The sequence below is a fragment of the Porites lutea genome, chromosome 7, assembly GCF_958299795.1.
Source record: "Porites lutea chromosome 7, jaPorLute2.1, whole genome shotgun sequence".
NCBI lineage: Eukaryota > Metazoa > Cnidaria > Anthozoa > Scleractinia > Poritidae > Porites > Porites lutea.
In genome coordinates, this window is record NC_133207.1 from 1,310,967 (window position 1) to 1,380,117 (window position 69,151).

General features: G+C 39.0%; 3 protein-coding genes across 5 annotated transcripts in view; 2 read left to right on the forward strand and 1 right to left on the reverse strand.

Annotated features, from left to right (window-relative positions):
• Window positions 1-34,194: 34,194 nt before the first annotated feature.
• LOC140943432 (uncharacterized) lies at window positions 34,195-45,899 on the reverse strand. Its single transcript, XM_073392516.1, has 8 exons — window positions 45,030-45,899; window positions 40,594-40,691; window positions 40,033-40,485; window positions 39,391-39,536; window positions 37,153-37,655; window positions 36,426-36,577; window positions 35,539-35,991; window positions 34,195-35,042 (listed from the first exon to the last, which is right to left on the reverse strand). Exons 1-8 carry the CDS (start codon window positions 45,502-45,504, stop codon window positions 34,848-34,850), a joined length of 2,475 nt encoding a protein of 824 aa, XP_073248617.1. The 5' UTR covers window positions 45,505-45,899; the 3' UTR covers window positions 34,195-34,847.
• Window positions 45,900-50,415: 4,516 nt separating this feature from the next.
• On the forward strand, window positions 50,416-60,595 carry LOC140943543 (uncharacterized). 3 transcript variants are annotated; one of them, XM_073392632.1, is made up of 7 exons: window positions 50,416-51,176; window positions 56,180-56,328; window positions 56,924-57,046; window positions 57,451-57,549; window positions 58,062-58,148; window positions 58,319-58,696; window positions 59,512-60,595. In XM_073392632.1, the coding sequence occupies exons 1-7, from the start codon at window positions 50,675-50,677 to the stop codon at window positions 59,689-59,691; spliced, it is 1,518 nt and encodes a 505-aa protein (XP_073248733.1). In that variant the 5' UTR covers window positions 50,416-50,674; the 3' UTR covers window positions 59,692-60,595. The 3 variants fall into 3 exon arrangements, with proteins under 3 accessions (XP_073248733.1, XP_073248735.1, XP_073248734.1); XM_073392633.1 differs by lacking the exon at window positions 50,416-51,176 and adding an exon at window positions 54,002-54,626; XM_073392634.1 differs by lacking the exon at window positions 59,512-60,595 and having other exon boundaries at window positions 50,417-51,176; window positions 58,319-58,811.
• A 7,296-nt stretch (window positions 60,596-67,891) lies between these two features.
• LOC140943545 (uncharacterized) overlaps window positions 67,892-69,151 on the forward strand; it is an 8,724-nt gene continuing 7,464 nt past the window's right edge. Inside the window, exon 1 of the mRNA XM_073392635.1 lies at window positions 67,892-68,487. Within this exon, the coding sequence (XP_073248736.1) occupies window positions 68,019-68,487 (469 nt within the window). The 5' untranslated portion in view covers window positions 67,892-68,018. The remainder of the gene's footprint in view (window positions 68,488-69,151) is intronic.

The following is a 69,151-nucleotide window of genomic DNA, read 5'->3' on the forward strand; positions in this document are numbered from 1 at the left end:
CGTGATTTTGTTTTTTTGTTTTTTTTCACCTGCAACGGCAAGTCACCGAAAATAAGCCATCTGGCCCCAGTTGTTCAAAAGGTGGATAACTCTATACACTTGATAACTCTCTTAATCTGATAACGCAATCAGCCTCCTATTCCAGTCTTTGTCAGTGGAGTTTGGATTTTGGATTCCAGTCTTTAGTGGCATTCCAGGTTCCTTGAGCTGTACTAAATACTCCAGACAATGTGTTATCTAGATACCTCAAACTCCGACATTCTCAAGATAATCCACTCAGTCTACCCCTGACGAATTTGTTGCGTAACGAAGCGATTTATAGGGTTCATACGGGATTAGTAAAATTCGAAAAACCCTCCTAGTATTGTAAAGAAACGAAATAAAGTACCCTTATTTGTGCTGTATTTTGTGTCCTTGTGTATTTCTGAGGCGATTTGGACTCGCTGGTTTTGCGATACTATCTTAACCTTCATTAAAAGGACCGAACGCTCGTTCTTTCTGGTCCTATATGGTCATAGAATGGGGTTCTCGTGGGTAGAATTTGACGTAAAGCAACATGATGTCACCCAATGATTTAAGCAAAATAAAACAGTCTAATTTCTCTGCATCACGAAACAATTTTATTTCAAATATTATAGCTTATTTATATATAACATAATGATAATGTATCAATAACATGGAAACCAACAGTTAACAACAAATAAAAATGTTAGCGAAACAAATCGATATCAGTTACAAGGTGACTATTTGTAGCTGTAAAATTTCCAAATTTGGTCAAGATTAATGCTTTTTGAAAAATTGGTCGGGTTATGTTAAAGGAAACACAAAGAATTTTGAATGATTGACACTAAAAAATAAGGTCATGAGAATTTATGAAAAATTATTTATAAGCCAATCGAAAACAACGTGATAATGTGAATGGATAATGCACCGTAGCCTGAAGACAATCTATATTTCTTTGACCCGTTAGGTTTCGTTCTTTCAACTTGACGGTTAAAAATGATTGTTAATAATGCAATTTTGATGTGATTATTGCTGGTCTCAGCTAAGTCTTTACTTGCAGTCGGGGAAAATCTAGTAACACACACAATTCTGTTAGCGGGCTATTATATTAGTCAACAGTCTGGCAACTACTGCATGCCAATATACTTCGGTTCCTATGACAACCAGGACTGGACTAATTAACAAAGAGTCGTGCATGCCTCCTTTACAGGTCTTTACAGTGGCAACTTTATGTAAGTATATTTGTTCCCAGTACACTAAACATTTGCGACATCCTTTCTCATAATATAGCCCCAGTTAGTACTTAACTTATAATGGGGCATATCCAGTAGTGTATGACGCACCGCATTGAGTTTGAACGAAAACCAGACACTCTCGATTGTCCTCTACAAAGACAGCTGTATTCAGGTATATTTGTTCCTGTCCAAATCCTTGCGTCCCTCATAATGTACTCTGCTGCGTTGTCTGTTGAACATGTTGCGGCCATAATTTTCCATCCCTGAAAGAGAGTCAGCACTTAAGAGGCTATGAAAGTAAGCGAAATGCAACAACAACGACAACGACAACGACAACAACTTTATTAAAAGCGATTAACTGGATATTAAACATTACACACTACCTACATTAAGCTAAAGCTATTCGAGGCAGGCAGTGTGCTCAACAAGACTCCTATGTAAAGTTTTTGAACGAAACAGAGTGGCAGGACATAATGAAAGCCTTGTGCAGGGTGACTGTTATGTTGTAGGTTAATTCCATACTTGTACGCAACATAATAATGGGTCGATGGCTTGACCGTACAATGTTTAATCGTTCCTTATATATTTAGTAACGTAAACTTATCTATTGCACAAATCGTTCTCTGCTTTACATAAAGACTGAATTTCAAGTAGCTGACTGAAACCTAATAACATTTGTTCAAAGGAAATAAGAGCATATTATTCATTTAAATTCCAGTTGAGGTTCAAAGCCATGCATACCTAATGTTCATCTTCCCGAACCAGGACCGAATGTTGACCGACGACCGCCGTTACAGCGAGAATTAATGAATTTCCAACTTCAAAATTACCAGTTGTATTAATAACAAATCACTTAAAAACAGGTCCCAGTCGGGAAACAGTTGTTTCCTTGTTTCCCTCGGCGGAATGAGATTCTCGGGAAACAAAATTAGCTGTTTCCGACGAGACCAGTCATTTTAAAAGTGTTTAATATTAAAGTAAATTCTTCGAACCTCATCTGACAAACAAAAGTTTTACATATCTCTTCACGTCAGAAGAACTAATACAGGGTGTCCCAAAGTTCGTTCCTCTAATTTCATGCACTATAATTTCTGGTCAAAAATTTATTTTTACATGAAATTTCCGGAAGATGTATATCTCTCTATCGAGAACATGTATTCAGAATTTCAGTAACTGGCATACCCTTTTTGTTGTTGTTGTTTTTTATCACATTCTGTAGCCGTTGCTGCATGAAGTGGGATACAGCGTGTAGACCCACAGATGACCCACTGTGAGCTTTTTTATCACCTGGTGCGCAGGAGCCAGGTAGCTGAAAAAAATATATTTTGGGCATTCATCGAGAAAAGATAATCATCCCAGCCCCCTTCCACAACAAGGCTAGTAGTAATGCTTCAGCAAAGATAAGCTCCGTTGGTGCGTTCCCTTAATTAATAGGCATATGGTCGAGTCTGACGTCACTCATTGTTATTACCTAGGGAAAAAAATGCGTTCCTTCACATTAATTAAGTGCCTAGTCACTGCCTTCCCGCATATTAATTATGTGGCTAGTCAGTGTCTAGCTAGCTGGGTAAAAATGCGTTCCTCCATATATAATGAAGTGGATAGGTTTACTAATAAGCGTCACTCTACTACAATAGGAACAATAGGCTTTCCTAGACTTCCCCGGGCTCTTTTAACCCTGATTGGATAGTAAACAATCTATTATGTGTTGAACATAAAAGCGCGCTTTCCCTTCAGTATTTTATTCTCGCAATCGCTTTGCTAAGGAAAAAGTCTTACTATCACCAATATTTTTTAAAACACTGCTCCAAACATGCAAGTCGAATCGAGCTGTAAACTTGTCTGACTATTACAGAACTGTTTTCTCCTTTCTATCTCGAGGAAATGTAAAACTATTGAAGTCTTGTCATTTTCACGCACGGTTAATCAGTTAATTATACGAGTTCACAAGCCCAAAGTTGATGATGATGATGAATGATGATGAAACCTTTATTTAAGTGTCATAAAATTCTAGTACATTACAGTACTAATTGGGGACACTAAAACAAAGCTAATTAAAATAAAGTAAAATTATCATAATTAAGACTTAAGAATCTAAAATTCCTAAAAAATATGTACAATTTATATCAAATTAATCATATAAAGTTGAATACAAATTAGCTCTACAGGAAAAACCTCAAGGGAGCACCTTGACGTATTATTTTAAAACAAATAACTTAACAAGCATCAATTAAAACACGCGACTCATAATTACTAGCAATAAAACCACTAGAGAGATACCGTTTTAAAAAACTTTATTAAAAACCAAAAGAGTCAAATGCACAGGAATGGAAATTAATTAATCTTCATCTTCGCCCATGGAGTACTTGTAAGGTTTGAATTTCTTATGCCGACGTTTCTTCAGCTGTTTGCCATGAGATTTATGATCATCCAAATAATTTAGAAATTGAATCCGACGCCTTTTGCGCTTCGGGCCTTGTTGTGATGGGGTTTCTACTGTGGGAGGAGGGGTCAGGAAAGCAGGATTTAAGGGTGGTGGAGGGGTGAGGCTTTCTTCGTCAGGTTTTTGAGAGATAGCCTCTTGTGTTAATTCAGGTGTTACATTAAAGGGGTTGAGGGGAGTGGAGAATGCTGTCGTTGCTGTTGAAGAATCTTGGGTCCTTGATGTTAAGTCTGGAAGAGTGCTGATTACTTCTTCCGGTCGTGTTCTTGTATTTAATTGTTCTTTAAAAGCCAGGTATCTGCTTTGCAACTGAAGGTATCGTTTAGCTTTTTCATCGTCCCGAAGATCGTTTCGAGAAAGCACGTCGTCCATGTTGCCTTGTATTTCTTGCATAGCTGGAAGAAGCGGGACAGGCGAAAGAGTTTGCTGCTTCAGATAGTTTAGAAGCTCTTGAGGAATATTTCCTTGAATCCCTGCTTGGTTAAAACCTTCTTCACTGGGCAGGACGTTTGTTCGCAACCGACAATTATCTTGGGTAGTAGTTTTTAGATCAATCAGAAGATAACCAAAAGGTCTTTTTACAGCCTCTTCGTACTGATTTAAAAAGAGATCAGTCTGCCCGGGATACATTTGCTTCGCCAAAGTCAGGATTTGCAATTTGTCTCGTGGATTCTTGAATAACACCAGATAATGGCTGTTGAGGCTTATGCTGCGGCTACCTTTCCCCTGATGAAATAGATTCTGCACGATATAAATCACGCTCAGATTGCGATGATGAGAACCACGAGTAAAAAGGTTCACAATTCCCTTGTCTTTACTGGCTTCAATCATCTGATCATCAAACACGATCAAATTCCGTTTGTTCACATCAAAATAGGAATCGTGCTCCGAAGCCGTAGGAATTCCCTTGACGAATTCAATGTTTGGCATGACGACTAACATTTGTGTATACGCAGGCTGCCATTGTGAATAACACCAAACGATCCTCTCCGGGGGAGGGTAAATGGTCTCTGAAGCTTCTTGCAATAGCGATCGAACCCAGGCCGTTTTCCGGACCCGGTCATTCCGGCGATCATGGAGGTGAAAGGATGCTCGAAGCGAAACCGCTGACATTTCTGTGAAAATATTGGAGCTGTTTGAAATGGGGTGAGACCAGCATTGCGGTGTTTAGACATCACGTGCCTTTGCTTACTATCTTTTCTACCAAAGGATTTTTCTGCAGACAGAACAGAACCAACTCATGTCAACTCCTCAGGAGCAAAATGTAGACTGAGAAAGAGGTAGAATGTTGCGCATTTATATAGGTTTTCAGGCCACAAAATTCTATTGTTTTCCTCCCCTAAGACCACCACCACCACCACCGCCACCACATTTCTATTGTTTTTCCTACACCACCACCACATTTCTATTGTTTTTCTTTCCACCACTACCACCACCACCGCCACCACATTTCTATTGTTTTCCCTCCGATTACTACAAGATTTGTCCTATATGCAATCACCAGATTCCCGAGGAGAGATATTACATGAAAGAGGGCTTTCTTCGGTGTCAGGATTGCGGAGCAGTTACACACAAAAACGCAAAGACATTGGAAACCAATTTCTATTCCCCTTCTATAGAGGAGAACGAAGATGAAGATTAATTAATTTCCATTCCTGTGTATTTGACACTTTTTGTCATTGTTTTTTAATAAAGTTTTTTAAAACGGTATCTTTCTTGTGTTTTTATTGCTAGCAATTGTGAGTCGCGCCTTTTTATTGATCCTTGTTAAGTTATTTGTTTTATAATAATACGTCAAGATTCTCTCTCTTGGGTCTTTCCTGTAGAGCTAATTTGTATTCAACTTTGGGCTTGCGAACTCGCATAATTAACTGATTCATCGTGCGTGAAAATGACAAGACTTCAATAGTTTTACATTTCCTCGAGATAGAAAGGAGAAAACAGTTTTGTAATAGTCAGACAAGTTTACAGCTCGATTCGACTTGCATGTTTGGAGCAGTGTTTTAAAAAATATTGGTGATAGTAAGACTTTTTCCTTAGCAAAGCGATTGCGAGAATAAAATACTGAAGGGAAAGCGCGCTTTTATGTTCAACACATAATAGAATGTTTACTATCCAATCAGGGTTAAAAGAACCTGGGCAAGTCTAGGCAAGCCTAATGTTCCTATTGTAGTAGAGTGACGCTTATTAGTAAACCTATCCACTTCATTATATATGGAGGAACGCATTTTTACCCAGCTAGCTAGACACTGACTAGGCACATAATTAATATGCGGGAAGGCAGTGACTAGGCACTTAATTAATATGAAGGAACGCATTTTTTTCCCTAGGTTATAACAATGAGTGACGTCATAGACTCGACCCATATGCCTATTAATTAAGGGAACGCACACGGAACGCAAAGGGAACGCGCGCACCAACGGGGCTTATCTTTGCTGAAGCATTACTACTAAGGCTTTTGTACTTCTTTACAAATTTGAGACGAGCTGGGCGTTACTTGGCAGGCTAAGCAGCGCTTTTTTTTTTCGGCTATCTCAGGGGCCTCTAATTTTAAACATTTTAAACAGCTTTTCATGACCCTTTCTGGACTTGGCTTGCTAACTATGTGAGAGCTTCCTCGTGGAGTCTCCTATTTTGTATCTAGCCTTCTGTAAAACTATTTCACCTGCCTTATTCAGGACTTTTGGTCTTCCCCCTCGTTTCTTGCTTTTAAAACCTTCATTTCTCCATGATCATTTTACCACCCAATTCCAGGTTTTTAGCAGTTTCTATAGTAGCAGATAAGCCAATAAATCGAAGTATACCTGCTTATGCTCTCGAGCGTTTTTGCGTTAAGGGGTTTATCTTTTTTGATATTCACAGAAAACAAGGAAGGAGTTCGAGCAATTCGGGCGATAAAATACAAAAAAGGAGGCTGGAAAATATACTCGCGCACACGCACCTTTGGCGTGGAAGTACACAAATCGAATATTCGAGTCAAAAGATGGCACAGCAAGTACGAAAATAGTGAATTAGATTGAAAGACACACCTTTCGTTTAAATGATTTGCTTACCAAGTCCAATCGTACTGAAATACAGACTTATAAAGTAGAGGAACGAACTTTTGGGACACCCTGTAGTCACAATTCTTCCAGTCTATCACACTATACAATTGATATCTAAATTCAAAATCACACATACCGGACGTTCCTGAATTATGACCTCCGAATCTCCCGCGTCTGGAGCATCTGGTGTTATTGAGGCAGGTGTTCCCCTCATGATTTTGTGCTGGCATAGAGTTAAATTGTTAGCAGCATGCCTTCCAGGATGGCCAGGTGGGCCTTGAGAGCCGTTTATACCCATGGACCCTATTGCTCCTTGAAGTCCTTGTTGTCCTTGTGGTCCAGGAGGGCCCATCGGTCCTTGTGTTCCATTGACGCCCCTAGGTCCCGGAGGTCCTGCTGGCCCCTGTGGGCCCGGAGGTCCGGGCTCACCTTTCAATCCGTCGTTGTCTGAGCGCTTGCATGGATCTGTACCATTGCTAATTCCAAACTTAAATTAAAGCAAGATAGGAGTTAATTACCATTGTTAAAAAACAAACAAACAAACAAACAAAGAAACAAAACGAAAATTGTTGTTGTATTTTGCTGATGGATGGATTAGCTTTTCGCGCTGGAACATTTCCGAGATGAATTCCGGTCTTTCTGAAATAGCCTAAAACGACCTTTTAGAAGTGGATAATTCGTCTGGATCCGGGGGGGCGGGTACTCCCATATATGGGCTTTTTAGGTATGTGCCGCTGTGAAGGGTATGGTTTTCAATCTTTCAAGCAGTTTACTCTAGGAAAGGGTATACAAATCAGAGCGTTTGGGTCTAGAGTAGGGTATCATTTTTCAGGAAACTGATCAGTTGGTTGAAGATTTTATCTAGACTAGGTAAACAGCTACTCTAGCATAGGGGGATTTTGGGAGTTTACTCTAGTATAGGGTAGCAAAATTCAGCTGAACTAGCTCTGGTATAGGTTAAGGGTTCCAGAACTCGAAGTTCCTAAAGTACCCCCCTCCCCGGGGTCTGGATACACGGCTGAGCCCTCTGTTTGCTCGTTTTCATACACAGTACTAACTAAAAAGCCGTCAGAAAAGAAAATAAGTTTGTTTCGAACATGTTTAGGATCTAAGGTACTAAACACGTTTGGGGAGTTGAATCAGAAAACACAGACTGGAAAAAAGGTGATAAGATGCAATAGTAAAAATAGACCTGCTCGCCATTTTCACATTTCACTAGCGACGTTACCTTAGCAATTGTATTGTTCTGTCTCTTGAGTTCACTTCTGACATCGTCAAGCGTGTCTTTCAGTTCTCTAATCTCGCGTGCGTATCTGCTAAATCTAGCATCTGATGGACCTTACATGAAGAGAAAGTCATTTTGAATTAAGATTATTTTCCAGAAGGATTTTTATTTCTCACCGACGCATTAATCTTGTACAGCACCCTTTAACCATAATCCTTCTAACCATTTATTGTTAACTAAATAGTCTATGAATCCTACTAAGAAGAGACTGTAGGCAAGAGATCAAATTGCGTTTTTAACCCAAGGGGCCACGACCTCGACCTTAGGCATTTGTTCAAGGCTAGCCTGCAATTGAGCCAAGCGAGGCGAACGCGGTATTTCGCGCGAAGCGTGACACGCTCGAGACGAGGGGAGGAGAAAAAATAAAGCGGCCTAAAGCGCCTGTTATGCGGGCTAGTTCAAGGCTTACCACAAGCCCGGTGACGTACCACTTTCTGCGTCTCTAGTTCGCTACTTGCACGTTTGTAGAAAAACAGACTGTGCATTCTAATTGTGGTGGTTTGGCTTTTTGAAAACGTGAATGAAATCTCCAAGCGATTAAAACATGTTTTTCTCTAGTGTTACGACATGTTTGATCTTTTGACCTTGCCGAGAGTTAAAATCAGCCCCTTGCGCGTGATGCTTCACTTTATGGGGGTGGGGGGGGGGGGGGGCGGTCGGGCGAATTACAAAAAAAAAATATTCGCGCAAGGGAAAATTAAATGAAAAAAAATTCATGCACGCCAATTAACCCTAAAAAATATTCATGCTATGGCCTTAAAAAAAATTCATACAAGGAATTTGATAACGAAAAAAAATTCCGGCGACTCGAAAATTACCCACCCTCCCCCCCACAACTTTTCTAATGGCCCGTTCCTTATTTTTAGTAGTCTGATTTAGCAACAGAACGGGAACGTCAGTTGACGACGGCGCGCGCAAATTAAACAACTGGCTTGTCCCATGGCAGAGCGGCAAATTGCGCACCGGAAGTCGTGTTTAGTCCTTTCCGCGACCTTTCCCGTCGCAACCTGACGTTCCCGTCCTGTTGCTAAATCAGCCTATTAAAGAGAAAGGCCCTTTGAAAAGAAAAGTATTAAAGCGATGAGAAATGTGAAATTTAGGAGTGAAAGAGGAAAATCTCGTCGTCAGATGGCATACGGCAAAGAAGCAAAGTGGTATTTGCACTAAATAAGACCGAAGATGGCAAGGTTTTTATTCGAGGCGGTCAAGCGATTGTATGTAGAGAAATGGTTGCGACTTCAAGGCTCGATCAGACCATAAAGACACAAGACTGAAAGTAAAAGCAATATAGACACAATGCACAAATCGATTCGATTTTGTTTTATTGACAAATACCGTACAGAGAAAAAAACTTATGAACGGTGATTTTTGCTCAAATACGCTGTGGCTATATGGCCGGTAACCTGTCAAGGTTTTCCTCAAAACACTAAATGTCCGGCAGTCCGGTATTTTCAATAAATGTGACTTATCTAAGAATCCCTTTTCCTCTTTCCTCTTCCTCGTGTTTTTGCTTTAAGTTTCTATTGCTATTTATAGCAGTTTGAAATTTCACACAAAATTTCATGTCATTTGATAAGTACTGACTCCAGCGAATATTTTATTGTTCCAGTTGCATTTCCTCTCCACCTGTTTTGAAACCGTTTTAACACGAACAGAAATGAAGACACGGTGGAGGCTTAATCCGAGAAGAGACTGGGTACAGTCAAACCTGTACACGCGGACCGCTTAATAAAGGTATCGTAAAATTCAACATCAGGGTTAGTGGGGATGGCATTTTGCTTGATACTTGATTATCTTTTGTATTTCTAAAGTAAAAACACAAACAGAGGAGCTGGTTATGGTTTAGAAGTGCCCTATGAATATCATTTTGAAGGGGACAATTTTTTGTGCAATAGGTCATTTGCACTATGGCGTCATTTTACTACTACGACCATAATACTTCTCGCTTTTTCTTTGATATTTAAATTTGGAAATCCCAGCGAGGTTTAAATATTAAAAGCCCTAATTTGCACAAGAAAGCAAAACTCTGAAGGATTCTGGTCGTTGTAGTAAAATGACGTCGCATCGTGCAAATGGCCTATTCTCTCTAGCCTATTCTTAAAAGAGAAGCTAGTTAACGATCAATTTGATGTTAATGTTGACACTACTGTTAAAAATAACCGAACGTCACTGTTCAGACAGTTGATTTCGAGAAATTTGTGGAAACAAGTTACACTTGTGTTTTTAACTTTGCTGTACTTGACTCCTAGAATTAAGTTTTTGTAAACAAATTGACCGTTTAATACAGGTGAAAACAATAAAATCAGCACTTTGGGACCTTAGAAAGGGTGACCGCGTGCGCTTACTAGAGGTGACCGTTTATGGTAGACTGTTCACAGTCCCCTTTTTTTTCGTGAGCTCGTGTAGATATACCGCGTCTTACCGTCACAGGTATCTTGATTTTCAAATGCACCTAGGGCGCGGGCGTCGGGGATTATAGCTCTGGGGGAAGGGGCGTGAAAAATACCAACTCCAGTACTTCTAACCATCCATTTTTCAGCTGCAATGAAAAAAGGTATTTGTTAATTTATTCACGCTATTAAGACTTCCGATCACGTCCGCATGGGCAATTTGCTGTTAGTGATAATGAGAAGAATAAGACGATTGTCATATTTGTCTTCATCTTTATTCCCAGGTGGTAATTTCCGTGCGAATTTGCTGGCAAAGTCTTAAAAGCTTGAATCAATTACCAAATACAAGGGTCTTCATTGCAGCTGGAAAATGGATGGTTAGAAGTACTGGAGTTGGTGGCGTTATTCCTCTTCAAAACAGGAATTTGCGATGCTAAAAACTCTTGACATTTTTGCGTAGACGCTATATTTTGCTTTGTTAAGATTTGTTTCGAAAAGAGAGGGACAAATACAACTTAAGTTTGATGAATAAAAGTTCTTTAATATTACCGCGCACTCAGCATAAAGTTGTTCTTCTAAAAGTGCTAACTATGTTCGCGTAGGTTTCTGATTACTCTGTTTCTTGCAATAAAGCTTTAGGTGGGAATATCCTTTCAGATAGGAGATAGACATGTCCGCACTCTACCTCTATTCGTGCGTCAACTTTCACAAAATTAAATGTGTTAGCGTAGAATTTTAAGGTTAAATTTGACCAGCATTTTGTGCAGCGTGTTCTACGGTCACGACTGCCTTCTAACTTGCAGATGTAAACCTAGAGAGCTCTGAGGCTTATTTGCTCAAGTAAACGAAACATCTGTCGTGGGATATCGAAGTTATTTGCATTTTTAGTAAAAATGCGGTTTTAAATATATGCCGATATCTCAAAGGCTTTTATATCTACAAGAAAACAAATAACATTTTCTTAAAGTTCCATCATTATTAATTTGGTATGCTAGAAATCATAGAAATCGGTTGAATCTTTAATTCTAAAAAACGCAAATCAAAAACATAACCAAAACGCATATAAATAGGTTCGGGCCACCTTTAAGTTAATATTACTAAAGCGACGTTGGAAATTTCAGTGGTCATTTTGAGTGCGTTTGCACATTTTTCGGAATTTATCCTGGATTATTGCTTAATGGCACTGCGTAAAAAAAAAAAAGACAAATTGGAACACATTTTGCCGAAAACGACTGGAAACCTGCACGATCTACATTAAAAAAGGAAGATAACATTTTGAATTTTCATTCTAGATAATACCACTTTTTAAGCACTACATCAAATGTGGAGAAAACACTGTTGAAAAGGCTATTTTTTACCAGAAATTGGCCATTTTACAATATCACATTGGGCTTTAGAACGTGTTTATAAATATTAAAAAATAAATAAAATAATAAAGAAATAAAAAGGATAGACGTATTTTAAGAGTTTAGATCGATGGTACTCTGTACTACCCTACTGACCTGGAGATAAGGAGGGCTGACTAGGGCATCTCTCAGGCTTCGATGTCTTCACTATGAAGGCCACGCTCACTGCTGCAGTCAAAAGAATTATCACAAGAAGCAAAGCCATCAGATACATCATACGACGAAACTTGAAGTTCATTTGCTGTTGCATTGTCTGCGTTACGACATTTAGTGAGTCAAGCACTGTATCCGATCTTTCAAGTCTCAATGATGCTTGCTCTGCTCCTTGGATAATGACGCTGTTGCTATTTGCTGTAACTTCACTGTAGACAGCCCCACCAACATCTTGCACGGGTCTTTCTTTCGAGGCGTTTTCGTTATCGTTTTTTTGTCCTGTGGTCGTTCTCATTAATACTGGTTTTGGGTTTTCGCCTGCACTTCCTTCAGAACCTGCATTAACGAACGCGCCATCTAAGTTGGTCAGTTCGAAATGTTCCTCTTGCGTCTCCCCCGGACGTTGCATTCTGTTCAAGTTTGTCTTTGATAAATTTGAATGTGTTGGTGTACCCTGCCAACAGAGTCTCCTTCGATCTTCCTCAATAAGTCAAGAAGAGGAAGGAACCTCTGCCGACATCCTCGACAATTCATATTGAGCATGCTCAAATTTTTCTGCGACGTCAATCAAACCGTTACTGTGGCATCCACTGTGTTTGTCAGCAAATGTAAATGTTAGCGGGAACGAACCAGTTCGTTTTCACCCTTCCGTACCTGTGTTTCCTCTGTATTTGGAAGCTCTATAGGAACAATTTCATCTTTGGAATCTAAACTTGCCACGTTTCAGTGTAAAGAAGTTAAAAAAAAAACTTAGAACTAAGAAAGTTATTTTGGGCAGTGTGCTCAACAAGACTCCTGTGTACTACCTAAATACAATCAAAAGTTGTTGAACGAAACAGAGGGGCAGGATATAATGAAAGCCTTGTGCAGGGTGACTGTTATGTTGTAGGTTAATTCCATACTTGTACGCAACATAATAATGGGTCGTTGACTTGACCGTACAATGTTTAATCGTTCCTTCTATATTTACGTAAACTATCTATTGCAAAAATCGTTCTATGCTTTACATAAAGACTGAATTTCAAGTAGATGACTGAAACCTAATAATATTTGTTCAAAGGAAAGAAGAGCATATTAGTTATTCATTTAAATTCCAGTTGAGGTTCAAAGCCATGCATACCTGATGTTCATCTTTCCGAACCAGGACCGAATGTTGACCGACGACCGCCGTTACAGCGAGGATTAATGAATTTCCAACTTCAAAATTACCAGTTGTTTAACAAATCTCTTAAAAACAGGTCCCTCAGGAAACAGTTGTTTCCCTAGGCGGATTGAGATTCGCTGCTAGCTGTTTCAGTCGGGACCAGTCATTTTAAAAGTGTTTAACATTAAAGTAAATTCTTCGAACCTCATCTGACGAACCGACGGTTTTATATATCTCTTCAGAAGAACTAATAATCACAATTCTTCCAGTCTATTACACTATACAATTGATATCTAAATTCAAAATCACACATACCGGATGTTCATCATCCCGAACCATGACTACAGCATCTGCCGAGTCTCCAGCTGTTTGTGCTGCTTCCTTCTTGTTTTTGTACAGACATAGAGTTAAATTGCTAGCACCAGGCCTTCCAGGTGGGCCTTGAGAGCCATTTATACCCATGGACCCTATTGCTCCTTGAAGACCTTGTTGTCCTTGTGGTCCAGGAGGGCCCATCGGTCCTTGTGTTCCATTGAAGCCCCTGGGTCCCGGAGGTCCTGCTGGCCCCGATGGCCCCGGAGGTCCGGGCTCACCTTTCAATCCGTCGTTGTCTGAGCGCTTGGATGGATCTGTACCATTGCTAATTCCAAACTTAAATTAAAGCAAGATAGGAGTTAATTACCATTGTCAAAAAACAAACAAACAAACAAAGAAACAAAACGAAAATTGTTGTTGTATTTTTGTTGATGGAACACGCTTTTTTAGCTTTTCGCGCTGGAACATTTCCGAGATGAATTCCGGTCTTTCTAAAATAGCCTAAAACGACCTTTTAGAAGTGGATAATTCGTCTGGATACACGTGTGAGCCCTTTGTTTGCTCGTTTTCATACACAGTACTAACTAAAAAGCCGATAGAAAAGAAAATAGGTTTGTTTCGATATGTTTAGGATCTAAGGTACTAAACACGTTTGGGGAGTTGAATCAGTAAACACCGACTGGAAAAAAGGCGCTTAGATGCAGTTTATAGTGTTTTGTCTTTTAAGATAGACTTGCTCGCCATTTTTACATTTTACTTGTGACGTTACCTTAGCAATTGTACTGTTTTGCCTCTTGAGTTCACTTCTGACATCGTCAAGTTGACGACGAGTACTATTAAGCGCGTCTTTTAGTTCTCTAATCTCTCGTCCGTTGATGTACACAGCTCCCAGGCATCTGCTTAATCCAGAATCTGATGGAGCTTACATGAAGAGAAAGTCATTTTGAATTAAGATTATTTTCCAGAAAGATTTTATTTCTTGTACACATTAATTTTGTACCACCCTTTAACTGTAATCCGTCTAACCATTTATTGTTAACTAAATAGTGTAAGAAATCTACTAAGAAGAGACTACAGGCATGCAAGAGTTGAAATTGCGTTTTTATCCTAACGGACCACGACTCCCTCGAACTTAGGCATTTGTTCAAGGCTGTTTTTCTCTAGTGTTTCGACATGTTTCATCTTTTGACCTTGCCGAGAGTTATAATCAGCCTTTCATTTTCTTTTCCTGGCGGAACTCTTTGCTTACGCTGAAAATACAGGCACAAGCACGTGCACGTATAATTTTAGCCTTCGAAATAATTATGTGCAAATGAAATTTTACACCAAGTAAAAATTTCAAAGTTAAGCTGTAAAAGTAATTGAAATCAGATTTCCTATGGTTCTCTTTCGTTTCTGAATCCACCAATTAAAGAAAAAAAAAAAACAATTACGTGAAATGAAGTATGCTCAGTGAATTATCACACGTTCCGCAGTCCGAACTCTAACTGACCAATCTCTTACCGAACACAGAAAAACGTGTGTTGTTAGTTAGGTTCCCTCAGGAGTGAGAAACCTTGACGTTGATTTTCTTTATCAACTGATTCGTCAACCGTCCTGCCTTTCTGCTACTACTTTAGCTATCTTAATCCCTCCCGTTCGTTTAGACAGTTTATTTGGACAGCTAGCCCAGGGTATTTTTTGAACACCTTGCAATTTTGTTGGTCAGAGACACAGTTGGGTATAGCCCAATTTCGATAGATTAAAATTCCTACTTGCATCTCCCAGGTGTGGGGAAATAAATCGAAAGACGTCACCAAGAGGTTCAGAGATAAATAATACATTTCCTTTGCAATTTATATCCCAGGCCTTAGGGCTTAAGTATGAATTTTTATATATCGGAAACGGTCTATTATTAATGCTCTTTACCATTCGCAACTAAAACTTTGACCAACTTCAACTGTGACTATAAGAGGAAAGACGTATTTTAAGAGTTTAGATCGATGGTACTCTGTACTACCCTACTGACCTGGAGATAAGGAGGGCTGACTCGGGCATCTCTCAGACTTCGATGTCTTCACCATCAAGCCCAGGCTCACTGCTGCAGTCAAAAGAATTATCACAAGAAGCAAAGCCATCAGATACATCATACGACGAAACTTGAAGTTCATTTGCTGTTGCATTGTCTGCGTTATGACATTTAGTGAGTCAAGCACTGTATCCGATCCTTCAAGTCTCCATGATGCTTGCTCTGCTCCTTGGATAATGACGCTGTTGCTATTTGCTGTAACTTCACTATAGACAGCCCCACCAACGTCTTGCACGGGTCTTTCTTTCGAGGCGTTTTCGTTACCGTTTTTTCCTGTGGTCGTTCTCATTAATACTGGTTTTGGGTTTTCGCTTGCACTTCCTTCAGAACCTGCATTCATGTACAGATGAGCTCCATCTACGTTGGTCAGCTCGAAATAATGTTCCTCTTGCGTTTCCTCCAGACGTTGCATTCTGTTCAAGTTTTTCTTTGATAAATTTGAATCTGTAGGTTTGGACCCTTGCGTTGACTCAGGGCAACAATACTTGATACGTTTTTTAAGCTCTAAAGTTTTTAAATACTTTCAGCTAGTACTTACAAAATGATACGCTACTTATCTTCAACTTTTGACCTATAAAATTGAACCAAATAATTGGGAAAAAAAATGAAAATAAAAAACTTATTCTCAGACCGAACATTGAGTGAATATATTGTTACCATACACCGTTGTAAACTGAAAGTAGGTGCATGAAATAAAACTCACTACATAGGAAGGGCAAAAGAGGTTTTCAGTCAGACGTATCCGTTGACTGGTTTTAAAGCAACATAAGCGACGCCCGGCTAGTGTGTTTGTGTAAGAATTTATCGGTATATAATCTCCACTAAAACTTTTCATATGACGTGATTGTTTTTATTTTTTTTTTTCACCTGCAACGGCAAGTCACCGAAAATAAGCCATCTGGCCCCAGTTGTTCAAAAGGTGGATAACTCTATACACTTGATAACTCTCTCAATCTGATAACGCAATCGGCCTCCTATTCCAGTCTTTGTCAGTGGAGTTTTGATTTTGGATTCCAGTCTTTAGCGGCATTCCAGGTTCTTTGAGCTGTAGTAAATACTCCAGACAATGTGTGATCTAGATACCTCAAACTCCGACATTCTCAAGATAATCCACTCAGTCTACCCCTGACGAATTTGTTGCGTAACGAAGCGATTTATAGGGTTCATACGGGATTAGTAAAATTCGAAAAAACCTTCTAGTATTGTAAAGAAACGAAACAAAGTACCCTTACTTCTGCTGTATTTTGTGTCCTTGTGTATTTCTGAGGTGATTTGGACTCGCTGGTTTTGCGATACTATCTTAACCTTCATTAAAAGGACCGAACGCTCGTTCTTTCTGGTCCTATATGGTCATAGAATGGGGTTCTCGTGGGTAGAATTTGACGTAAAGCAACATGATGTCACCCAATGATTTAAGCAAAATAAAACAGTCTAATTTCTCTGCATCACGAAACAATTTTATTTCGAATATTATAGCTTATTTATATATAACATAATGATAATGTATCAATAACATGGAAACCAACTGTTAACAACAAATAAAAATGTTAACGAAACAAATCGATACCAGTTACAAGGTGACTATTTGTAGATGTAAAACTTCCAAATTTGGTCAAGATTAATGCTTTTTGAAAAATTGGTCGGGTTATGTTAAAGGAAACACAAAGAATTTTGAATGATTGACACTAAAAAATAAGGTCATGAGAATTTATGAAAAATTATTTATAAGCCAATCGAAAACAACGTGATAATGTGAGTGGATAATGCACCGTGGCCTTAAGACAATCTATATTTCTTTGATCCGTTAGGTGCTGCTTTTTCAACCTGACGGAAAGTTATAAATGATTGCTAATTATGCAATTTTGATGTAATTATTTATGGTCTCAGCTAAGTCTTTACTTGCAGTCGGGGAAAATCTAGTAACACACACAATACTGTTGGCGGGCTATTAGTCAACAGTCTGGCAACTACTCCATGCCGATATACTTCGGTTCCTATGACAACCGGGACTGGACTAATTAACAAAGAGTCGTGCAGGCCTCCTTTAAAGGTCTTTACAGTGGCAACTTTATGTAAGTATATTTGTTTCCAGTACACTAAACATTTGCGACCTCCTTTCTCATAATATAGCCCCAGTTAGTACTTAACTTATAATGGGGCATATCCAGTAGTGTATGACGCACTTTATATACCTTGAACCACTACCAAAGACTCTCGATTTTCCTTTACAAACACAGCTGTATACAGGTATATTTGTTCCTGGCACAATCCCTGCGTCCCTCATAATGTACTCTGCTCCGTTTACTGTTGAACATGTTGCGGCCATAATTTTCCATCCCTGAAAGAGAGTCAGCACTTAAGAGGCTATGAAAGTAAGCGAAATGCAACAACAACGACAACGACAACAACAACGACAACGACAACAACTTTATTAAAAGCGATTAACTGGATATTAAACATTACACACTACCTACATTAAGCTAAAGCTATTCGAGGCAGGCAGTGTGCTCAACAAGACTCCTATGTAAAGTTTTTGAAAGAAACAGAGGGGCAGGACATAATGAAAGCCTTGTGCAGGGTGACTGTTATGTTGTAGGTCAATTCCATACTTGTACGCAAAATAATAATGGGTCGATGGCTTGACCGTACAATGTTTAATCGTTCCTTATATATTTAGTAACGTAAACTTATCTATTGCACAAATCGTTCTCTGCTTTACATAAAGACTGAATTTCAAGTAGCTGACTGAAACCTAATAATATTTGTTTAAAGGAAATAAGAGCATATTATTCATTTAAATTCCAGTTGAGGTTCAAAGTCATGCATACCTAATGTTCATCTTCCTGAACCAGGACCGAATGTTGACCGACGACCGCCGTTACAGCGAGGATTAATGAATTTCAAACTTCAAAATTACCAGTTGTATTAATAACAAATCACTTCAAAACAGGTCCCTCGGGAAACAGTTGTTTCCTTGTTTCCCTCGGCGGAATGAGATTCTCGGGAAACAAAATTAGCAAGTAAATTCTTCGAACCTCATCTGACAAACAAAAGTTTTATATATCTCTTCACGTCAGAAGAACTAATACAGGGTGTCCCAAATGTTCGTTCCTCTAATTTCATGCACTATAACTTCTGGTCAAAAATTTATTTTTACATGAAATTTCCAGAAGATGTATATCTCTCTATCGAGAACATGTATTCAGAATTTCAGTAACTGGCATACCCTTTTTGTTGTTGTTGTTTTTTATCACATTCTGTAGCCGTTGCTGCATGAAGTGGGATACAGCGTGTAGACCCACAGATGACCCACTGTGAGCTTTTTTATCACCTGGTGCGCAGGAGCCAGGCAGCCGAAAAAAATATATTTTGGGCATTCATCGAGAAAAGATGATCATCCCAGCCCCCTTCCACAGCAAGGCTAGTAGTAATGCTTCAGCAAAGATAAGCCCCGTTGGTGCGTTCCCTTAATTGATAGGCATATGGGTCAAGTCTATGACGTCACTCATTGTTATAACCTAGGGAAAAAAATGCGTTCCTTCATATTAATTAAGTGCCTAGTCACTGCCTTCCCGCATATTAATTATGTGCCTAGTCAGTGTCTAGCTAGCTGGGTGAAAATGCGTTCCTCCATATATAATGAAGTGGATAGGTTTACTAATAAGCGTCACTCTACTACAATAGGAACAATAGGCTTGCCTAGACTTGCCTGGGCTCTTTAACCCTGATTGGATAGTAAACATTCTATTATGTGTTCAACATAAAAGCGCGCTCTCCGTTCAGCATTTCATTCTTGCAATCGCTTTGCTAAGGAAAAAGTCTTAGTATCACCAATATTTTTTAAAACATCGCACCAAACATGCAAGTCGAATCGAGCTGTAAACTCTTTATTTCAGGTTTGTCTGACTATTACAGAACTGTTTTCTCCTATCTCGAGGAAATGAAAAACTATTGAAGTCTTGTCATGTCTTGTCACGCACGGTTAATCAGTTAATTATGCGAGTTCACAAGCCCAAAGTTGAATTCAAATTAGCTCTACAGGAAAAACCTCAAGGGAGCACCTTGACGTATTATTTTAAAACAAATAACTTAACAAGGATCAATTAAAACACGCGACTCATAATTACTAGCAATAAAACCACAAGAGAGATACCGTTTTAAAAAACTTTATTAAAAACAAAAAGAGTCAAATACACAGGAATGGAAATTAATTAATCTTCATCTTCGCCCTTGGAGTACTTGTAAGGTTTGAATTTCTTATGCCGACGTTTCTTCAGCTGTTTGCCATGAGATTTATGATCATCCAAATAATTTAGAAATTGAATCCGACGCCTTTTGCGCTTCGGGCCTTGTTGTGATGGGGTTTCTACTGTGGGAGGAGGGGTCAGGAAAGCAGGATTTAAGGGTGGTGGAGGGGTGAGGCTTTCTTCGTCAGGTTTTTTGAGAGATAGCCGTTTGTGTTAATTCAGGTGTTACATTAAAGGGGTTGAGGGGAGTGGAGAATGCTGTCGTTGCTGTTGAAGAATCTTGGGTCCTTGATGTTAAGGCTGGAAGAGTGCTGATTACTTCTTCCGGTCGTGTTCTTGTATTTAATTGTTCTTTAAAAGCCAGGTATCTGTTTTGCAACTGAAGGTATCGTTTAGCTTTTTTATCGTCCCGAAGATCGTTTCGAGAAAGCACGTCGTCCATGTTGCCTTGTATTTCTTGCACAGCTGGAAGAAGCGGGACAGGCGAAAGAGTTTGCTGCTTCAGATAGTTTAGAAGCTCTTGAGGAATATTTTCTTGAAACCCTGCTTGGTTAAAGCCTTCTTCACTAGGCAGGACGTTTGTTCGCAACCGACAGTTATCTTGGGTAGTAGTTTTCAGATCAATCAGGGGATAACCAAAAGGTCTTTTTACAGCCTCTTCGTACTGATTTAAAAAGAAATCTGGTCTGCCCGGGATACATTTGCTTCGCCAGAGTCAGGATTTGCAATTTGTCTCGTGGATTCTTGAATAACACCAGATAATGGCTGTTGAGGCTTATGCTGCGGCTACCTTTCCCCTGATGAAATAGATTCTGCACGATATAAATCACGCTCAGATTGCGATGATGAGAACCACGAGTAAAGAGGTTCACAATTCGCTTGTCTTTACTGGCGTCAATCATCTGATCATCAAACACGATCAAATTCCGTTTGTTCACATCAAAATAGGAATCCTGCTCCAAAGCCGTAGGAATTCCCTTGACGAATTCAATGTTTGACATGGCGACTAACATTTGTGTATACGCAGGCTGCCATTGTGAATAACACCAAACGATCCTCTCCGGGAGAGGGTAAATGGTCTCTGAAGCTTGTTGCAATAGCGATCGAACCCAGGCCGTTTTTCCGGACTCGGTCATTCCGGCGATCATGGAGGTGAAAGGATGCTCGAAGCGAAACCGCTGACATTTCTGTGAAAATATTGGAGCTGTTTGAAATGGGGTGAGACCAGCATTGCGGTGTTTAGACATCACGTGCCTTTGCATACTATCTTTTCTACTAAAGGATTTTTCGCAGACAGAACAGAACCAACTCATGTCAACTCCTCAGGAGCAAAATGTAGACTGAGAAAGAGGTAGAATGTTGCGCATTTATATAGGTTTTCAGGCCACAAAATTCTATTGTTTACCTCCCCTAAGACCACCACCAACACCACCGCCACCACATTTCTATTGTTTTCCCTACACCACCACCACATTTCTATTGTTTTTCTTTCCACCACCACCGCCACCACATTTCTATTGTTTTCCCTCCGATTACTACAAGATTTGTCCTATATGCGATCACCAGATTCCCGAGGAGAGACATTACATGAAAGAGGGCTTTCTTCGGTGTCACGATCGCGGAGCAGTTACACACAAAAACGCGAAGACGTTGGAAACCAATTTCTATTCCCCTTCTACAGAGGAGAACGAAGATGAAGATTAATTAATTTCCATTCCTGTGTATTTGACACTTTTTGTCATTGTTTTTTAATAAAGCTTTTTAAAACGGTATCTCTCTTGTGTTTTTATTGCTAGCAATTATGAGTCGCGCGTTTTAATTGATCCTTGTTAAGTTATTTGTTTTATAATAATACGTCAAGATTCTCTCTCTTGGGTCTTTCCTGTAGAGCTAATTTGTATTCAACTTTGGGCTTGCGAACCCGCTTAATTAACTGATTAACCGTGCGTGAAAATAACAAGACTTCAATAGTTTTTCATTTCCTCGAGATAGAAAGGAGAAACGTGGGTCTTTTTTGCATGAGCATGCGCGACCGCTGACTTGTCAAAGAGCACTAACAAAGAGCACGCGACCAGTGACAGCGACCGTGCTGCATAGTCATAGGAACCAAATTGTTCACTTTGAACGCTTGCTTGAGATTGAAATGGTAGCAGGAACTTAGGAAAGACCTTCGTTGTACAAAATAAGTAAAGATCTGTTGATTTAAAGTGGAGACTGATGCGCTGAACGAGGTGAAAGAGCAAGTTTCTCAAGGATGTCTGACACGAACATGGCTGCTTGTTGTTGTTTGGCGCTCGACCCGTGTCTTGATTCCCCTTTAAGAACCGCAAGGTTTGGCATAGAATGCATTGCTGATGCGTAGCTACTGGGCAAAATGTTCTTTATTTAATGTTTGTCTATAAATCGGATGTAAATCAGTTTCTCGATGCCGTAGAGGATTTCTGACAATTATTTGTTAATAGCTGATTTAGCCATATTTCGGGAGTGGATAAATAACGATCAGCGGGCGACTACCACGCCGTTTTCAGTTGGAATAGAAAGTTTTTGCCTTAAGTATTTTAGCGATACAAAGTTTGTTTATAGGAAAATTGTAGAACTTCTTGTTTTTGCGTGGACTAACATTGTAACGCATCTTTTGCAGGAATTTGCTTTTAGCCAGAACTTAAATGTTCTAATGATTTTTAACTTTTGGTCGGCATCCCATGTTTACTGTACTTCTTGGGAAACCTAACCGTATGTTTCATCAAAATCGGTCAAAAGATTGGACTTTAATTTCGATCCTATTGAATGCAGTTTTGACTGTGTCTCATTGATGTTCATTTTTTTTATTGTTCGAGACATACAGAGTGACTACCACCAACATCTCACCAGGTGACTAATCTACGTCTCGTGTGCTCTTAATTTTGTAGCTTTAAAGTGCTGGGAAAATTGTAGAACATATATTAATTCACTGCTGAACTGAACATCGGCTTTCGCGCACTCCGAACCCACTCGCTGAAATTTGCTTTGTTTTTTTTTAATATTTCTCTTCCTTTCCGATTTCAAAACAAAGAAAATTGAAAGTGTTTACTTGCATCAACAAACTGTTTCTGCACTTTGTTTAGACTTTGATGAGGTCAGCGCAATCCTCCAGGCACTACATATACGCGCGCTGTTGTCCAGGTCAAGTGGGGAGATGAAATTTGATAGTAGCTCGTGTATGTTAAAGCTTGTCTACTTCGCTTTAGTTAAGACCATGTTAGAGTTTTTTTTGCAAACTACACATTTTGTTAAATCACGAGCACATTCGCCAAGACCAACGAGCAAAATAATCGCTATGATAGCTTTGAGACGCGCCATTTTGATGAAGGCAAACCCTGTGGTGAGCCGCCCCATGCACATCGCTTGTTCAGCGGTCGCGCATGCTCATGCAAAAAAGACCCCTGTTGAAAGGAGAAAACAGTTCTGTAATAGTCAGACAAGTTTACAGCTCGATTCGACTTGCATGTTTGGAGCAATGTTTTAAAAAATATTGTTGATAGTAAGACTTTTTCCTTAGCAAAGCGATTGCAAGAATGAAATGCTGAACGGAGAGCGCGCTTTCATGTTGAACACATAATAGATTGTTTACTATCCAATCAGGGTTAAAAGAGCCCGGGCAAGTCTAGGCAAGCCTATTGTTCCTATTGTAGTAGAGTGACGCTTATTAGTAAACCTATCCACTTCATTTTATATGGAGGAACGCATTTTTACCCAGCTAGCTAGACACTGACTACGCACATAATTAATATGCGGGAAGGCAGTGATTAGGCATGCACTTAATTAATATGAAGGAACGCATTTTTGTCCCTAGGTTATAACAATGAGTGACGTCATAGACTCGACCCATATGCCTATTAATTAAGGGAACGCACACGGAACGCAAAGGAAAGTTAAAGCACCAACGGGGCTTATCTTTGCTGAGGCATTCCTACTAAGGCTTTTGTACTTCGTTACAAATTTGAGACGAGCTGGGCGTTACTTGGCAGACTAAGCAGCGCTTTTTTTTTTCGGCTATCTCAGGGGCCTCTAATTTTAAACATTTTAAACAGCTTTTCATGACCCTTTCTGGACCTGGCTTGCTAACTATGTGAGAGCTTCCTCGTGGAGTCTCCTATTTTGTATCTAGCCTTCTCTAAAACTATTTCACCTGCCTTATTCAAGACTTTTGGTCTTCCCCCTCGTTTCTTGCTTTTAAAACCTTCATTTCTCCATGATCATTTTACCAGCCAATTCCAGGTTTTTAGCAGTTTCTATATTAGCAGATAAGCCAGTAAATCGAAGTATACATGCTTATGCTCTCGAGCGTTTTTGCGTTAAGGGGTTTATCTTTTTTGATATTCACAGAAAACAAGGAAGGAGTTCGAGCAATTCGGGCGATAAAATACAAAAAAAGAGGCTGGAAAATATACTCGCGCACGCGCACCTTTGGCGTGGAAGTACACAAATCGAATATTCGAGTCAAAAGATGGCACAACAAGTACGAAAATAGTGAATTAGATTGAAAGACACAGCTTTCGTTTAAATGATTTGCTTACCAAGTCCAATCGTACTGAAATACAGACTTGTAAAGTAGAGGAACGAACTTTTGGGACACCCTGTAGTCACAATTCTTCCAGTCTATCACACTATACAATTGATATCTAAATTCAAAATCACACATACCGGATATTCGTCATGCCGAACCATGACCTCCGAATATGCCAAGTCTGGGTCTGGTTGTGATGAGCCACTTGTTCCCTTTTTGATTCTGTACTGGCATAGAGTTAAATTGTTAGCAGCATGCCTTCCAGGATGGCCAGGTGGGCCTTGAGAGCCGTTTATACCCATGGACCCTATTGCTCCTTGAAGTCCTTGTTGTCCTTGTGGTCCAGGAGGGCCCATCGGTCCTTGTGTTCCATTGACGCCCCTAGGTCCCGGAGGTCCTGCTGGCCCCTGTGGGCCCGGAGGTCCGGGCTCACCTTTCAATCCGTCGTTGTCTGAGCGCTTGGATGGATCTGTACCATTACTAATTCCAAACTTAAATTAAAGCAAGATAGGAGTTAATTACCATTGTTAAAAAACAAACAAATAAACAAACAAAGAAACAAAACGAAAATTGTTGTTGTATTTTTGCTGATGGAACACGTTTTTTTAGCTTCTCGCGCTGGAACATTTCCGAGATGAATTCCGGTCTTTCTAAAATAGCCTAAAACGACCTTTTAGAAGTGGATAATTCGTCTGGATCCGGGGGGGGGGGGTACTGCCATATACGGGCTTTTTAGGTATGTGCCGCTGTGAAGGGTATGGTTTTCAATCGATTTCAAACATTTTACTTTAGGATAGGGTATATAAATCAGAGCGTTTGGGTCTAGAGTAGGGTATCATTTTTCAGGAAACTGATCAGTTGGTTGAAGATTTTATCTAGACTAGGTAAACAGCTACTCTAGCATAGGGGGTTTTTGGGAGGTTACTCTAGTACAGGGTAGCAAAATTCAGCTGAACTAGCTCTGGTATAGGTTAAGGGTTCCAGGGTCCCAGCGGCACATCCCCACCCAGAACTCGAAGTTCCTAAAGTACCCCCCCCCCCCGGGGGGGTCTGGATACACGGGTGAGCCCTCTGTTTGCTCGTTTTCATACACAGTACTAACTAAAAAGCCGATAGAAAAGAAAATAAGTTTGTTTCGAACATGTTTAGGATCTAAGGTACTAAACACGTTTGGAGAGTTGAATCAGTAAACACCGACTGGAAAAAAGGCGATGAGATGCAATAGTAAAAATAGACCTGCTCGCCATTTTCACATTTCACTTGCGACTTTACCTTAGCAATTGTATTGTTCTGCCTCTTGAGTTCACTTCTGACATCGTCAAGCGTGTCTTTCAGTTTTCTAATCTCGCGTGCGTATCTGCTAAATCTAGCATCTGATGGACCTTACATGAGGAGAAAGTCATTTTGAATTAAGATTATTTTCCAGAAGGATTTTTATTTCTCACCGACGCATTAATCTTGTACAGCACCCTTTAACTATAATCCTTCTAACCATTTATTGTTAACTAAATAGTCTATGAATCCTACTAAGAAGAGACTGTAGGCAAGAGCTCAAATTGCGCTTTTATCCCAAGGGGCCACGACGTCGACCTTAGGCATTTGTTCAAGGCTAGCCTGTAATTGAGCCAAGCGAGGCGAACGCACGCTATTCGTGCAAGGGAAAATTAAATGAAAAAAAATTCATGCACGCCAATTAACCCTAAAAAATATTCATGCTATGCCCTTAAAAAAAATTCATACAAGGAATTTGATAACGAAAAAAAAATTCCGGCGACTCGAAAATTACCCACCCTCCCCCCCCCCCCCCCCACAACTTTTCTAATGGCCCGTTCCTTATTTTTATTAGTCTGATTTAGCAACAGAACGGGAACGTCAGTTGACGACGGCGCGCGCAAATTAAACAACTGGCTTGTCCCATGGCAGAGCGGCAAATTGCGCACCGGAAGTCGTGTTTAGTCCTTTCCGCGACCTTTCCCGTCGCAACCTGACGTTCCCGTCCTGTTGCTAAATCAGCCTATTAAAGAGAAAGGCCCTTTGAAAAGAAAAGTATTAAAGCGATGAGAAATGTGAAATTTAGAAGTGAAAGAGGAAAATCTCGACGTCAGATGGCATACGGCAAAGAAGCAAAGTGGTATTTGCACTAAATAAGACCGAAGATGGCAAGGTTTTTATTCGAGGCGGTCAAGCGATTGTATGTAGAGAAATGGTTGCGACTTCAAGGCTCGATCAGACCATAAAGACACAAGACTGAAAGTAAAAGCAATATAGACTCAATGCACAAATCGATTCGATTTTGTTTTATTGACAAATACCGTACAGAGAAAAAAACTTATGAACGGTGATTTTTGCTCAAATACGCTGTGGCTATATGGCTGGTAACCTGTCAAGGTTTTCCTCAAAACACTAAATGTCCGGCAGTCCGGTATTTTCAATAAATTTGACTTATCTAAGAATCCCTTTTCCTCTTTCCTCTTCCTCGTGTTTTGCTTTAATTTTCTACTGCTATTTATAGCAGTTTGAAATTTCACACAAAATTTCATGTCATTTGATAAGTACTGACTCCAGCGAATATTTTATTGTTCCAGTTGCATTTCCTCTCCACCTGTTTTGAAACCGTTTTAACACGAACAGAAATGTAGACACGGTGGAGGCTTAATCCGAGAAGAGACTGGGTACAGTCAAACCTGTACACAGGGACCGCTTAATAAAGGTATCGTAAAATTCAACATCAGGGTTAGTGGGGATGGCATTTTACTTGATACTTGATTATCTTTTGTATTTCTAAAGTAAAAACACAAACAGAGGAGCTGGTTATGGTTTAGAAGTGCCCTATGAATATCATTTTGAAGGGGACAATTTTTTGTGCAATAGGTCATTTGCACTATGGCGTCATTTTACTACTACGACCATAATACTTCTCGCTTTTTCTTTGATATTTAAATTTGGAAATCCTAGCGAGGTTTAAATATTAAAAGCCCTAATTTGCACAAGAAAGCAAAACTCTGAAGGATTCTGGTCGTTGTAGTAAAATGACGTCGCATCGTGCAAATGGCCTATTCTCTCTAGCCTATTCTTAAAAGAGAAGCTAGTTAACGATCAATTTGATGTTAATGTTGACACCACGGTTAAAAATAACCGAACGTCACTTTTCAGACAGTTGATTTCGAGAAATTTGTGGAAACAAGTTACACTTGTGATTTTAACTTTGCTGTACTTGACTCCTAGAATTAAGATTTTGTAAACAAATTGACCGTTTAATACAGGTGAAAACAATAAAATCAGCACTTTGGGACCTTAGAAAGGGTGACCGCGCACTTAATAGAGGTGACCGTTTAATGGTAGACTGTTCACAGTCCCCTATTTTTTCGTGAGCTCGTTTAGATAAACCGCGTCTTACCGTCACAGGTATCTTGATTTTCAAATGCACCTAGGGCGCGGGCGTCGGGGATTATAGCTCTGGGGGGAGGGGCGTGAAAAATACCAACTCCAGTACTTCTAACCATCCATTTTTCAGCTGCAATGAAAAAAGGTATTTGTTAATTTATTCACGCTATTAAGACTTCCGATCACGTCCGCACGGGCAATTTGCTGTTGGTGATAATGAGAAGAATAAGACGATTGTCATATTTGTCTTCATCTTTATTCCCAGGTGGTAATTTCCGTGCGAATTTGCTGGCAAAGTCTTAAAAGCTTGAATCAATTACCAAATACAAGGGTCTTCATTGCAGCTGAAAAATGGATGGTTAGAAGTACTGGAGTTGGTGGCGTTATTCCTCTTCAAAACAGGAACCTGCGATGCTAAAAACTCTTGACAGTTTTGCGTAGACGCTATATTTTGCTTTGTTAAGATTTGTTTCGAAAAGAGAGGGACAAATACAACTTAAGTTTGATGAATAAAAGTTCTTTAATATTACCGCGCACTCAGCATAAAGTTGTTCTTCTAAAAGTGCTAACTACGTTCGCGTAGGTTTCTGATTACTCTGTTTCTTGCAATAAAGCTTTAGGTGGGAATATCCTTTCAGATAGGAGATAGACATGTCGGCACTCTACCTCTATTCGTGCGTCAACTTTCACAAAATTAAATGTGTTAGCGTAGAATTTTAAGGTTAAATTTGACCAGCATTTTGTGCAGCGTGTTCTACGGTCACGATTGCCTTCTAACTTGCAGATGTAAACCTAGAGAGCTCTGAGGCTTATTTGCTCAAGTAAACGAAACATCTGTCGTGGGATATCGAAGTTATTTGCATTTTTAGTAAAAATGCGGTTTTAAATATATGCCGATATCTCAAAGGCTTTTATATCTACAAGAAAACAAATAACATTTTCTTAAAGTTCCATCATTATTAATTTGGTATGCTAGAAATCATAGAAATCGGTTGAATCTTTAATTCTAAAAAACGCAAATCAAAAACATAACCAAAACGCATATAAATAGGTTCGGGCCACCTTTAAAATTTCCGTGGTCATTTTGAGTGCGTTTGCACATTTTTCGGAATTTATCCTGGATTATTGCTTAATGGCACTGCGTGAAAAAAAAAAAAAAAGACAAATTGCAACACATTTTGCCGAAAACGACTGGAAACCTGCACGATCTACATTAAAAAAGGAAGATGTTACCGAACCAGTCCTGTGCATGGTAACATTTTGAATTTTCATCCTAGATAATACCACTTTTTAAGCACTACATCAAATGTGGAAAAAAACACTGTTGAAAAGGCTATTTTTTACCAGAAATTGGCCATTTTACAATTTCACCTTTGGCTTTAGGACGTGTTAAATATTAAAAAATAAATGAAATAATAAAGAAATACTGAAGGATAGACGTATTTTAAGAGTTTAGATCGAGGGTACTCTATACTACCCTACTGACCTGAAGATAAGGAGGGCTGACTCGGGCATCTCTCAGGCTTCGATGTCTTCACTATGAAGCCCACGCTCACTGCTACAGTCAAAAGAATTATCACAAGAAGCAAAGCCATCAGATACATCATACGACGAAACTTGAAGTTCATTTGCTGTTGCATTGTCTGCGTTACGACATTTAGTGAGTCAAGCACTGCATCCGATCTTTCAAGTCTCAATGATGCTTGCTCTGCTCCTTGGATAATGACGCTGTTGCTATTTGCTGTAACTTCACTATAGACAGGCCCACCAACATCTTGCACGGGTCTTTCTTTCGAGGCGTTTTCGTTATCGTTTTTTTGTCCTGTGGTCGTTCTCATTAATACTGGTTTTGGGTTTTCGCCTGCACTTCCTTCAGAACCTGCATTCACGAACGCGCCATCTAAGTTGGTCAGTTCGAAATGTTCCTCTTGCGTCTCCCCCGGACGTTGCATTCTGTTCAAGTTTGTCTTTGATAAATTTGAATGTGTTGGTGTACCCTGCGAACAGAGTCTCCTTCGATCTTCCTCGATAAGTCAAGAAGAGAAAGGAACCTCTGCCGACATCCTTGACAATTGATATTGAGCATGCTCAAATTTTTCTGTGACGTCAATCAAACCGTTACTGTGGCATCCACTGTGTTTGTCAGCATATGTTAATGTTAGCGGGAACGAACCAGTTCGTTTTCACCCTTCCGTATCTGTGTTTCCTCTGGATTTGGAAGCTCTATAGGAACAATTTCATCTTTGGAATCTAAACTTGCCACGTTTCAGTGTAAAGAAGTTAAAAAAAAAAAACTTAGAACTAAGAAAGTTATTTGGGGCAGTGTGCTCAACAAGACTCCTGTGTACTACCTAAATACAATCAAAAGTTTTTGAACGAAACAGAGGGGCAGGATATAATGAAAGCCTTGTGCAGGGTGACTGTTATGTTGTAGGTTAATTCCATACTTGTTGTACGCAACATAATAATGGGTCGTTGACTTGACCGTACAATGTTTAATCGTTCCTTCTATATTTACGTAAACTTATCTATTGCAAAAATCGTTCTATGCTTTACATAAAGACTGAATTTCAAGTAGATGACTGAAACCTAATAATATTTGTTCAAAGGAAAGAAGAGCATATTAGTTATTCATTTAAATTCCAGTTGAGGTTCAAAGTCATGCATACCTGATGTTCATCTTCCCGAACCAGGACCGAATGTTGACCGACGACCGCCGTTACAGCGAGGATTAACGAATTTCCAACTTCAAAAGTACCAGTTGTTTAAAAAATCTCTTCAAAACTGGTCCCTCAGGCAGTTGTTTCCCTAGGCGGATTGAGATTCGCTGCTAGCTGTTTCAGTCGGGACCAGTCATTTTAAAAGTGTTTAACATTAAAGTAAATTCTTCGAACCTCATCTGACGAACCGACGGTGTTATATATCTCTTCAGAAGAACTAATAATCACAATTCTTCCAGTCTATTACACTATACAATTGATATCTAAATTCAAAATCACGCATACCGGATGTTCATCATCCCGAACCATGACTACAGCATCTGCCGAGTCTCCAGCTGTTTGTGCTGCTTCCTTCTTGTTTTTGTACAGACATAGAGTTAAATTGCCAGCACCAGGCCTTCCAGGTGGGCCTTGAGAGCCGTTTATACCCATGGACCCTATTGCTCCTTGAAGTCCTTGTTGTCCTTGTGGTCCAGGAGGGCCCATCGGTCCTTGTGTTCCATTGAAGCCCCTGGGTCCCGGAGGTCCTGCTGGCCCCGATGGGCCCGGAGGTCCGGGCTCACCTTTCAATCCGTCGTTGTCTGAGCGCTTGGATGGATCTGTACCATTACTAATTCAGAAATTAAATTAAAGTAAGATAGGAGTTAATTACCATTGTCAAAAAACAAACAAACAAACAAAGAAACAAAACGAAAATTGTTGTTGTATTTTTGTTGATGGAACACGCTTTTTTGGCTTTTCTCGCTGGAACATTTCCGAGATGAATTCCGGTCTTTCTAAAATAGCCTAAAACGACCTTTTAGAAGTGGATAATTCGTCTGGATACACGGGTGAGCCCTCTATTTGCTCGTTTTCATACACAGTACTAACTAAAAGGCCGATAGAAAAGAAAATAAGTTTGTTTCGAACATGTTTAGGATCTAAGGTACTAAACACGTTTGGGGAGTTGAATCAGTAAACACCGACTGGAAAAAAGGCGCTTAGATGCAGTTTATAGTGTTTTGTCTTGTAAAATAGACTTGCTCGCCATTTTAACATTTTACTTGTGACGTTACCTTAGCAATTTGTACTGTTTTGCTTCTTGAGTTCACTTCTGACATCGTCAAGTTGACGACGAGTACTATTAAGCGCGTCTTTTAGTTCTCTAATCTCGCGTCCGTTGATGTACACAGCTCTCAGGCATCTGCTAAATCCAGCATCTGATGGAGCTTACATGAAGAGAAAGTCATTTTGAATTAAGACTATTTTCCAGAAAGATTTATTTCTTGTACACATTAATTTTGTACCAGTTAACTAAATAGTGTAAGAAATCTACTAAGAAGACACAACAGGCATGCAAGATCTCAAATTGCGTTTTTATCCTAACGGACCACGACTCCCTCGAACTTAGGCATTTGTTCAAGGCTGTTTTTCTCTAGTGTTTCGACATGTTTCATCTTTTGACCTTGCCGAGAGTTAAAATCAGCCCCTTGTGGGTGATGCTTCACTTTCATTTTCTTTTCTTGGCGGAACTCTTTGCTTACGCTGCAAATACAGGCACAAGCACATGCACGTATAATTTTAGCCTTCGAAATAATTATGTGCAAATGAAATTTTACACCAAGTAAAAAATTCAAAGTTAAGCTGTAAAAGTAATTGAAATCAGATTTCCTATGGTTCTCTTTCGTTTCTGAATCCACCAATTAAAAAAAAAAAAAAAAATTACGTGAAATGAAGTATGCTCAGTGAATTATCACACGTTCCGCGGTCCGAACTCTAACTGACCAATCTCTTACCGAACACAGAAAAACGTGTGTTGTTAGTTAGGTTCCCTCAGGAGTGAGAAACCTTGACGTTGGTTTCCTTTATCAACTGATTTGTCAACCGTCCTGCCTTTCTGCTACTACTTTAGCTATCTTAATCCCTCCCGTTCGTTTAGACAGTTTATTTGGACAGCTAGCCCAGGGTATTTTTTGAAGATCTTGTAATTTTGTTGGTCAGAGACACAGTTGGGTATAGCCCAATTTCGATACATTAAAATTCCTACTTGCATCTCCCAGGTGTGGGGAAATAAATCGAAGAAGTCACCAAGAGGTTCAGAGATAAATAATACATTTCCTTTGCAATTTATATCCCAGGCCTTAGGGCTTAAGTACGAATTTTTATATATCGGAAACGATCTATTATTAATGCTCTTTACCATTCGCAACTAAAACTTTGACCAACTTCAACTGTGACTATTAGAGGAAAGTCGTATTTTAAGAGTTTAGATCGATGGTATCTTTACTACCCTACTGACCTGGAGTTAAGGAGGGCTGACTCGGGCATCTCTCAGGCTTCGATGTCTTCACTATGAAGCCCACGCTCACTGCTGCAGTCAAAAGAATTACCACAAGAAGCAAAGCCATCAGATACATTATACGACGAAACAAATCCATTTGCTATTGCATTGTCTGCGTTGCGACATTTAGTGAGTCAAGCACTGCATCCGATCCTTTAAGTCTCCATGATGCTTGCTCTGCTCCTTGGATAATGACGCTGTTGCTATTTGCTGTAACTTCACTATAGACAGCCCCACCAACATCTTGCACAGGTCTTTCTTTCGAGGCGTTTTCGTTATCGTTTTTTTGTCCTGTGGTCGTTCTCATTAATACTGGTTTTGGGTTTTCACCTGCACTTCCTGCAGAACCTGCATTCATGTACAGATGAGCTCCGTCTACGTTGGTCAGCTCGAAATAATGTTCCTCTTGCGTTTTCTCCGGACGTTGCATTCTGTTCAAGTTTGTCTTTGATAAATTTGAATCTGTAGGTTTGGACCCTTGCGTTGACTCAGGGCAACAATACTTGATACGTTTTTTAAGCTCTAAAGTTTTTAAATACTTTCAGCTCGTACTTACAAAATGATAGGCTACTTATCTTCAACTTTTGACCTATAAAATTGAACTAAATAATTGGGAAAAAAATGAAAATAAAAAACTTATTCTCAGACCGAACATTGAGTGAATATATTGTTACTATACACCGTTGTAAACTGAAAGTAGGTGCATGAAATAAACTCACTACATAGCTAAGGAAGGGCAAAAGAGGTTTCCAGTCAGACGTATCTGTAGGCTGGTTTTAAAGCAACGTAAGCGACGCCCAACTAGTTTGTTTGTGTAAGAATTCATCGGTATATAATCTCCACAAAAACTTTTCATGTGACGTGATTTTTTTTTGACCTGCAACGGCAAGTCACCGAAAATAAGCCATCTGGCCCCAGTTGTTCAAAAGGTGGATAACTCTATACACTTGATAACTCTCTTAATCTGATAATGCAATCAGCCTCCTATTCCAGTCTTTGTCAGTGGAGTTTTGATTTTGGATTGCAGTCTTTAGTGGCATTCCATGTTCCTTGAGCTGTACTAAATACTCCAGACAATGTGTTATCTAGATACCTCAAACTCCGACATTCTCAAGATAATCCACTCAGTCTACCCCTGACGAATTTGTTGCGTAACGAAGCGATTTATAGGGTTCATATGGGAATAGTAAAATTCGAAAAAACCTTCTAGTATTGTAAAGAAGCGAAACAAAGTACCCTTATTTGTGCTGTATTTTGTGTCCTTGTGTATTTTTGAGGTGATTTGGACTCGCTGGTTTTGCGATACTATCTTAACTTTCATTAAAAGGACCGAACGCTCGTTCTTTCTGGTCCTATATGGTCATAGAATGAGGTTCTTGTGGGTAGAATTTGACGTAAAGCAACATGATGTCACCCAATGATTTAAGCAAAATAAAACAGTCTAATTTCTTTGCATCACGAAACAATTTTATTTCAAATATTATAGCTTATTTATATATAACATAATGATAATGTATCAATAACATGGAAACCAACAGTTAACAACAAATAAAAATCTTAACGAAACAAATCGATATCAGTTTCAAGGTGACTGTTCGTAGATGTAAAACTTCCAAATTTGGTCAAGATTAGTGCTTTTAGAAAAATTGGTCGGGTTATGTGAAAGGAAACACAAAGAATTTTGAATGATTGACACTAAAAAATAAGGTCATGAGAATTTATGAAAAGTTATTTATAAGCCAATCGAAAACAACGTGATAATGTGAGTGGATAATGCACCGTAGCCTGAAGACAATCTATATTTCTTTGACCCGTTAGGTGCTGCTTTTTCAACCTGACGGAAAGTTATAAATGATTGCTAATTATGCAATTTTGATGTAATTATTTACGGTCTCAGCTAAGTCTTTGCTTTTAGTCGGGGAAAATCTAGTAACGCACACAATACTGTTGGCTGGCCACTAGTCAACAGTCTGGCAACTGAATGCAAGTATACTGCAGTTCCCAGGACAACCAGGACTGGACTAATTAACAAAGAGTCGTGCATGCCTCCTTTACAGGTCTTGACAGTGGCAACTTTATGTAAGTATAATTATTCCCAGTAACATTTGCGACCTCCTTTCTCATCCTATAGCCCCAGTTAGTACTTAACTTATAATGGGGCATATCCAGTAGTGTATGACGCACTTCATATACCCTGGACCAAGAACAAAGAGTCTCGCCTGTCCTTTACAATGACAGCTGTATACCGGTATATTTGTTCCTGGCTCAAACACTGCGTCCCTCATAATGTACTCTGCTCCTTTTACTGTTGAACATGTTGCGGCCATAATTTTCCATCCCTGCAAGAAAGGAAACGAATGAATAAGCAATACTCTTAATTAACAAGCAAACACATCCAAGTAGCCCTCACCCGCCGCCAAAATCTTGTCGAGCTATTTCGCAATGTAGCACATAATTTTATATCCTTAACCTAACGGTATCGTTTTAGGGTTTCATTGTTTGTTATTTTCGCTTAGAAATCGATCACCCTTCGCAGATTCTTGTCTACTTGAACTGCCTGTGTACCTACGTTGGAATTTGAAACTGCCATGGTTCTCTTTCGAACAAGTTCCGGAAGCTTTACGAGCATCGCTCTATCACTTTGCAAAAGGCAACCGGGGAATATTGCGGACCAGTACTAAAGCAATTCGAGAGATAATACAGCGCGATAAAATTAAAACCCGCCTGATAAACCGAAGTTATATATCTCTTCAGAAGAACTTATAAACACAATTCCTCCAAAATGTTTCCTTACGTCATTACCAATCAGATACTTAGGTTTTAAGATACACATACCGGATGGTCATCTTCCCGGAGCAGAACGACAGCATCTGCTGAGATTCCAGCTGTTTGCGCTGCTTCTTTCTTATTCTTGTACTGGCACAGGGACAAATTCCCAGCACCGGGCCTTCCAGGTGGGCCTGGAGAGCCTAATGCCCCTGATCCAACCCCTCCTGACAGAGCTGCATTGTAACCATGTGGTCCTCTTGGCCCCTCGGGGCCTGGGGGTCCTGGTGGTCCTTGAGAGCCATTAATACCCATGGCCCCCGTTGCTCCCTGGAGTCCTTGTGGACCGGGAGGACCCATAAGTCCTTGTGTTCCATTAAAACCCCTGGGTCCTGGTGGTCCTGGAGGTCCGGGAGGTCCTGGTGGTCTTTGAGGGCCCGGTGGACCCGGTGGTCCGCGCTCCCCTTTCAATCCGTCTTTGTTTGAGCCCTTGGATGGATCTGTACCATAACTAATTCCAAACTTAAATTAAAGTAAGATAGGAGTTAATTGCCATTGTCAAAAAACAAACAAACAAACAAAGAAACAAAACGAAAATTGCTGTTGTATTTTTGTTGATGGAACACGCTTTTTTAGCTTTTCGCGCTGGAACATTTCCGAGATGAATTTCGGTCTTTCTAAAATAGCCTAAAACGACCTTTTAGAAGTGGATAATTCGTCTGGATACACGGGTGAGCCCTCTGTTTGCTCGTTTTCATACACAGTACTAACTAAAAAGCCGATAGAAAACAAAATAAGTTTGATTCGAACATGTTTAGGATCTAAGGTACTAAACACGTTTGGGGAGTTGAATCAGTAAACACCGACTGGAAAAAAGGCGCTTAGATGCAGTTTATAGTGTTTTGTCTTTTAAAATAGACTTGCTCGCCATTTTTACATTTTACTTGTGACGTTACCTTAGCAATTGTACTGTTTTGCCTCTTGAGTTCACTTCTGACATCGTCAAGTTGACGACGAGTACTATTAAGCGCGTCTTTTAGTTCTCTAATCTCGCGTCCGTTCATGTACACAGCTCCCAGGCATCTGCTAAATCCAGCATCTGATGGAGCTTACATGAAGAGAAAGTCATTTTGAATTAAGATTATTTTTTAGAAAGATTTTATTTCTTGTACACATTAATTTTGTACAACCCTTTAACTATAATCCGTCTAACCATTTATTGTTAACTAAATAGTGTAAGAAATCTACTAAGAAGAGACTACAGGCATGCAAGAGCTCAAATTGCGTTTTTATCCTAACGGACCACGACTCCCTCGAACTTAGGCATTTGTTCAAGGCTGTTTTTCTCTAGTGTTACGACATGTTTCATCTTTTGACCTTGCCGAGAGTTAAAATCAGCTCCTTGCGCGTGATGCTTCAGTTTCATTTTCTTTTCCTGGCGGAACTCTTTGCTTACGCTGCAAATACAGGCACAAGCACATGCACGTATCATTTTAGCCTTCGAAATAATTATGTGCAAATGAAATTTTACATCAAGTAAAAATTTCAAATATCGAAAACGTTCTATTATTAATGCTCTTTACCATTCGCAACTAAAACTTTGACCAACTTCAACTGTGATTATTAGAGGAAAGACGTATTTAAAGAGTTTAGATCGATGGTACGCTGTACTACCCTACTGACCTGGAGATAAGGAGGGCTGACTCGGGCATCTCTCAGGCTTCGATGTCTTCACTACGAAGCCCACGCTCACTGCTGCAGTCAAAAGAATTACCACAAGAAGCAAAGCCATCAGATACATTATACGACGAAACAAATCCATTTGCTGTTGCATTGTCTGCGTTACGACATTTAGTGAGTCAAGCACTGCATCCGATCCTTTAAGTCTCCATGATGCTTGCTCTGCTCCTTGGATAATGACGCTGTTGCTATTTGCTGTAACTTCACTATAGACAGCCCCACCAACATCTTGCACGGGTCTTTCTTTCGAGGCGTTTTCGTTATCGTTTTTTTGTCCTGTGGTCGTTCTCATTAATACTGGTTTTGGGTTTTCGCCTGCACTTCCTTCAGAACCTGCATTCATGTACAGATGAGCTCCATCTATTTGGTCACCTCGAAATAATGTTCCTCTTGCGTTTTCTCCGGACGTTGCATTCTGTTCAAGTTTGTCTTTGATAAATTTGAATCTGTAGGTTTGGACCCTTGCGTTGACTCAGGGCAACAATACTTGATACGTTTTTTAAGCTCTAAAGTTTTTAAATACTTTCAGCTCGTACTTACAAAATGATACGCTACTTATCTTCAACTTTTGACCTATAAAATTGAACTAAATAATTGAAGAAAAAAAATGAAAATAAAAAAAATTATTCTCAGACCGAACATTGAGTGAATATATTGTTACCATACACCGTTGTAAACTGAAAGTAGGTGCATGAAATAAAACTCACTACATAGGAAGGGCAAAAGAGGTTTCCGGTCAGACGTATCTGTTGGCTGGTTTTAAAGCACCATAAGCGACGCCCGACTAGTTTGTTTGTGTAAGAATTTATCGGTATATAATCTCCAGTAAAACTTTTCATGTGACGTGATTTTTTTTTTTTTTCACCTGCAACGGCAAGTCACCGAAAATAAGCCGTCTGGCCCCAGTTGTTCAAAAGGTGGATAACTCTATACACTTGATAACTCTCTTAATCTGATAACGCAATCAGCCTCCTATTCCAGTCTTTGTCAGTGGAGTTTGGATTTTGGATTCCAGCCTTTAGTGGCATTCCAGGTTCCTTGAGCTGTACTAAATACTCCAGACAATGTGTTATCTAGATACCTCAAACTCCGACATTCTCAAGATAATTCACTCAGTCTACCCCTGACGAATTTGTTGCGTAACGAAGCGATTTATAGGGTTCATATGGGAATAGTAAAATTCGAAAAAACCTTCTAGTATTGTAAAGAAACGAAATAAAGTACCCTTATTTGTGCTGTATTTTGTGTTCTTGTGTATTTTTGAGGTGATTTGGACTCGCTGGTTTTGCGATACTATCTTAACTTTCATTAAAAGGACCGAACGCTCGTTCTTTCTGGTCCTCTATGGTCATAGAATGGGGTTCTCGTGGGTAGAATTTGACGTAAAGCAACATGATGTCACCCAATGATTTAAGCAAAATAAAACAGTCTAATTTCTCTGCATCACGAAACAATTTTATTTCAAATATTATAGCTTATTTATATATAACATAATGATAATGTATCAATAACATGGAAACCAACAGTTAACAACAAATGAAAATCTTAGCGAAACAAATCGATATCAGTTTCAAGGTGACTGTTCGTAGATGTAAAACTTCCAAATTTGGTCAAGATTAGTGCTTTTAGAAAAATTGGTCGGGTTACGTTAAAGGAAACACAAAGAATTTTGAATGATTGACACTAAAAAATAAGGTCATGAGAATTTATGAAAAGTTATTTATAAGCCAATCGAAAACAACGTGATAATGTGAGTGGATAATGCACCGTGGCCTGAAGACAATCTATATTTCTTTGACCCGTTAGGTGCTGCTTTTTCAACCTGACGGAAAGTTATAAATGATTGCTAATTATGCAATTTTGATGTAATTATTTATGGTCTCAGCTAAGTCATTGCTTGTAGTCGGGGAAAATCTAGTAACGCACACAATACTGTTGGCTGGTCACTAGTCAACAGTCTGGCAACTGAATGCAAGTATACTTCGGTTCCTATGACAACCATGACTGGACCAATTAACAAAGAGTCGTGCATGCCTCCTTTACAGGTCTTTACAGTGGCAACTTTATGTAAGTATAATTATTCCCAGTAACATTTGCGACCTCCTTTCTGATCCTATAGCCCCAGTTAGTACTTAACTTATAATGGGGCATATCCAGTAGTGTATGACGCACTTCATATACCCTGGACCAAGAACAAAGAGTCTCGCTTGTCCTTTACAATGACAGCTGTATACCAGTATATTTGTTCCTGGCTCAAACACTGCGTCCCTCATAATGTACTCTGCTCCTTTTACTGTTGAACATGTTGCGGCCATAATTTTCCATCCCTGCAAGAAAGGAAACGAATGAATAAGCAATAATCTTAATTAACAAGCAAACACATCCAAGTAGCCTTCACCCGCCGCCAAAATCTTGTCGAGCTATTTCGCAATGTAGCACATAATTTTATATCCTTAACCTAACGGTATCGTTTTAGGGTTTAATTGTTTGTTATTTTCGCTTAGAAATCGATCACCCTTCGCAGATTCTTGTCTACTTGAACTGCCTGTGTACCTATGTTGGAATTTGAAACTGCCATGGTTCTCTTTCGAACAAGTTCCGGAAGCTTTACGAGCATCGCTCCATCACTTTGCAAAAGGCAACCGGGGAATATTGCGGACCAGTACTAAAGCAATTCGAGAGATAATACAGCACGATAAAATTAAAACCCGCCTGATAAACCGAAGTTATATATCTCTTCAGAAGAACTTATAAACACAATTCCTCCAAAATTTTTCCTTACATCATTACCAATCAGATACTTAGGTTTTAAGATACACATACCGGATGTTCATCCTCCCGGAGCAGAACGACAGAATCTGCTGAGATTCCAGCTGTTTGCGCTGCTTCTTTCTTATTCTTGTACTGGCACAGGGACAAATTCCCAGCACCGGGCCTTCCAGGTGGGCCTGGAGAGCCTAATGCCCCTGATCCAACCCCTCCTGACAGAGTTGCATTGTAACCATGTGGTCCTCTTGGCCCCTCGGGGCCTGGGGGTCCTGGTGGTCCTTGAGAGCCATTAATACCCATGGCCCCCGTTGCTCCCTGGAGTCCTTGTGGACCGGGAGGACCCATAAGTCCTTGTGTTCCATTAAAACCCCTGGGTCCTGGTGGTCCTGGAGGTCCGGGAGGTCCTGGTGGTCCTTGAGGGCCCGGTGGACCCGGTGGTCCGCGCTCCCCATTCAATCCGTCCCTGCCCGGTGGCCCTTGAAGACCTGTACCATTATTTACTCCAACCTTTAATGGAAACAACAGATCGTATTGCTTATAATATTTTAAGAAAAATTTTGAAAGCTTTTTGTTAACTGGTGCCACTACACCGTACCTTGAATAATGTTCCATTACCTTAACAGTTTTCTTCAAAAAACTGACACGGCTTCTTATTTCTGTCATGTTCTTCATTATCACCTTGATCTTTTCATTAGAAACATTCCTTACAGAATCTAAAAGAAAAAAAGACAAGGTTTGATTATGTACATGTACCACGGCGGGCTATTAAGCCTGTGCATGCGTAGCAAGTAAGTAAAAGCGAGATACAATAAAAAACTGTGGGTAAGAACCTGGTTTTTAAGAACATGTTAGTTTATAGGCCCACATGAACCTGTTTAGCCTAACTTTTGAAACAGGTTCTTGTTTTCTAGAATCTATGAAAAAAAATTCTGTACTCATGGGCAAATAAGATAAGTCAGCATTCAAGATCCTCTTTGGAGAGATACTTTAGGTGCCTTATCACTCCAACAGTGCAATTCTTGGTAGATGCAGATTAAGCTAAATACTGCTAAATACTCGTAGTTAAAATAATGTATATTTTTCTTCAGAAAATAAGAACCTTATTAAGAACCTAAATAGCCTAAATTTGTGCTAATTAACATTTAAAGTAAGAACCTATTTAGGCTAACATGGGAAGATGCAAGTTCTTACTCGCGGGTTTTTACTGAGCGATGCTCGTGCGAAAGAAGGCCACCCAGGTCGACGAGAGAGGAAACCTGTCTCTTCGCATGCGTTCTCTACCGACTGGCGGGAATCCTTTGTTCCTGAACCGTCTTCGCACGCTAACTAGTTATTGAATTATCAATTACTTCAGATGTTGCACATTTGAAGTGGTTAACAAAATGATGGCATCATTGTACTGGGGAAATAAGTATTGATCATTCAATGAAAGTATTGCGCTAGATGCTCCAAATTCTATCGCCAAAGAGAAAAAAATTCTGCAATCTTAAACCTCTTTTCTGATCTTAAGAACCTTCGTGGTAGACAAGGCAAATTATATAATCTCTTTTCTGCCCTCAGCCTCACTCCATCTTCTAGTAATGGCCGAATCTGCGTTGCCAAAAATTAAAGACTTCCTCTCTCACTGAAAGTTACTAAGGAAGTTAAGACTGCAGTATGACGAAGTGTGTAAGAACATTCTCATTTTCATAATTCCTCTTGACCTTAAAACTGTTAAGCATGTAGAATCTACCTTCTGGTAGCCTATCAAACCCAGCAATCCTTTAAACAAACATTTACTTATACCAAAGGGAACGCATTATAGCACGAATATACTCGACTGAATCATTTTGCCCCTTTCATTTATAAAAACTAGGCAGGACTCTGTTAGTATAAGGCTATTGAACTAAAACTTGCTATTCAGACTACAACTACAAACAAGCTATTTTTTTCTACTCCGCAGTTTAGTTATTTCCTACATATCACACTGCAGTGTCAACACTTCGCGGGAACAACACTGGTGTCGACGGGTATTAACTAAGCTCAATCCATCGCTATAATTACCGGGCTGAGTTCCAGAAGGGTCTGATAGGCTTTGCGATTCCTCTACTCAGCATTTTCTCTGACTGGTAAAATTTCTTGTCAAAAGCACTGGTTAGTTTGTTCTTTTTTTGCAGAAACGGTAGACTTAGAGATTTCTTTGCATCGTAGTAATTACGCCGGCGGTACACACCAAGAGAGAATGATCTCATTCTCTCTAGATCTTGTACACACTGATATATTTCGTCAATGTTTCTGTTGCATTAAGTAACAGACCGGTACAATGTATAGTGTTGGACTGTTGCAATTTTGATTTAACATAACATTTTCCTTATGGGCCGGGATCTGTCCCAGAAACTAGACCCTCGTACTCCGACTAAGAACCATTCCGAGTCTGTAAATTACAAGGCCAACTTCAAATTTCACGATATGATTTTTTCTAAATCTACTAAGTATGATAAAGACTCTCAATAGCTTCCTCTTGATGCCCATTTTTAATTAAATTTCATCAATTTGAATTCGTTTTGCTAAACACAAGTTGAACTGAAATTTGACAGGCGTCAATTTAGACTTGACCGGCGTCCGCTTAAAATGTAAACTTACGCCCACGTGAATACTACATTTTCTCAGCTTGCTTAACTAGTCCAAACATTTAAAGAACTGAAAATAGTTCGTGTTAGTATTGCAGTGACAGAACAAAAAAAGGATCATAAGTAATCAAAATCTTTTCAGCGTTAGTATTCTTTAACGTATTGTAACTAATTGTTAACATGGTTAATATTGCTGAAAATACAGTTATTCAGACAAGCCTGTATGGATCTGCTAAATAGTTACATAGCTTGATCTGACATAAAGAAACCTCACCGATTAAGGGTAAAACTTGGAAAAACTAAATGCTTCCACCCTGTTGTTAGGGCGTCGACACAATCCCTGCACTCAATGATTGCTTATATGAGATGTACCAAAGAAAAGTGTTAATCTCATATTTTTCCAGATCTGTTTCCATTAAAATAACTGGTCTTTGAAAGAAAACACGGACACTGGCCTAGCTTTGTTGTTCCTCTTTTTGTCTTTTCCCTTTTTGTTAAGGTCAAGTTATTGTAACTGATTGCTACTGAACCCTCTAAGTTCAAAGTACAGTGGGGTATTTGTAAAACGAGTCTATCCCCATTATCACAAAACACGTATCACGTTAGACAAGGGACAACTCAGTGAATCACAAGTAACCATTAAAAGTTTTAAAAAAGCTGCTTATTCTCTAATAAACTATTAGTTCTGCATGGGATTTTACAAGAATCCATTGAACGCTCAGGCTACAAGCTTCATTATTTTTCCTTTCCCAGTTTAACGTGTCACAAAAGCTGTATTCCTTAGAACCGGCGGATTAGATATGATTAGACCACTTCAGGGCCCAAAGTACAATTCACCTTAACTGTTTCGTATTACATTATGTTTAACGCTGCATTTCGTAGATTTGTGATTAAGACATGCTGTCTGATACAGGCCGTCAATGCACCTCTTTGCACAAGCAGCCAAATAGCCCGCGTAGTAAGCGTTTCCGTGTGGGTTCATTGCACTGAGAGTAAGCGTTTCCGTGTGGGTTCATTGCACTGAGAAAGACCGAGGCGGGATTTTTGCTTCTCGTTCCTCGTTCTTTGCTCCGAAGCCTCACGCGAACGCTTGCTACGCAGGCTAGCAAGCAAACAAGCAAGAAAGCAACTTTATTGACTACGAAAGAAATACGTAATACCCCCTTTCGCACAATGAATACATAGTACTTCCTTAGAGTTTGATTTAAGAAAGAAAAGAAAAAGACCATAAAGATGAGGAGGAAGTAAAGAAAAAGAGGAAGGAAAAGATCTAGAAAAAGAGGAACAAAAGAACATAAGCACGATTCGCCATGTTTAACTTCGTTTTGTCTTAAGTTAAGTATGGTGACGCACGCACTTTAAAAATCGTCTTCGTTTGTCAGTTGTCAACGACTCTTTTATCGTCGTATTTCGTTAGCGAGGTATTATAGTTTTGGTAATTTTATTTTTCTCTTCGGTTGCTATTATTAGTTAAACAATAAATGCAATTTAAGAGGCAAGAACTGACATTTTGCCTCTTTGAAGCAAACTATCCCCGTGAATAAACATGTTGACCACGCACAAGTCAATCAAGCCACGCGGGGTAAAAATATATCGCAACGTCCGTAATCAACGTTTAGTTTTAAACGAAAAATCAGTTTTCTTTCAAAGTGATGTAAAAGTGATAACTAACGTCGAGTTTTATACGCCGGACTAAAAACGCACAGCACGACTGAGTTCGTTCCATTTTCTTTTTATAAATGCTTCTCAGTGGGCGTAGATTTGCGTAAATCTCTATCAATGTATATTTGCAAAGAAAACGGTTTTTTGGCAGTGATCATCAGATGACTTCCATTCGATCACACTTTAGAAATCCATGATTTAAATAATACCTGATAGAGATCGTTGACGTTACTCTATTGATCAACAGAATACCAAAATACAATATATAGATAGAACTTATGCTGTTATTTTTAAATTTTCCGATATTTCTTTCTTTTTTTTTACCGATCTCATTCACATCGCCAAAGACGCAAGCCCCTTTACGTGCAAGTCCAAAAAACTTTCAGTTAAACCCGGAAGAAGGTGGACAGAAGGCACCCCAAATTTTTGACGACAAATCAGATCGTTTAAAAACATCTTTGCTTTAAAAATGTATTCTGTTGTTGAAGTGAGACCGGGGGGGGACACTTGAGTGAACTTTGGGCAGGGGTGTGCACAGAGTCCTCCAAACTCTGACTCATTTCGCTTGGTACCACACATGTAGACCGCACACCGCTTACGTTAACACCGGGCTCCTGTTAATTAATACCCTTTTCAAGACTCCCGCTCCAGATAGACACCCTGGTCAAGGCGTTAAAAGTGAAATTGTCGGTGGCACATACCCGTTTCGGTCAATAAGGGAGTGTCCCCCCTGTAAATGCGATGCATTACTGACGATCTAAGATGATGATACATACTTACCTGAACCTTGATTCTTTTCCTGACAGGCGCAGTTATTCTTCAGCTCTTTCATCATAATGAGCACCAAACAAAAGCTTATGAGTGAGAAAATAAATGCAAGTGCTACCAAAGCGCGTATAATACATGGCTCTTTCGGGTAACGACTGCGACGATGCAAAAGTTCATTTTGGGAATCTGTTATCGATCCCCGTTTAATTTCTGACAATTTCATTTCAGTCTTGTTTACTTCTAAGACGCTGTCTTCAACATTCATCCCCAGTGGGGTACCCACTTTTCTCATATCTGTTAAAGAGGGTACTTCATTCTCAATTCTTGTATTTGGATCTACTTTCTCCATCATCGTGATGTCTAGTGGAGGATTTGGATGTACCTTTACTCTAGTTATTGATTTTCCCCGCTTTCCTTTTTTAAAACGATCAATCCATGGGTTCGTGTCTTTTTGTCCTTGCCTACTCTTCAAGCTTTGGCTGGACATGTCTGATGTCTTGTCGGCTTATATGATGCAGCAATTCTCTTCTTTTCGCTTTAAAAGTAATGGAAGAAACTCAAAGCCTCTCGAGTTCGGCGGGAAGAGACGATGATATATTTTCACTGGTGCTACCTCTGTGTATGTTTAGATGATCCAATTTGTAGTTGTATCTGAGAAACTCCGCAGAGTGGGATTACTAGGTAAATTAAATACTTGAAGAAGATCACGAACTTGCTTTTGTGGGAGAAACTCAAACGTTCAGAAACCAAGTCCCAACGAATAAGCAACAATATTATGCTTCTCTCTCCCAGCCAAATTATTACGACCTGAAGTTTTCCAATACGTCGCGACGCTCCGTCTTTGTGGAGAGCAGTTTTGTCTTGTTCCGATTACTATATGAACATGTCAAATCACAAAGCCAATGACAGATGGCATTGTTCTATATAATGATATTTTTAGGGTCATCAAACCCCGGGTCATGAGAGATCAGTTACTCTGCTTTACAAGTTTTTCTTTAGCATATTACAGTAACACCTCAGAATACACAAAGTGACACTGGAAGTTACAGTAACCGAGCAGGGGGGATTCTGTTTACCATATATTTGTTGTTCTACTGGCAAGCACAAAATTCCGTAATGCAAATTTCTAGATGCTAATTCTCTCTCCCTTCTAAGCTGGCTAGACCCGTCAATTAAATTGTTTTATTTTAATTTGTGTTTTTTGTAATCAATCGGTCTTAAAACACCAAGAACGCCAACTTTAAGCCAAGGTAAATCAGTTTATTTGGCCATTAATCAAGTTAGAATTTGTCCTGAAAATGTTGATGCAAACTCAATATACAAAATGCTTTTCATTACAAATATTTAACTGACACCAGTCAGGCAAATAACTCACATGTGGTCGAAGATAGAACGGTACTGCATGCGTTTTGGGTATGTCAGCATAGCACTGAATCGCTTACAACTGTATCATCGGATTTTAGTCTCCGTTGTTCCGACGACCGGGAGCCGAGAAACGTCCTGAGTAACATAGACCTGTGTCAAAGGACAACTCGGCAGAAAAGGCCAGAACATTTTTGTTGGGTTGTTAATAAAAATATAAAAAGTTCGAATACACACTTGAATTCAGTTTCTCTATTAAAAAAAAAGGGAAGAAAATAAGAGAAAGAAGACAATTAACAGGTGGTCTTAAAAAACTGGGAAATTCCACCAAATGCTTTGCATCGTAGTACAACTGTGACTGAATAAGTTTAGCAGGGGTTTAGGTCTATTTTTTTTAAAACTGTAATGACACTTAAAAAGTGGATTACTTTGTCGGCTGCGCTGTTGTGTAATTTAATGAACCTTAACAAATGAGCTAACTCTTAAACCTTGGGTCTTTTAATCAGTGCTTATATCTATATGTAGAGAAAAAACATTCAACGCTGCTCAAGTTTAAATCGAATAACCAACGTCATCACTTAAGTTTCGTTTGCTAAACGTAAGATATCTTTTACATCCCTGAAGAAACTTGATTAGCGAAAAGAACTGGTAAACAGCATTTTATGTAATGATGGTTCTGTTATTACATATTGAATAATCCGAAAATGTGCCACTGGTGCGAAGATTAGTAAAACTCCCTATCTGATATGCATTGTTTATTTACTCTTATTACGTAAACATTAATTCACGGACACTCGGGTAAAAGTGAATTTTTGGAGAAAATAATTCCTTTTTTTTTTCACTCCAGAACATGAAGCTTTCAAGATCAGAACTTCAGATTTTGCAATAGAACCGAGTCGGTAAGGTTATTTCCCATGTTTTCATTTTCATAATTATATGTCAATCCTGAATGCAGCCTTAGTCGCCTTTTTGCCAAATTTTACAAGATCAAAGGTCTATAAAATTTCCTTCGGATTCCTCGTTGAAGCTTTTTTTTTGCCATAAAACATCTTATAAAACGATATTTCAATCAGCTCACCGCAAAAAGCGACCCGAAAATACTACAAAATAACTCCATGAAGCATTTTTGGTTTATATTCATGACCACCAGGGTCCTGAATATGAAATTAAAAACCGGTATAACATGTTAAACGCGATAACAAAGTTCGCTAAAGGCAAAAAATGCATGACACAATCTCCAATCATCGAGGATTTGAACCCCTAATACGTCGACTAGACTGGAAAAAAATCAACGATTCTTTTTTTATATTTGTAATCTCACAAACATGAAATATAATGCAATGACTCCTGGGTTCAGAAACCGTTCACAGATGAAATATAGTGTTGTAAAGATGTCCTTTTTAAAGGAGATCTTTAATTAAAATGAATGAACTCTTGTCCTGGTTTAATATCATCGGTGGTTTTTGCAAATTTATAGCCTATCGCAGAGTACCTGGAGCTCTTTGTATGACTGCAGTAACAATGAAAGTAGAAAGAAGAGACTTGCTTTGAGTTTTGTTTAGTACTCTTTTGAGGTTGGATTTTTGAGGCTTGCAGTTTCACAATCTCTTGCTTGTATGACCTGCATAACATGGATGACGTCCAAATACTGAAACAAAAACAAACAAGAAAAAGACAATAGTATTTAACCTTGCTTGTCTTTTAACCCCGTAGTCGAGTCATGTTACTCTACTCGATCAGCACGACGATACCGCAGTATGCAGCGCTGGAATTTTTTTTGGCAGCCAGCCGCAATTATGGTCTTGCAAACCGGAAGGGGTGGGAAGAACGAAAGTGGGAGGGGAGGGGAGGGGGAAGGTAGAGGGTAGGGGTCAGTTACCCCCCTCCGCTCCATGCCGCCTCTTTTAACTGAGTCAATTTAGATCACAATATTATCTCCGGCTATGATTTACTTATCCATAGCTGCTGATCAGCCTTGCCCTCGATTTACAAATTTATTCTATATTGCTGATCCTGATCTACACCAAAATCCGGCTTTTCTGATCTTCCCTGCTGATTGTCCAAGTGGTCCTTGTAAGACTTCACAGTTTGCTGCTACCTTAACGCGCAAATTGCGCCACTCTGACGTCATTTTCATGGCCTTTATACTCTCATCGACCTTAGCTCTTGACCAATCAGCGGTCGAAAAATCTCTCAGTTATTGTTAAGGTAGTATTTCCTGCGTAGCAGGTAGCAGGCGTTTGAAACGGAAGGGATCTACGGAGCGGCGCGCGAGAACACGAAGGGCGCCCGAAAAAGGGAGAAGCTTCAGAAGGGAAACTGTTTTCCTCCAGCTGGGGCAATAAAAGCTAAGTGAAAATGGAATACAGTAGAAATCCGCGATTAAGAAGGGGTCTAAGAACCTGTGAGGCTTAAGTTAGCCATTTAGGCCCTCTCTATACAAGAACCTGTTAAGCCTTAAGTTTGAAACAGGTTCTCATTGTCACTTCTAAAATCCATTAAAAACTGGTGCACTTGGGCAAATATCCTATTGTGCAAACGAGCATAAAAGAAACGAAAGGTATAGTCGAGTGACAAAAGAAAAATAGACAACGTTGTTTACTTGTTTAACATTATACTTTTAAGGGCCTATAAACATACAGCTAAGAGCTTGATCTACAAACAGTGAAAAAACGTCAGTGGACTCACGTAGAACTGCATTAAAGTTGGATTATCAATAATCGGAAGTAATCGCAAGGGCCAGCCGAAAAAGGACTTGTTAAAACAAGTTAATCTTTTAGCAGATTATTCAATTAACATTGGATTAGAGCTAAAGCACCGTCCTTCCCTTTTGATTTCACACTGCTCATCACTGTAAAGTGGCCGATTTTTAATTTGGTTAGTGATAGGTAATTCAAAAAAGACCATGGAGAAATCCTTCATTTTTAAGGTGTGTTTTTATCCATGTAAGTCACGTACTTATTGAGTTCCGCTCTCCACGGATGGGCATATTAGTGTGAACAGTCCAGTATATCAGAAGCACCTCTTAAGCGATGCGTCAAGAGGCCATCCGTAACACTTCTAACGCACGTTTATCCTTTGCGTTTGTGTTATGGGTGTGAGAGTCTGAAAACCTCATCCTGGACGAAAATTGCTCTCCAACAAACATGTGTGCTCTACCAATATACCCGGTTAAATGCCCGGGCAAAAGATATTCATGTCGCCGTAGTTGTTAACAACCTACGGTTTAGGCGCAGGTTTCACAAAGCGTGTAATAATGTTGCAATCAATTTTTTTTATTTTAATTAATTTTCCATTTCTTTGTTTCGAATTCATTAGCATACATCACCATAACCCAAAAGCGTGGATGAACAAAATTAAGGGGTACACTTAAAGGCGGCCATTTGTCAGAGTTAAAACTCACTACTCCGTTGCATTTCTGATTCGTTGAACTTGGCTTCATTTCGAGTCATTGTTAATCTTTAGCTTTCACTCTATCTTGTTTAGGCACACATTCCTCTTAAATTTTAGTCCGGGTTTCTTTTCCTTTAGTGTTCGAAAGAATTTTCTCGAATAATTTTCTCTATCCTTTTAAGAGCATCCAATAGTTACATTGTAGACAAAAAGAATTAAACTGAATTTGGTTTTTTCAGCTTTCATCTCTGAAGTCAAATGCCGCGCTAAACGTGGGTTATCTTAACCCAGCTTTGAACAACCCGACCTTGTAGCATCAGTCATAACTGTTTATCAGAGAGAAGAAAAAAAAAGAAAGCAAAGTACCCGCCTGTATACAGGAACATTTTTTTAAAAATTAAACAACTGGAAAAAGGACACAAAATTCAGCAAAACACTTAATTCTTTGAATTCTTTTATGACCTGCATAAGACACGCATATTTTAAATTTTAAATTCCTTTGCAGATATTACAAGTGTCGCGTGATGGATGCTGATATTTTCGCTTTTATATTAGAGATTATGCAATCACGTTTCAGTTCTAAATAGAATGCTGACATATTCTCTCGCTCTATCGAGTCTTTTGTTTCGCCCAACAAAGCAATGTCAATGGAACGCACTCAAATACAAAAGCAAACAAGCAAGCATCCTGAAAAATGGCCAATCGAAACGTCATATTAGAGCCAGTTACGTAAATACAAAAGGTTTTGCCCTTCTGATTAACATACGGCTTACCGATTCATTCATTCGTGAAGTAGTCTTCGCAATATACACATATATGTTACTGAGGTGAAAGTTTTTTAAAGTTCGACGACAAAACAGCAATTTGTTTTTTCATCCGCTGCTCCTGTTTGGTTTTTATAAATGGCGCAAAACGGTCACCCTCAGAATCGCGCCTATAGTCCCTACGCAGTGGACAGCCCGGTAGTTCCACCGAGAGATTCCAGTTCTTTTAAACCGGGAGTTTATCAGAATAATGCTTACTCAAACTTAGGATACACGCAAAGCCAAGAAGATGTCTCCAAACTGAGGCCCAGCTCTACAAAAGGGAACTATCTAAACCCTACGTACGAAAATTCCGAACTTTCACATCAATATGAAGACCCTACGCACTTGGTCGCAAGGAGTGCTGCAAGCACAGGACCTCGAAGGAAACGAAATGAATTGTACGAACCTACCGAAATTAACAAAGGCCAAGAAACAAACGATGATGTGGTTAGTGAAAGCGTCGCGGGTGGGGACTCGTGGTTAAGTAGACTGATCTTGTTTTTAATTCTGATGGTTTCTTTGACCTCGCTTATTCTGGTCGCGTTGATAATCATTGGCAAAGTTGGGCCAGTCTGTTCCTCTTGTAACGAAGAAGAAGGTGAGACGATTTTCCTACTCTTACTAAAGTTCACTTACTTTCTTTCATGTTAATTTTTGAAGGCATTTCAATCCTGCATCTTCGCACAAAAAGACACCGCTGTTATAGTTTTAATTAATGTTTGTGCATTAGTCGGATAATTCTATATTGTATCAGTATGCGGCATGTCTCGCAATAAATCCGTTAAGAAATAAGTGAATTATATTTGCGATAGATCGAAAAACAAAATTGTGATTTATATTCACTTATTTCGGCTACTTCAGTCAAAAGTATCCAGACCACTGGTAAAAGTGCTTTTCTGTTAGTTTTCCAAGTCACTGCCGAGTGCCGACACACAGAAATTGAAAGTAGTTGCCAACAACAACCACAGGTGCCTTCCCTAATAGGAAAATATTTTCACTCTTTGGAGATTATAAGACTTTTTAAGTACCTTTCACAGACATATTTAGTAATTGTATTCGGCACTGATGAAAACATCGGAAACTTTCGAAATTTGAAAACTGCGCCATACGTGTCCAAACTCAGTCATTCTCTCTGTCTTTGTGAGCTTAATTGAGGCTGTTTGTTCCGATCCCGCATATTATTTGCCGATTATTTGTTTACTTGTGGCATAACTTATTAGCTAGGTAATGGGCAACTCATCAGAATCTATAATCTCAGATGATCACCCGGCAATATTTCGCGAGTCCGTTATAGCTAAAAATACTTTTTTCTTCTGGATCAAAGTAATCTTTGGTAAGAATAATTTTCCGTTTTACCCCATACATTTATTATGCATACATTATTGTTTCGACTATTTGAGAGAAAAAGTATGAAATTGAGGCATGCGTATAAATGTATGTGGTTATATAGAAATCTTACCTTTTTTCTAATAACTCATTCAACTCTCTTCCAATACATGCATGTAGCTTCTAAAATGGTGGTTTTATGACACCTGGAACCGCTTACTCATTTTAATTTTCGGGCAGATAAAGCAAAAGATTCCGTTTACTAAAAATGGAAGGATCCTAATAATTGTAAAAATCGCTTTTATCCCATTTTAAGCTTACGATAAACAAAAATGCCTGTCTGATTGGGAGTATGAGGGCGGGTGTGAATTATGGCTTTCAGTTCTAACTATTTAAGGAACGTTTGCAGTTTCTAGAAGTCAGTGTCATCCATCTTTTTTTCCGCAACGGCATTGATTGATCTTAAATTAATTCATCTGGAACTAATTGAAAAATGTTTTCTCATGTTATGGATAACTAAGAGTATGCCACCCTACACGCAATTTTCGTGATTGTGTTTAAATAGTTTTTTTCTTGATCGGTGAATTTCCAGGGCCAGTTGGCTTGCAACAGCCTTACAGGATTCTCCTGGTCTACATGTATATTATAACCAAGAGAGGATAAAGCTTTATTCTCTCTAGTTATATCTCAAATTTTTTAAAAGAAATAAAAACTTTAAAAAAATACTCGGAAAAATAATCCCCAGTTGAACGAGATTGATGTTTGAAAAAGAATGCCTTATGAAAAAATGCTGAAAATAGCGTTTTCGAGGTTCTGGGATTTCAGATTTTTCCCAAGTGGGTGCCACCAGATCACAAGAGAGGCTCGCGACTTCGGCGGTCTCGTCTGAGAGACAAAAGTTTCTCTACGGACCTGGCAGTCATCAACTCATCAGAATTTACAACAACTTCATTTGAAGTGAAATTTTTGTTGTACTAGTTTATTATTACATTTAGGGCTTTTGTTTGGTTATAAACTTTGACCAGGTTACATCGTTATGATACACGGAATCCTTCCATAACAATACATGTATACCATTAAAAGACATGAAAATCACTAAATTCATACACAGGTACCTGTCACACTGTATCACGGCGAATACGTCATTTTAGACGTTGGGTTTTATGTCGCATGCAGAATGCGCAAATGATAATATGGAACCTTCTGAATTTTCTTCGAAGATTTATTTGAGGTTTAGCCAGTCGGGTCACTATAATATGTGCTAGCTCTGTCGCATTCAGTGAGTACAGTTTTTCAGTCATTCATAACTGTTTATGATTGTTTTAAGATTCTCAACTTAACCGCTGACCATTTATCTGCGTCCATCATAACAAACTTTCTCGAAAGGATAAATTAAATACAAGACAAACAAACAAAAAAGACGGAACGATATTGCCTTATTTTAACTATTTTTTTTTTCATCGCCAGCAACTTCCGGATGTTTCATCTTTGAACATGTAGAAGCTAAGTCCATACCCACACACAAGCAGAAGCTAAACTCTTTATTTTAGTGACTAAGGGAGACAAAGTATAAACTGGGTTTCAACTCAGGCACAGACTATCTTAGAGGAGTCAGTACTATATACTATTTATATCATAACATTAGCCGATGTATGTTAGAGGCCGAATGCATGTTGCTAAACCGTGTTTCAAGTAGTCAGGAAAAGGATGAGAAATCCGAGGTCTTGAGAATGACACGAGAGCCACAAAAATGTCACTATGAGAACGCCTGCTTAAGGCGGATTAGGAACGTAGCCCAACAAAAGGGAAAAATTGTTTTTGATAAGCCTCACTGGTACTTCTTTAGTGCAAAAGCGGCAACAAACAAGAAGTAACTACAACTCTAGCGGCACGTGCACGCTTTAGTTCTGTGAAATGTACTCGCCCTCCCTGTACAATCTGTCGACCATGGATGATGACGTATTACTCAATTGTGTTGTGTACATGTAGAGTCCCCGCCAGCCTCTCTCGCGGGAAAACAGTGATTAGATCAAGCCAATCAGCGACTACTGTTTCGGCCGGTAATAGTCTGACATCTCCAATTCATTCAGTTATAGGCATAAGAAATTCATGTATTTTCAGTCGCGCGTAGTAAGTGTCGTATTGTTTGGGTCGGTATCCAACTATCGAAGATCGCTTACGAAACTTTCACGTGGTGAAAGGATTTGCCGTGAATTTCTCAGAAGAGAGATACGTGAAACATAAAGACTGGTGATGTCAAGTTTCGGACAATTTCCTCAGCGGGATTTTAGTCCCGTTGATACGTGTGATGTTCGTTTCGAGTCACCGCGTTCATCGCATACGCGTTTGTTGGCAAAGCCTCAGCGGGAAGTTGATGAAGAAAAAGGCCATCAGTACGAGGATCCTTCGGGTCTCACTGATCAGGTTCGAGCACTACAGGCAGGAGAAAAAAACCGGCGAAAACGCTTTAATGACCTTTATGAACCTCATGTTCCACTTAAAGAATTGCGTGTTACAAGGAAAAGAGACATGTCAGACTCGTCTGATTATTGTGACTCCTACTCGAGGGAATGGTGTTTAAATCGATGCGTTTTATTTTTCGTTCTTCTAACTTCGGTCACAGCTTTGATATTAGTGGTTCTTATGATGTTGGGCAAGGTTGGGCCGGCTGTTGAAAGATGTGCGTGTGTGAACACGGAACAAGAAAGCTATAATAAAAAAGGTATTATAATCTTTTATTTACGAAAAGCCACGCGGTCGGCGTTTTACAAAGTACGATATACATGAATATTTCAGCTTCGTAATCCTCAAAAAAATTTCACTATATTATCGATTGGTTCGAGTTTTAAACAACGTCTTTCGCGAGTCCGATCACACCACACCATGGTTCGACTATGAATAATTAATACAACGCGTGGACTAGACACTTTGAATTACATTGAGCCCTCAGGGTAACCATAGAAATTTAAAAATCAAATGATCAGGCATTCTATAAGGATGCTAAACATTTCACATTATTTTATTTAAGAAACTGTCGATGAATATCAATAATTGATTCCTTAAATTCTCTATTATAACATACTATTCTACCTATAAATATCCTAACCACTAGCATGTGCACGGCCATAATAGAAAGAACGTCAAAAATGCTTTAAAATTTTATTTGAACGTAAACAAAAGACGACATTTGCAGTTCAAATATTTAGACACATATTCTTCATTTAGCGTTTTGTTAGATTTTCTAACGTACAATATGTGACTGAAGTGAAATCGTATATAGGTTCGGATTTTTAAAACTTTAAACTCTGTTGTCTCGTTTCCTGCTATATTAGACTTGCGTATTGAGGGCCGCGTTATATTATAAAAAGTGCCTGCGTTGTTAGTACCCAAACTGTGCTACCAAGTGAGCACGTTCTATATGAAAAAATAGCATTTGCGGCGCGGCAAAAATGCGCCTTGTATCCTTCCTTTTTGTTAATGCAAAGAGAGTTTCGTCCACCCTAATATAATGTTTGAACAGTTTATGCGTAGGTGCTTTAAGAAAGTGGGTGAATTAATTAAAGATCAAATGGAAAATTTTAACGAGGAAGCAAGGGATACTTTGTCTATACCTATCCCGGGAGAGTTGCAATTCTTTATGCGCATTTGATAATAATTGTATGATAATTTGCACAATATAAATGATAAGTATTATTACTATTATTATTATTATTATTATTATTATTATTATTATTATTATTATTAAATTATTATTCTACTTTAGCGTACAAAAAATAGACTTGGTCATGCATATGCGTTGCGAAATATTGGGCTAAAGTTCATTGTGTTTGTCAGTCTTGTCACTGCTGTTTTGTCTGATCCTGGGCTTCCAAATCCCAGTTCCTATGCCCGGATTGGTGTTTACAAAGACATTACGATCTGTCAACTGCGGCTACGTGATCAACGAAATCGTCCCTGAAAAACTGTTTAAAAACTTGTTTCGCAGTTAGTCCAAGAAGCCCTGTTTATAAAAATCGGGGAATTAATTAGGCTAGAGTTGTAGAGGACGTAGGACGTAGGATCGTGGGAATTCTTGGTGGAGTGTGTCACCCGGTTTTCCTGTAAAATCCATACCCTTTTTCAGACCTGGCATCTAAGTAATTATGTCATCATTACTTAGATTAGAACAGCAACATAAACGATTTCTTAGATTCTATTTCGAATTCGCATATTTCTCTTTTTTTCTTACTCATTTGGAATTGAAACGATAAATACGTTCATTCACTATTATTTCAGTAGCCACAGCTCCTTCTGGGCAACAATTAAGTGGTTCTCAGACTACAGTTAAACCAGGTAGCGTAGTGGTTTCACCGCCTGACGTCTCATCACTCGAGAACAAAATCAATGAACTGAAGGCGAACCTTTCGTGGATCAAAGCAATTATGGTAAGTGTCAAGTTCGTTCACTCTTAGTTTAAAGTATCTTACGAACCTGTCGACCAATTACCTTTCTGAAAATTCCCGAGTTACTTGTTCATGATTACCACCACCACCCCCATCGTCATCATCATCATCATCATCATCATCATCATCATCATCATCATCAACACCATCATCAACACTATCAATCATCATCATCATCATCATCATCATCATCATCATCATCATCATCGGGTCATGTAGCAGCTGCTCGGAAGAGAAGTCACCAATGATGCGTTTCCCTGACCCCAACCGATACTAAAACAATTGGAAGAATGACATGTCATTGTTTCCTGTGACCAATTAGGAGAGACCTTACGAGCAGCTCCTACACTACTCTCATCATCATCATCGTCACCATCATCAATGGGTTCCGGTAAGCTCCTACTCACGAGGCTATTGGGAAGGAGTCTAAACTCAAAAACGACCATCTTCGAGATGATGCCAATATTTTTTGGAACCACTCAATTTATCCTTGCATATTCTAGTTGCAGACTACTTGTGAAATGCCGTTCAATGACTTTAGTAATCAATGGAATTACTTATGATTTAAATCCTACAGAACAACCTGCAGCAAGACATACAAGGAACCAAAGGGGATCTAACTAACACAAACAGAGACATAAATGGCACAAACGATAAACTATTACAAATACAGAGTGGAACACAGGACTCCATTGAAAAGGTAAGCGAGTTATCTTTGACTACATCCAAATACGGTGGGTTAAGCTTAAAAATTATGACTTATTTTTATGAAGTCTTTTGTTAAGATATACCTGTACAGATCTCTTTTTGTTTTAGATGTATTGTATTTAAAAAAATTAAGTACAAAAACATCGACACTAAATGAACTACATGTTTTCGTTCCACGAAAATTAGCTTAAGATCTTTAGACCCCTTCCAGGGATTCAAGTGCCTATAACGGTGCTGTGTAACTGTTGTTTTGGAAATAATTTTGAGTTTAGCTGTTTTAAGTGTTAAAAACTAGCTGTAAGTAGCGGCAAAGCGCAGTTCATTTCTGTTGCATTTGACGTTCTCATTTTCGTCTCTATCGTGGCCGCACAGTAATTGTCACACCTTATTTTGTAGATTCAGAATATCAGTCAGAGGCTCGATGCATCTGTGAGTGCTCTTAATATCAGTTTCTTTGGAGAGTTGAGTAAAGTGAAGACAAGTTTTGACTCAAAGGCAAGTGCTTGTAAAATTATTTTGGTTTATCCTGGTCTCCGATTCCATGACATGTAATCCTGTCTGAATATAAGGCACTATATTAACTAAAGACAGTCTAAAAAAACCCAGAAGGTTATTTTACTTTACGTCTACATTCACATCTTCATTAATTTTCGTCGGTAAGGTAGTTAGACATCACACCATATTTTATATTAATATAACCGTCATATAGGCTTAATTCATTAGTAATTATTTCGCTGATACGTCGTTTCGGTTCTAAGCGTATACGGTATCCCACATGCTAAAGCGTGCTAATGGAATGTGTTATTTCATAATTCTTCATAACTTGGAAGTTGAATTTCAATAGTTTACCTTATCTAATTGAAAAAGAACTACAACGAAGTAGTAGTGTAAACGACAACTTTTATCCGATCTTCAGCAGAATTCATCCTCTATTTTCGTTCTCCTGTGGGTAGATACCAACACTTTGTTGATTGACTAACTTTGCCGTTACATATTTTATTTTACAGTTAAACAGCACTGCTCAAAACCTCTTAAAAGCTGACAATTCGCTTCAAACACTTCTTAACACAATCAACAGTTCTCTGAGCGCTCAGGTAATTTTTTTGTTGCTTATTCAATGTTCACATTAATCGTAAACCTTTTGGTAGACAAGAAATTTCACACTAATGTTATGTTAAATGTTAGCAGAATATTTTGCTTTACTGGTGGTATCTGATTAAAATAAAAAAATGCATAATGCATTTATCATGAATTAATTTTGTAGGTCCAAAGTATAAGCAAGTCGCAGGGCCCCACAGGGCCACCAGGCTTTAATGGATCAAAAGGTGTCACAGGTCCTCAAGGACCTTTGGGGCTACAGGGAGACCAAGGAAATCAAGGGGTCAAAGGAGATCCTGGGGTCAAAGGCGATCGGGGATTTAATGGTACCGACGGTGCTGCCGGGCTAAAAGGTGATACAGGCCCTCAGGGTGACAAAGGAGATCTTGGGCCTCCAGGACCGAAAGGAAGTAAAGGAGAAACAGGACCACGGGGAGCACAAGGAGCAGGAAACTTCAGCCAATGTAGTTATAAAGAGTATCAAGGAACTACCGTAACGGTTTCACCTGATGCAACTGCTGATGCTGACGTTTCTGAGACAGCGGTTAGTCATTTTATTTCTTTTACCATTTCAAGTACATTTACCATTTGCAAATTGTGTGGCGTTGAAGACTATGAGTAGTTCCTTATTTCATCGGGAATAATAGAGCGATTAATGATTTGCAAGCGCGCATGAAAAATGACTGTGAAGGTAACAGGCAGAGGGAAGCGCCTCTCTCCTCTCTCGTGCGACGTCTCTCTTTTGTGGGTGGGGATTTTCACGGGCTGTCGCGTGTTTCGCTTGCTATTCTATGCTATAGGAAATAAGAAACTACCCTCGCATACCCTAGTGCTATGGTGATTTGCAATGCTTCCCTCTTGTAGGTCTGAAAAAATTCCCTTAGCATAGTTGTTACATATATCCCAATAACGAATACTCAAATGTGAATGTCAGCAAACAAACTAAATGACGTAATCTGACTACAAAATAAAGCAAGAAAGTATTTGATGTTGTCTTAAGTAATTAATTTCGGCGCATGTGTATCGAATAATACCTGACAGTAAGGTTATATATTATAGTTATTTGCTCAATTATGAATCCATTGAAAATGTTAAAAGTTTGAGGTCACAGCTTAAGTTTTAGTTGTAGTAACATTCTAATATGTAAATGTGAAAGAAAAGTGCAGACTCGCAGAGAGAGTCACAGTGTTGTACTTAAAGTGAAGTTTATATGACGAACATTAATTTATACTGTAATCAACTCTCGTAAATTTTGTTGTCATTATTATTATTATTATTATTATTATTATTATTGTTTTTGTTGTTGTTGTTGTTTGAATAATCACATTTTATCATGTAATTTTTTTTCTTGATGTGTAGGGCAAGAAAATTCTGGGCGTTTCCTGCTCTACAAACAACGCTAAAGAGTACAATCTACAAAGAGTACAAAATGGACAACAATACAAGTATCTTTGCACTTGCAGGGGTAAATCAGACTTATTTCAAGACAGTCCAATGTGGTGCAAAGTTCACTACTGGGAATGCCCTCTAACTACATAGGTACGCATGTCACATGCAGCTGTATCTTCGATGAAACAGTTTAGTTAGCATTCCAGGCGTCTTCAGGCTGCAAGTAGGCCCATGGGGAGACGCACTGGGGGAAGAGAACAAAGAAAATTACCATTATAAGTGGTGTAAGCTCTTTGTTTGTCTTGTCCCAATGCGTCCCTTGCTATCCAGCAATAAGGCGGTCTTGTACCATGTTAATGCGCCTACTTCTTTTTGAGATTGGATAAACGGACGCAGAGAGAGAGGTATGAGGGTTTGAGAGACAAAAGAGAGACTGTATCACTCAATGAACCTCTTCTTGGAAGCGGGTCAAACCTAGAAATTTCACTGTTTCCCCGCAGTTTAGAGATGCTAAGGACGTGCACCAGAAATAGCTGGCCAGACTAGTCTAGTCGTAAAGAGAATTCCACTATCAATCAGAACTTTCACGCCAGATCCTGCCTTATTCTACAATAATATGCACGACAGTCTTAAGCGAAAAACTCTTTAAAAAACCCTCTTTAATACTTGTCTGGGTGGCCAGTCCTGACCTTTGGAATGCGCCCTAAATCTGGTGCACTTGGCAACATGGTAGAACTGAAAGGGAAATTCAGAGACTATTCCCTTTACTGTACAATTATTCTCTTTGGTAGTTTCCCTGCGGCTACGGCATGTAGACACCCAAAAGGTGCCATATTTGTACATATACTAATACCTTATTTTTGCTCTATGTTACCGTTGTATATCCCCGTGGCCCTGTGAATAGATTAATAAGTGCCATTATATTACAATTAATTGACTAACCGTCCTCAGGTTAAACCAGTATACAGTCAAGGTTACCAGAGTTAGAGCCATAGCAAAAAAGGTAGCCTTAATAGGTTAAATTTTGATTTAATTTGAGAATGTACTTTTCCAATCACATGTCCCGGGGGGGCACTTGGGTATTTTTTGGGTGGGTATGTGCCGCCCCGGACTCCAAATTGGCACCCCGTTCTAAAAACAATTTCCCCTAAAATTGATACCCCGTGCTAGAATTCGCCCTAAAACTGATACCCCGTTCTAGAAATGGGCCAATTTTTTATATTCCGTTCTAGGGTGCAAAGAGTACAACAGTTTGTTTGTTAACGCATTGAACCCTATTTTTAAAAGCCATCTGTCCTTGAATAATTTCAAATGGCTGCTTACAAAACTGGAGCTTTCGAGCGTTCGAAATATCATACCCCGTTCTAGAAAACGCCTCTAAAATGGATACCCCCTTCTAAAACAGGAGCTTCAAAATCACGACCCCGTTGGGCGGCACATACCCGTATAGGTAATGTATGGGAGTACCCCCCCCCCCCCCGGGCCACATGTACAGTGTATATGCATCTGATATCACAAAAGCACAAGGTAAACAAGATGTATATTTGAATATTTTTAATGAGAACACGATTAAAGGTTCTTTTATAGCTTCATAGATTCGTTAAGGGCATAGAAGCTAGTCACCAATATACTGGGCTACTTCTGGCCTCTTGTGTTATGACTAATATCCTCGCTGAAGTATTCGAAGGAAAAAATGGTTATCGCTAGGTGACCCAGGTTGCCTTTGCTAATTATATTTTATTATTATTTTTTATTGGCGACGATTGATGTTTTAAACCTCCATGCCAGAATTTTTTCTTTTTATAGATTGTATATGGATAATCCATAATATGTTTTGGAGCATGGTACTTCTACTTATTTTGAATGGTGAAAAGACGATGTTTTTTATTTATTTATTTTACCTCAATACGGAATTGACCATAGTTTACATGACTTAATTCTTATAAATCCGCTGTAATGCCTAGAAAGTCCAGGAACATATTTGTTCTTTTGCTTTTGATATGACATTACTTCAGCCTACTCAATGGTTCAAAATATCGGTAAGCGCAAACCCCTTTGAAAAGGTTTCTATGAATAAAATCACAAGTTTTAGCTATAAAAATTTGAAATTTAATAAGGGCTGACTGACAAATCTTGTGGAAACTCTTAACCTTTATCTACTGTTTACATAGCCTGTTCTTACCACGACTAGAAATAATTAAGGTAGCTCTTTGGCTGTCCTTAATAGAGTACGTAATAACTGACTTGTTCCTAAAAGGTTAAGAAATTTGTCCATTTGGTCATATGAACGCAGAAAGCAAAGGCGTGCCTTTAATTTCTGTACATATTTTTTCTTAGTTGAGAATTTTTTTATGCTGTCATTCATTCGTCATATTCAAGTGTAAAGTTAATGTGAAATTAACAAACGTTAAAACAATTGTAAGAATACGGAATATTATATAAACACAATTCTTACCCGAGGTAAGTGGACTGGTTGTTTACACTCTCCCCAGGGGGAAGGGGAGGGGGTACTTCCCTACAGTAAGGGCGGGAGTGTTCGCCATGAATTTATAATTTCAAAATATAAATTATATATATGCCATAATCTCGCTCTGTGGGCGTGGCCTAAATTCATTTTAAGCCTTTAAAGGTACCAAAAGCAGCTGAGAAACAAATAGTTTATGCGTTATTTGGAGTTAAACCTTCAACAGTAGAATCAAAAGTTAATTAGTCATTACCTGAGTTGTCATTGTCAACAATCCCTCAGCTTTATGGTATGGGCTAATCGTGTGAAATTTTGTCCTTCGGCTATCGCCCTGTCTACCTCAATCGCTCTTCCCTGTTTGAACCTGTTTAGCTGACAAGGGACTGTCTCACTCTACGAGAAAGGCAACATTACTTCATTCCTTGAAATCAAAGGTCAATTTAATAAAGCTTTTACAAGTGTATAACTTTACATTCTCAGACTATCGAACAATGGCCACACTTAAAAATTACTCTTGTAAAAGGTTTATTTAATGGGGCCCAGACCCCTACTTGATCTTTTGAGACCGTAACCAATTCTCAACCTAACGGTGTGTATATTTGGTTGGATTTTCTTGGTCGCCGCCTGTTCGACTGTAACTAGTTGAAAGGAAAAATCCCCTGTGCTTTTGTCCTCTGTGTCCTTGCCTGCCTAATTTCTCGTTCGTCACCCTTGTAGGCGGTTTATTTCCAGACGGCTTACCGTTGATAATCTTTTATAATTCACACCAGCAAGGAGTTCTCTGTGAGAGGGAACAGTTTATGATGACGATTATAATATTTCTGCCCTTATTTAATTTGTTACTGAGCGTCTCCTAAAAATGTGAGTTTATGACCATTACTACAGTGTACCGGCACACCATGAATCTCGGTACAACAAATTATACTCTACTGACATTTGTACCACATAATGTTTACAAGCTTTGAAAAGATTTTTTAGATTTAAGTAAGACGACACGCATCATTTTCGTGATTGTTTTTTAATAGTTTTTTTCTTGATCGGTGAATTGTCAGAGCCAGTTGGCTTGCAACAGCCTAAGGACTTTCCTGGTCTACATGTATATTATAACCAAGAGAGGATAAAGCTTTATTCTGTCTTGTTATAACTCAATTTTTTTTTAAAGAAATAAATACTTGAAAAAATACTCAGAAATGTAATCCCCAGTTGAACGAGATTGATTTTTGAAAAAGTATACCTTATCAAAAAAAATGCTGAAAATAGCGTTTTCGAGTTTCTGGGATTTCAAATTTTTCCGAAGTGGGTGCCACCAGATCACAAGAGCGGCTCGCGACTTCGGAAGTCTCGTCTGAGCGACAAAAGTTTGTCTACGGACCTGGCAGTCATCAACTCATCAGAATTTACAACAACTTTATTTGAAGTTAAATTTTTGTTTTACTAGTTTATTATTACATTTAGGGCTTTTGTTTGGTTATAAACTTTCACGAGGTTACATCGTTATGATTCACGGAATCCTTCCATAACAATCAGGTATACCATTAAAAGACATGAAAATCACTAAATTCATACACAGGTATACCTGTCATACTGTATCACCGCGAATAGCTCATTCTAGACGTTGGGTTTTATGTCGCTTGCAGAATGCGTAAATAATAATGTAACCTTTCGAGTTTCTGGGATTTCAGATTTTTCCCTCGCGACTTCGGCGGTCTCGTCTGAGAGACAAAAGTTTGTCTACGGACCTGGCAGTCATCAACTCATCAGAATTTACAACATCTTCATTTGAAGTTAAATTTTTGTTGTACTAGTTTATTATTACATTTAGGGCTTTTGTTTGGTTATAAACTTTCACCAGGTTATATCGTTATGATACACGGAATCCTTCCATAACAATACATGTATACCATTAAAAGACATGAAAATCACTAAATTCATACACAGGTACCTGTCACACTGTATCACGGCGAATACGTCATTTTAGACGTTGGGTTTTATGTCGCATGCAGAATGCGCAAATGATAATATGGAACCTTCTGAATTTTCTTCGAAGATTTATTTGAGGTTTAGCCAGTCGGGTCACTATAATATGTGCCAGTTTTGTCGCATTCAGTGAGTACAGTTTTTCAGTCATTCATAACTGTTTATGATTGTTTTAAGATTCTCAACTTAACCGCTGACCATTTATCTGCGTCCATCATAACAAACTTTCTCGAAAGGATAAATTAAATACAAGACAAACAAACAAAAAAGACGGAACGATATTGCCTTATTTTAACTATTTTTTTTTTCATCGCCAGCAACTTCCGGATGTTTCATCTTTGAACATGTAGAAGCTAAGTCCATACCCACACACAAGCAGAAGCTAAACTCTTTATTTTAGTGACTAAGGGAGACAAAGTATAAACTGGGTTTCAACTCAGGCACAGACTATCTTAGAGGAGTCAGTACTATATACTATTTATATCATAACATTAGCCGATGTATGTTAGAGGCCGAATGCATGTTGCTAAACCGTGTTTCAAGTAGTCAGAAAAAGGATGAGAAATCCGAGGTCTTGAGAATGACACGAGAGCCACAAAAATGTGACTATGAGAACGCCTGCTTAAGGCGGATTAGGAACTTAGCCCAAGTTAGTTAGCCTGCCATTTGGCAGACCGGGCAAGTGGAAACGTAGTAGTATGTTAATATATAAACACTTTGTAGCTTCGTCAGTTTTAATCCTCTTTCATTCATTAGTGAATCAATGATTTCGACACACAAGACACGTCACAATCGCGCGCAAAATCGATACGAAGATAACGTTCCTCAAGTTAGTTCATTGAGAAAACCAACAAAGAAATTGGGCTTTCTCAATCTTGCGTTTGAAAGTTTAGAACTGGTAGAAATTCACAAAGGCGCATTGAGAAATTCTGAGGCGGCCGTCAGCGTGCCACCCTATACAACGATGAATCCGTTTTATGGGGATTCGGAGATTGGACGCCTACAACATCACTACGATGAGCCCTCCCCATTAGTGCCCTGTAGGAGTGCTTGGACTTCAGAAAGTGCTGGCCCACGGAAAAAAGCCAACAAGTTGTATGAAACTGCCGAAATGAAAAAGAATGCTCATGAGTCGTGGAAAAATAGACAAGATACTAGAAACTTCATTGTCGGTGATTCTTGCCTCAGCCGACTTATCTTGTTTCTGATTTTGATGGTTTCTTTGACTTCGCTTGCCCTGGTCGTGTTAGTCATTCTTGGAGAATTACCAACGGGATGTTGTAAGGAGATACAAGGTGAGAACTTTTCCACTTTAACTCGTATAGCAAAAGTCTTCACTTAGCAGCCTATTTGTGTTCGTTTGTGTTTTGCAGGAAGTTTTACTGTTTCCGTTTTCGTTAAGTGAAAAGTGAGACAGAAAGTTAAATCTGTTTGAACGTTTTCACATAATTACTGTCAAAATGACATGTTGTTTTTAGAAAGCTATAAAACGGTGCTCTATTCTCTATTTACCATGATGCTCGCCATAAGGGGTTCGAAAGGGATGATGAAAACTTTTGAAAAGTTTCCCCATTGAAGCTACACTCTATTTTGCTTTTGGTCGTTTCCCGCGCGCGGGAACAGGTTTCATTGATTCAATGGTCACGCGCGTTTCTCGTGCTAACTACGCAACCGGCTGAATGCGTGCTGTTGAGGGACAACTTAAGGCCAGAAAACAAGTAGTAACAATAATTCGACCTACTAACGTGCTTGTCAAATTTCGCCAACGCGAGACAGTCGCGTGACTTGCTAACTGGATCTACCGGCCACTCGCGTGACCTTTAAAGGCATGATGATCTTCAAAGTTTGTATATTTTTAGCCAGTGTTCTAAACTGAGGATGAATTAAAATTCAATTGTCCTTGACATCAAATGGCTTTCGAGGTATTTTCCAGAGTTTTGTTGCTAGCTAGGAGAACCAGGTATAATCTCAGAGCCTAATTTGTTGCCAGGCGGTGTAGGACTGAATGTTACTGTCGATTTGAGAGAGTAAAATATTTATATTTCGCATATTAAGTAATATTTATACTTCGCATAACTTTAAGATCGTGCAAGTCTCGTGCTCGTGGACTCTGAACATGCACGCTAATACGCGGCGCCTCCGAGACCGATCTTCAATAACCATTTAACGAGTTTTAACGTCCTTCGTCATGTGACATAATGTGAGTTTAAATTCGTGCTTATTTCTCCATATTCAGGATTACGTGTAGCCATCTGTTCTTTTAGTATATTAAAAATCCATGTTTGACAGCAGTTTATGTGACGCATGTTAAAAAAGAGGCGACTATACTAGATGAACAAAATATCATGGCTTTTTCTTAAAAGAACAATCGAAGACTAAATTCCTTGGTATTATAAATGTAACAGTTGATCGAATCATGTTATTACAATCAATATACCTACTCTTGTGTGGTTGATTGTTATAAAGTCCAGGATCATTTTAGGCTTATATCTAACTAAATTTAAAATTCTCGAAACTGCATCATTTTTACCATGAATTCGATTTCTGCGGATTAAATTTTTGCGGGATAACAATTTATATTTTCGGAAAACCGCACTGAAAAATCGCAAAAATTAGGATCCGCAAAAATGAAGGCCGCACGATATCGGAAATTCAAGACTTAAAGTTATGCGCGATAAATTAGCATCTGAATGCCATATTTTGGTACAGGCCCAAAACAAAACAAGTTTAACCCATGAGCATCCTGGCCTGTGTCGATCTGTGTCTTCTCAATAGGAAAAATTAAAGGCCAAGCCTGAATTAAAGATTTGTTTGAAAAGGAAGTAACAGCAAAATAAAACTTCGCGTGATTGTAAATCGACAATTTTATTTTTTTGTATCGTAGTTTATGTTTTTGAGTTTTTTTTGAGTTTCTTGAATCCAGATGAATTCTTTCCCGTCTTTTCAATGGCTATATATCTACGCCAGAAGTACTATAGTAAACGTTCCTTTTTACATGCATTCGAAATCCATTCATTTTCAAAGAGCATAAGGATACGTATTTCCAGTTTTACACAAGATGTAAAGCACGTGTTCTAAGATGGATAATTTATTCGGTGTTTATTCAGTACTCGTATATGCTTATCATTCTCAGAGCCGGCTAAAAGTAGAAATCCTCCGGCAGACTAATCCGTTCGCTTTCGTCTTCCGCTTTCCTGTGGTTGAATTCTTAAACTAGCAACATTTTTTTTAAGAGTTGCTTTATGTCACATTTAGAACCAAGTTTTGAAGTGTTCGCTCTTGAAGGTTCATGGATCAAAACTCTTTTCGGTCCTGCCGGACTGTACATAAAATATAATTTCACCCCACTCACTGCTGCCGACGGACTGAGCATAAAATATAATTCACACCCCACTCACTGCTGGCGATATTTTAGTCTTTCTAAAATGATAGCATTACGTGTTCATCGTTGATAGAAACTTGACAAGGTAAACTTGAATGTACAAAGACGTGAATGTGCAGATCGGCACACCACATGAAGAACGAGTTTGAATATTTACACCGCGTGACAGGTTACGTTCTTCGATCACTTACGAGAAATTTCATTTTCTTTTCAACTAAAGAAACTTTGAGCAGGGGTATTTGGGTTTATGATCGTGCAACCACTGTCTCTGTTTTCAAATATACACAAATTGATCAGTGTCTTTCTGGAAAAATCTAGTATCGATCTCTTAGGAATCACCTGTCAAGCATGGATGGTGACGTATTACTCAGTTGTGTTGGGTACACGTAGAGCCCCCGCCAGCCTCTCTCGCGGGAAAACAGTGATTAGATCAAGCCAATCAGCGACTACTGTTTTGGCGGGTAATAGTCTGACATCGCCAATTCATTCAGTTATAGGCATAAGAAATTCATGTATTTTCAGTCGCGCGTAGTAGGTGTTGTATTGTTTGGGTTAGTATCCAACTATCGAAGATCGCTTACGAAACTTTCACTTGGTGAAAGGATTTGCCGTGAATTTCTCAGAAGAGAGATACGTGAAACATAAAGACTGGTGATGTCAAGTTTCGGACGATATCCTCAGCGGGATTTTAGTCCCGTTGATACGTGTGATGTTCGTTTCGAGTCACCGCGTTCATCACATACGCGTTTGTTGGCAAAGCCTCATCGGGAAGTTGATGAAGAAAAAGGCCATCAGTATGAGGATCCTTCGGGTCTCAGTGATCAGGTTCGAGCACTACAGGCAGGAGAAAAAAACCGGCGAAAACGCTTTAATGACCTTTATGAACCTCATGTTCCACTTAAAGAATTGCGTGTTACCAGGAAAAGAGACATGTCAGACTCGTCTGATTATTCTGACTCATACTCGAGGGAATCGTGTTTGAATCGATGCGTTTTATTTTTCGTTCTTCTAACTTCGGTCACAGCTTTGATATTAGTGGTTCTTATGATGTTGGGCAAGGTTGGGCCGGCTGTGGAAAGATGTGCTTGTGTGAACACGGAACAAGGAAGCTATAATAAAAAAGGTATTATAATCTTTTATTCACGAAAAGCCACGCGGTCGGCGTTTTACAAATACATGAATATTTCAGCTTCGTAATCCTCAAAAAATTTTCACTATATTATCGATTGGTTCGAGTTTTAAACAACGTCTTTCGCGAGTCCGATCACACCACACCATGGTTCGACGATTGAATAATTGATACAACGCGTGGACTAGACACTTTGAATTACATTGAGCCCTCAGGGTAACCATAGAAATTTAAAAATCAAATGATCAGGCATTCTATAAGGATGCTAAACATTTCACATTATTTTATTTAAGAAACGGTCGTTGAATATAAATAATTGAGTCCTTAAATTCTCTATTATAACATACTATTCTACCTACTTATATCCTAGCCACTAGTATGAGCACAGCCATAATAGAAAGAACGTCAGATATGCTTTAAAATATTATTTGAACGTAAACAAAAGACGACATTTGCAGTTCAAATATTTAGACACATATTCTTCATTTGTTTTAGTATATAAAGATGTTTAATTAACTGAAGTTCTTTACTATCAAAAACGTTTACACTGGTTTCAAAAGTAGAGATGATCTTCTCATTAGCATTTTGTTTGATTTTCTTAAGTACAATATATGACTGGAATGAAATCGTACGTTCGGATTTTAAAAACTTTAAACAT

Bases quoted from the DNA above. Each gene is read 5' to 3' on its own strand.
- LOC140943432 (XM_073392516.1), bottom strand. From the start codon at position 45,504: ATGTCCAGCCAAAGCTTGAAGAGTAGGCAAGGACAAAAAGACACGAAC. The intron at 36,578-37,152 runs GTCAGTAGGGTA...TCTTCATGTAAG, and splicing joins TCAGCCCTCCTTATCTCCAG to CTCCATCAGATGCTGGATTT. The intron at 35,043-35,538 runs GTATGTGTATCT...CCTTTCTTGCAG, and splicing joins TCCGGGAAGATGACCATCCG to GGATGGAAAATTATGGCCGC.
- LOC140943543 (XM_073392632.1), top strand. From the start codon at position 50,675: ATGGCGCAAAACGGTCACCCTCAGAATCGCGCCTATAGTCCCTACGCA. The intron at 56,329-56,923 runs GTAAGTGTCAAG...TAAATCCTACAG, and splicing joins CGTGGATCAAAGCAATTATG to AACAACCTGCAGCAAGACAT. The intron at 58,697-59,511 runs GTTAGTCATTTT...CTTGATGTGTAG, and splicing joins CTGACGTTTCTGAGACAGCG to GGCAAGAAAATTCTGGGCGT.